The sequence below is a fragment of the Staurois parvus genome, unplaced genomic scaffold (genome assembly GCF_062004578.1).
Source record: "Staurois parvus isolate SC_StPar_1 unplaced genomic scaffold, SC_StPar_1.0 ptg000062l, whole genome shotgun sequence".
Classification (NCBI taxonomy): domain Eukaryota; kingdom Metazoa; phylum Chordata; class Amphibia; order Anura; family Ranidae; genus Staurois; species Staurois parvus.
The window spans coordinates 961,183-1,033,271 of NW_028317858.1; the positions used below are offsets into that span (position 1 = coordinate 961,183).

Genomic DNA, 72,089 nt, shown 5'->3' on the forward strand with positions numbered 1-72,089 from the left:
CACACTGTAGTCTCCCTACATCACAGTCCCCTCTTTAAAGAAGTCCCACAGTGTCCTCAGTTCCCCTCCATATCACTGCCCCCCTTTACATCGCAGTGCCCCTTTAAACTTTATAGTACCCCTTAACATAGCACAGGGCCCCTAACATAACACAGGGCCCCTAACGCAACACAGTGCCCCTAACACAACATAGCACCCCTTAACACAACATAGTGCCCCTAACACAACACAGTGCCCCTTAACACAACAAAGCACCCCTTAACACAACACAAGTGTACAATCCAAACGCACACTTTCCTGCGTTTAAAAATGGCTGTTTGTATAAGTGGGCGCTGCAGCGACCGTCGGCTGGAACCGAGCAGAATCAGTAAGGGAAAATGTCACCAGCAAACCGAGGATCACCAATATGGGTCCAAATGTTTTACTAAACGATCACATAGTTACAGCAAGGCAACGTTTCAGAGCCTCTCAGGACCCCTTTATCAAGCATGTGACCATGTTGCCTTGCTGTAACTATGTGATTGTTTATTAAAACGTTTGGACCCATATTGGTGATCCTCGGTGTGCTGGTGACATTCTCCCTTCCTTAACACAACACAGTGCCACCATCACAACATAGCACCCTTTAACACAACACAGTGCCCCCATCACAACATAGCACCCCTTAACACAACATAGCACCCCTTAACACAACACAGTGTCCCTAATACAACACAGCGCCCCTAACACAACACAGCTCCCCTAACACAACACAGTGCCCCTAATACAACACAGTGCCTCTAATACAACACAGCGCCCCTAACACAACACAGCGCCCCTAACACAACATAGCACCACTTAACACAACACAGCGCCCCTAACACAACATAGCACCACTTAACACAACACAGCGCCCCATCAAAAAATAGCACCCCTTAACACAACACAGTGCCCCTAACACAGTGCCCCCATTACAAAAGAGCACTCCTTAACACAAAATAGTGCCCCTAACACAACATAGCACCCCTTAACACAACACAGCGCCCCTAACACAGCACAGCGCCCCTAACACAACATAGCACCACTTAACACAACACAGCGCCCCCATCACAAAATAGCACCCCTTAACACAACACAGTGCCCCTAACACAACACAGCGCCTCCATCACAAAATAGCACCCTTAACACAATACAGTACCCCTAACACAACATAGCACCTCATGCTTTTTCAGCTCCCACTGCCATTGCGCTCCACACACCACACAACTTTTTTCTTCTGAAAAACTTGGCAAGTGGCAGATACTTGAACTGGAAGAGCCAAATGGAGTGCCTCTACCATTTGCCTTTGGTTTACGGTCTTATCTAATTGAGTACACTAATTCTTTAACAGAAATCAAACTCAATATAAGGTCATGAATTTACCTGCATATTTTGATCTAATTCTTGTGCGGCAGCATTACATGGCTTTTTCTAGATAGCTACAGTTAGGGAATACTAGGCTTGAGACCTCTCTCAGTCCTGATAAGCAGGACCTTAATACAAGCTAACTGAACAGTATTCACGGCTAGTAGTATTTAAAAATGTATATAATTAATTAATTAAACATATCAAATATGTATTTATCTTATTTGCTGGGTTTGAGTGTTAAGGAGGAGGGTTATAAATCATAATAAACCATTAAATACACCATAAAATCAAGGTGGTGGCTGTTCCCAAAAAATAGTTATTCACATCTTTGCAAACCATACTAAAATCCAATTTCGTCCAAAAGGCTAAGCTCATTTTCAAATATGTTCTCTCTGTGCTTGTGTGGGTTTCTTCCAAGTACTCTAGTATCAACACTACATAGACATGCTGGTAGGATCCTTGAAGGTAGGGATTGCTTTGACTGTGCAATATGTAAAGTGCTGTAGAAATTGGCAACACTATAAAATGTCTGTAAGAAATAAGTTCTAACATAAATAAGTCCACTTATAATTTTTTTTCCCCTTCCCTCCTACTGAACTAGACCCCCACTTCCCCTTTCCGAGCTGGATAATTATTGTAATTGTTGCTTTGGAGTGGGTTTACATCCTGCCGCACTGATGCTCCATATGCCGGATGTGCCCATATAGCATTTTCCATTAGGGTTCGATCTTACTGATTGAGAAAGAATCAGTATGGACCCTTTGAGGACTCACACTACTTTAAATAAGCCTTTAAAGACACAAGGTATGCTTTATGCAAAATTGACTTACAGGTCCTGAGCATGTATTGGATGAACAGCTCTACTAGTCCCCTGTCTCTCAACACATGGGCTTCAAGCCAGTGACTGTAAAGCAGGGAAAGATTGGACCTTGAGAGAACAGGTCTTGATAGTTTACCACATGGAAAAAAAATATATTTGAAATATATTTTAGAAATATCCTTCCCAAATATGTTGACATATATTTTGAAATACTAAAATTTTGGCCATATTCAATATATTTCAATAAATATATATATATATATATATATATTGTATGTTGAAATGCATTTTTATTAAAAAATATATGAAACATATTTTTAAAAATATATCTTTTTTAAATATATTCTTCAGATTTTTTTTAACATTGAAAAAAGTAATTTTAACATATATTTTTACATATATTTGTAAATATATTCCAAAAATGTAGATTTGTATTTTTAAAAACATACAGTATATGTGATATGTATTTTAAATATATTTTTCATATATTTTGTAATAAAAATGCATTTCAACATGCAGTGTGTATATATACAGTCAGGTCCATAACTATTGGGACATCAACACAATTCTAACATTTTTGGCTCTATACACCACCACAATGGATTTGAAATGAAACAAACAAGATGTGCTTTAACTGAAGACTATCAGCTTTAATTTGAGGGTATTTACATCCAAATCAGGTGAACGGTGTAGGAATTACAACAGTTTGCATATGTGCCTCCCACTTGTTAAGGGACCAAAAGTAATAGGACAGAATAATAATCATAAATCAAACTTTCACTTTTTAATACTTGGTTGCAAATCCTTTGCAGTCAATTACAGCCTAAAGTCTGGATCGCATAGACATCACCAGACGCTGGGTTTCATCCCTGGTGATGCTCTGCCAGGCCTCTACTGCAACTGTCTTCAGTTCCTGTTTGTTCTTGGGGCATTTTCCCTTCAGTTTTGTCTTCAGCAAGTGAAATGCATGCTCAATCGGATTCAGGTCAGGTGATTGACTTGACCATTGCATAACATTCCACTTCTTTCCCTTAAAAAACTCTTTGCCTGCTTTTGCAGTATGCTTTGGGTCATTGTCCATCTGCACTGTGAAGCGGCGTCCAATGAGTTCTGAAGCATTTGGCTGAATATGAGCAGATAATATTGCCCAAAACACTTCAGAATTCATCCTGCTGCTTTTGTCAGCAGTCACATCATCAATAAATACAAGAGAACCAGTTCCATTGGCAGCCATACATGCCCACGCCATGACACTACCACCACCATGCTTCACTGATGAGGTGGTATGCTTAGGATCATGAGCAGTTCCTTTCCTTCTCCATACTCTTCTCTTCCCATCACTCTGGTACAAGTTGATCTTGGTCTCATCTGTCCATAGGATGTTGTTCCAGAACTGTGAAGGCTTTTTTAGATGTCGTTTGGCAAACTCTAATCTGGCCTTCCTGTTTTTGAGGCTCACCAATGGTTTACATCTTGTGGTGAACCCTCTGTATTCACTCTGGTGAAGTCTTCTCTTGATTGTTGACTTTGACACACATACACCTACCTCCTGGAGAGTGTTCTTGATCTGGCCAACTGTTGTGAAGGGTGTTTTCTTCACCAGGGAAACAATTCTTTGGTCATCCACCACAGTTGTTTTCCGTGGTCTTCCGGGTCTTTTGGTGTTGCTGAGCTCACCGGTGCGTTCCTTCTTTTTAAGAATGTTCCAAACAGTTGTTTTGGCCACGCCTAATGTTTTTGCTATCTCTCTTATGGGTTTGTTTTGTTTTTTCAGCCTAATATATATATACATTTAAATATATTTTGAAATATATTGAATAAGGCCAAAATTGTAGTATTTCAAATATATGTCAGTATATTTGGGAAGAATATTTTTAAAATATATTTTTCTTCCATATGGGTTGGTAGACAGTACACGGTACAGCATCCAATGCCCTTCTGGCAGAGGTGGAGTTTAGCCACTAGGTGGGCTAGCTTCTTGGTTGATTTTTTGTTGCACCTAGCGTCTGCCTCCTGCAGGTTATGCAAACACACTGGTTTCCTGAAACACACTGGTTTTCCTCAATGATTTACATACAAATGTTATTTGTGATTAAAATTGATTTAACGCCTCACAATGCTGTGTGACAATAACAGCAAAAGTAAGAACTCTCCTACGTTTAAAGTGGAGCTTTACCCACAAAAGTTTGACAACAATTAATGTTCTTTAAAAAAGAAACATACATTCCACATTAATAATTATGCTTTCAAAATTAGTGTGTGTTGTAAGTTGCCCCCAGCATTTCTCCAGAGCAGACCAGTCACCTCCTTATTGGAAACTTTCCCTCTCTTTGGTCTAAAAGAGGATACAGTATGTCACTTTCTGTAATAAAAATATGTATATTTCAAGCCTTGATTGTATGTCTTGCTTTAGATAGAGGGGAAGGTTGATAGAAGCTTACAGTGCTGAAGTTCACAGACTGCCCATGAAGGAGAAAGGAGAGAATATAAGGGAGATAAGATACTATCCTTGTAAGTTTAACTCTCTCGTGTCTGACAGCAGAGTTTGTCCTGTCACTTTTCCTGCTTTTCTTTTCTCTCTCTCTAATCTGTGTTCCCTCAGCACAGTCTGTGTCATTCCTGTTGCTTTCTTCCACATTCAGCAAAAGTAAATCTTAAGACTACATTCACACTTAGGCATTTCAAATTGCGGGTTGAAGTGCCAATGAAATGAATGCTGTTTGAACACACGAATGCACATTTTCACATTTTTATAGCGTATTTCCAAATCGCTGGCAGACTCGTGGCGATTCCTCCCAGGATTTTATACAGTATAGGCACCTATTTTTAATGTTTTACATAGCTATACCAGCAAAGGGGTCAGCCTGAAGTGATCTGTCGGGAGGTAATTTGCAGACTAAAGCACTTTAAGGTCGCATTTACACCTGAGAATATTGTACCCTGAAGTGCAAAGCTCCAAAACTCTTAGCAAACAAAATACTATGTATTTCAACTAAGGCTGTTCAAATATGAGCGCTCAGGCACCTGTAGGTTGATATCTGATGCTCCAAAATCTACATAAGGTACTTTTGGGCATTTCTGGCACCATAGACTTCATTGGGAATGCCTGTAAACACTCACATTTGTCAGGCATTTTGCAGCCTGGAAGAACGTCTCCTTCTCCTAGTACTTTCCAAAGGTTAATAGCAGGGTTTATTCCATTTCGCCCACTGTCCCGTTTTAATATTAAAGAGATTGTAAGCTCGAAAGAGCAGGGCCCTCAATTCCCTCATGTTTTGGATTGTATTGGTATTGTTCTGTTCCCCTTTGTAATGTACAGCACTGAGCGAACTATTGGCGCTTTATAAATACTGTATAATAATAATAATAATTTTAAAGGCTCAAGGTTTTTTACCTTCATGCGTTCTATGCATGAAGGTAAAAAAACTTCTGTGTGCAGCAGCTCCCCCCACAACCACAACCCCCTCAATACTTACCTGAGCCTCATCGCGATCCAGCGATATTCACAACAGCCTAAGCTGTTCCGGGTCTCTGCCTTCTCATTGGCTGAGACATCAAGTGGGAGCCATTGGCTCCCACTGCTGTCAATCACAGCCAGTCAGCCAATGAGGAGAGAGAAGGGTGGGGCCAAACCACGGCTTCGTGTGTGAATGGACACGCGGAGCAGCGGGTGCCCCCATAGCAAGCTGCTTGCTGTGGGGTTACCCGTCAGAAAGGAAGAGCCAGGTGAGCTTGCGGGGACACGAGAAGAGGAGGATCCAAGCTGCTCCATTCAAAACCACTGCACACAGTAGGTAAGTATAGACATGTTTGTTATTTAAAAAAAAAAATAACCTTTAGAATTGCTTTAAGGCTTCTTGCACATGGGCAGAAAAATGCATCTTTTTTAATGCTTTTGAAATGTCTTGGAAATTCGCTTTAACGAATTTCTCCTTACCGTGAGTACTCGCAGTTGGATGCGCAGAAATCCCCCATAAAGCTGTGCGAATCTCGCTTACCACGACTGCAGCTAAACTACACGATTCCTGCCCATCCAAATGGGTTAGCTTCTGTTGAGATGTGGGTGATTGGAGCTCCGTTGCCCTAGAATCATCACACGACACTGTAAGGCTAGTGTTGGAATTCACATAAAGGCCGGCTTCAGACTCAGCCCCCGGTTTTATTACAAACATACACGCCCCCCCCCATGAATAAGGTCAAATCCCTCCCACAGAACAATGCAATGGGGAGTGCCTATACACAGGATGTACATTCCGATTGGAGCATAGCCTTTCCTATTATCTGTCACTGGTCCTCCCCCATGAGCCTTCTGAGGTCAGCAGACTTCCTCCCCTTCCCCCCATGAGCCCTCTGTGGAGAGCATATCTCCTCCCCTTCCTCCCATGAGCCCTCTATGGAGAGTATATCTCCTCCCCTTCCCCCCATGAGCCCTCTATGGAGAGCATATCTCTTGTTCCAGCTCCTAGCAGTATGTTCATTCTCTGTACAAGCATTCCCTAGAAATATCAGTCTGTACCTGGATGGGCCCGATACGATCTTTATTAAAACACATCCATCTGGATACAGTTCAGATTGGTAATGGTTGTAAGATATGCATAAGCCTACACGCGGAGTTCGTACCGCTTGGCGCCTTGCGGCACGGAGTCCATGTGGTACTATGCTGCTGATATGTGGATACAGGCCCGCGGTCTACTGCCAGCGGCATTCGCATCGAATGCCGTGGTGGTATACACGCCGGTCTATAAGTGCAGATCTGCCATCTCATCCATTACCGAGCTGAGTACTGTAATACATACATTGTACATGCGCATGGCCCAATTGCAGCCTTCAGAGCTTTAATTAAGCCACACGAGAGACATATGAATAACACGAATATATGACACATTTAAAGTTCGACCAACAATACAAAATTTCCATGACAGAAAGCAGCTATATTTCAATGAATGTGTTCATGAACATTTTGGTGTTTAAGTTTTTATGGTAGAGCGGTGTTCATGGGCAAAAAAAAAATGCACCAAACCTGAAAATGCACCAAACCTGCATTCAGAGAAGAGCTTACGTGCAGAATTTACACACATATACACATAAAGATGAGTAAATGCATAAATTATTTCAGTGGCCAGAATAAATTAATATTCTAGCCAATTAGATGAGTTTGCTTGCATACTTACAAACACTATATGCCTGTAAACACACCTAACCATGTGTAATTATGCACCAAAAACAGCTACACTCGGGCTTACCATGCGGCGTTGCTCAGGGATTTCTTGCAGCGCTTACCTTGTCCTTCGCTCCCGCGATGCGTCCCCTGCCACGTCCCCAGCCATCTCCTCCGGCAGATGCCAGCATCCGGCTTCCGTGTTCCAGTCCCTGCAAGCGTCGGGAAGTACGGGACGTACGGGGTCCGGAACGGTGTCAAATTTAAAATTTTTTAGAAACTGTCATTTTCTTAGAAATGAATTTGACATAGTAAACCATTACTGTATCAAAGCATTTCACATACATTTTTTCCCTAGTGCTTTGTCCTGTGCCCTGCCTTCATTTTGACTGTTCTTTTTGCCTGGAAACTGAGAAACGTCCATGGCGTCCACTAGAGATGAGCGAAGAAATGAAAAATTCGATTCGGCTGATTCGGCGAATTCCAGTGTGAAATTCGATTCGATGCGAATTTCTCCGCTACGAAGATGACTTATTTAAAGGGTTTCTAGGCTTCAGAGAGCCTTTAAATTAGTGCAGAACACTGTACCTTTAATTTAAATGCCCTTGGAGATGAGGAAGGAGAAGGAGAAGGAGAAGGATGAGAAGAAGGAGAAGGAGAAGGATGAGAAGAAGGAGAAGGAGAAGGGTGAGAAGAAGGAGAAGGATGAGAAGAAGGAGAAGGATGAGAAGAAGGAGAAGGAGAAGGATGAGAAGAAGGAGAAGGAGAAGGATGAGAAGAAGGAGAAGGAGAAGGATGAGAAGAAGGAGAAGGATGAGAAGAAGGAGAAGGATGAGAAGAAGGAGAATGATGAGAAGAAGGAGAAGGATGATAAGAAGAAGGCTGAGAATAAGGAGAAGGATGAGAAGAAGGAGAAGGAGAAGGATGAGAAGAAGGAGAAGGATGAGAAGAAGGAGAAGGAGAAGGATGAGAAGAAAGAGAAGGATGAGAAGGAGAAGGATGAGAAGAAGAAGGATGAGAAGAAGAAGGATGAGAAGAAGGAAAAGGATGAGAAGAAGAAGGATGAGAAGAAGGAGAAGGATGAGAAGAAGGAGAATGATGAGAAGAAGGAGAAGGATGATAAGAAGGACAAGGAAGAGAAGAAGGAGAAGGAGAAGGATGAGAAGAAGGAGAAGGATGAGAAGAAGGAGAAGGATGAGAAGAAGGAGAAGGATGAGAAGAAGGAGAAGGATGAGAAGAAGGAGAAGGAGAAGGATGAGAAGAAGGAGAAGGATGAGAAGAAGAAGGATGAGAAGAAGGATGAGAAGAAGGAGGAGAAGGATGAGAAGAAGAAGGATGAGAAGAAGGAGAAGGATGAGAAGAAGGAGAAGGAAGAGAAGAAGGAGAAGGAGAAGGATGAGAAGGAGAAGGATGAGAAGAAGGAGAAGGATGAGAAGAAGGAGAAGGAGAAGGATGAGAAGAAGGAGAAGGATGAGAAGAAGAAGGATGAGAAGAAGGATGAGAAGGATGAGAAGAAGGAGAAGGATGAGAAGAAGGAGAATGATGAGAAGAAGGAGAAGAAGGAGAAGGATGAGAAGAAGGAGAAGGATGAGAAGAAGGAGAAGGATGAGAAGAAGGAGAAGGATGAGAAGAAGGAGAAGGAGAAGGATGAGAAGAAAAAGGATGAGGAGAAGGAGAAGGATGAGAAGAAGGAGAAGGAGAAGGATGAGAAGAAGGAGAAGGATGAGAAGAAGGAGAAGGATGAGAAGAAGGAGAAGGAGAAGGATGAGAAGAAGGAGAAGGAGAAGGATGAGAAGAAGGAGAAGGAGAAGGATGAGAAGAAGGAGAAGGATGAGAAGAAGGAGAAGGATGAGAAGGAGAAGGATGAGAAGGAGAAGGATGAGAAGAAGAAGGCTGAGAATAAGGAGAAGGATGAGAAGAAGGAGAAGGATGAGAAGAAGGAGAAGGATGAGAAGAAGGAGAAGGAGAAGGATGAGAAGAAAGAGAAGGATGAGAAGGAGAAGGATGAGAAGAAGAAGGATGAGAAGAAGAAGGATGAGAAGAAGGAAAAGGATGAGAAGAAGAAGGATGAGAAGAAGAAGAAGGATGAGAAGAAGGAGAATGATGAGAAGAAGGAGAAGGATGATAAGAAGGAGAAGGAAGAGAAGAAGGAGAAGGAGAAGGATGAGAAGAAGGAGAAGGATGAGAAGAAGGAGAAGGATGAGAAGAAGGAGAAGGATGAGAAGAAGGAGAAGGATGAGAAGAAGGAGAAGGAGAAGGATGAGAAGAAAAAGGATGAGGAGAAGGAGAAGGATGAGAAGAAGGAGAAGGAGAAGGATGAGAAGAAGGAGAAGGATGAGAAGAAGGAGAAGGATGAGAAGAAGGAGAAGGAGAAGGATGAGAAGAAGGAGAAGGAGAAGGATGAGAAGAAGGAGAAGGAGAAGGATGAGAAGAAGGAGAAGGATGAGAAGAAGGAGAAGGATGAGAAGGAGAAGGATGAGAAGGAGAAGGATGAGAAGAAGAAGGCTGAGAATAAGGAGAAGGATGAGAAGAAGGAGAAGGAGAAGGATGAGAAGAAGGAGAAGGATGAGAAGAAGGAGAAGGAGAAGGATGAGAAGAAAGAGAAGGATGAGAAGGAGAAGGATGAGAAGAAGAAGGATGAGAAGAAGAAGGATGAGAAGAAGGAAAAGGATGAGAAGAAGAAGGATGAGAAGAAGGAGAAGGATGAGAAGAAGGAGAATGATGAGAAGAAGGAGAAGGATGATAAGAAGGAGAAGGAAGAGAAGAAGGAGAAGGAGAAGGATGAGAAGAAGGAGAAGGATGAGAAGAAGGAGAAGGATGAGAAGAAGGAGAAGGATGAGAAGAAGGAGAAGGATGAGAAGAAGGAGAAGGAGAAGGATGAGAAGAAGGAGAAGGATGAGAAGAAGAAGGATGAGAAGAAGGATGAGAAGAAGGAGGAGAAGGATGAGAAGAAGAAGGATGAGAAGAAGGAGAAGGATGAGAAGAAGGAGAAGGAAGAGAAGAAGGAGAAGGAGAAGGATGAGAAGGAGAAGGATGAGAAGAAGGAGAAGGATGAGAAGAAGGAGAAGGAGAAGGATGAGAAGAAGGAGAAGGATGAGAAGAAGAAGGATGAGAAGAAGGATGAGAAGGATGAGAAGAAGGAGAAGGATGAGAAGAAGGAGAATGATGAGAAGAAGGAGAAGAAGGAGAAGGATGAGAAGAAGGAGAAGGATGAGAAGAAGGAGAAGGATGAGAAGAAGGAGAAGGATGAGAAGAAGGAGAAGGAGAAGGATGAGAAGAAAAAGGATGAGGAGAAGGAGAAGGATGAGAAGAAGGAGAAGGATGAGAAGGAGAAGGAGAAGGATGAGAAGAAGGAGAAGGAGAAGGATGAGAAGAAGGAGAAGGATGAGAAGAAGGAGAAGGATGAGAAGGAGAAGGAGAAGGATGAGAAGGAGAAGGATGAGAAGAAGGAGAAGGAGAAGGATGAGAAGAAGGAGAAGGAGAAGGATGAGAAGAAGGAGAAGGATGAGAAGAAGGATGAGCAGAAGGAGAAGGATGAGAAGAAGGAGAAGGATGAGAAGAAGGAGAAGGATGAGAAGAAGGATGAGAAGAAGGATGAGAAGAAGGAGAAGGATGAGAAGAAGGACAGTTCTGTGACAGTTTCTGTCTATTTCTGACAGTTCTGGGACATTCACTCCATACAGCGGTTTCAACCGCTGTATGGAGGGAATGTCATGGAACTGTCAGAAATAGACTATTAATGACAGTTCTGGGACTGTCCTTCCATGCAGCGGTTGAAACATTGTATGTATTTGTTTCCATAAATGGATCCATTTATGGAAACAAATACATACAATGTTTCAACCGCTGCATGGAAGGACAGTCCCAGAACTGTCATTAATAGTCTATTTCTGACAGTTCCATGACATTCCCTCCATACAGCGGTTAAAACAGCTGTATGCAGTGAATGTCCCAGAACTGTCATAAATAGTCTATTTCTGATAGATCTGGGACATTCACTCCATACAGCTGTTTTAACCGCTGTATGGAGGGAATGTCATGGAACTGTCAGAAATAGACTATTAATGACAGTTCTGGGACTGTCCTTCCATGCAGCGGTTGAAACATTGTATGTATTTGTTTCCATAAATGGATCCATTTATGGAAACAAATACATACAATGTTTCAACCGCTGCATGGAAGGACAGTCCCAGAACTGTCATTAATAGTCTATTTCTGACAGTTCCATGACATTCCCTCCATACAGCGGTTAAAACAGCTGTATGCAGTGAATGTCCCAGAACTGTCATAAATAGTCTATTTCTGATAGATCTGGGACATTCACTCCATACAGCTGTTTTAACCGCTGTATGGAGGGAATGTCATGGAACTGTCAGAAATAGACTATTAATGACAGTTCTGGGACTGTCCTTCCATGCAGCGGTTGAAACATTGTATGTATTTGTTTCCATAAATGGATCCATTTATGGAAACAAATACATACAATGTTTCAACCGCTGCATGGAAGGACAGTCCCAGAACTGTCATTAATAGTCTATTTCTGACAGTTCCATGACATTCCCTCCATACAGCGGTTAAAACAGCTGTATGCAGTGAATGTCCCAGAACTGTCATAAATAGTCTATTTCTGATAGATCTGGGACATTCACTGCATACAGCTGTTTTAACCGCTGTATGGAGGGAATGTCATGGAACTGTCAGAAATAGACTATTAATGACAGTTCCGGGACTGTCCTTCCATGCAGCGGTTGAAACATTGTATGTATTTGTTTCCATAAATGGATCCATTTATGGAAACAAATACATACAATGTTTCAACCGCTGCATGGAAGGACAGTCCCAGAACTGTCATTAATAGTCTATTTCTGACAGTTCCATGACATTCCCTCCATACAGCGGTTAAAACAGCTGTATGCAGTGAATGTCCCAGAACTGTCATAAATAGTCTATTTCTGATAGATCTGGGACATTCACTGCATACAGCTGTTTTAACCGCTGTATGGAGGGAATGTCATGGAACTGTCAGAAATAGACTATTAATGACAGTTCCGGGACTGTCCTTCCATGCAGCGGTTGAAACATTGTATGTATTTGTTTCCATAAATGGATCCATTTATGGAAACAAATACATACAATGTTTCAACCGCTGCATGGAAGGACAGTCCCAGAACTGTCATTAATAGTCTATTTCTGACAGTTCCATGACATTCCCTCCATACAGCGGTTAAAACAGCTGTATGCAGTGAATGTCCCAGAACTGTCATAAATAGTCTATTTCTGATAGATCTGGGACATTCACTCCATACAGCTGTTTTAACCGCTGTATGGAGGGAATGTCATGGAACTGTCAGAAATAGACTATTAATGACAGTTCTGGGACTGTCCTTCCATGCAGCGGTTGAAACATTGTATGTATTTGTTTCCATAAATGGATCCATTTATGGAAACAAATACATACAATGTTTCAACCGCTGCATTGAAGGACAGTCCCAGAACTGTCATTAATAGTCTATTTCTGACAGTTCCATGACATTCCCTCCATACAGCGGTTAAAACAGCTGTATGCAGTGAATGTCCCAGAACTGTCATAAATAGTCTATTTCTGATAGATCTGGGACATTCACTGCATACAGCTGTTTTAACCGCTGTATGGAGGGAATGTCATGGAACTGTCAGAAATAGACTATTAATGACAGTTCTGGGACTGTCCTTCCATGCAGCGGTTGAAACATTGTATGTATTTGTTTCCATAAATGGATCCATTTATGGAAACAAATACATACAATGTTTCAACCGCTGCATTGAAGGACAGTCCCAGAACTGTCATTAATAGTCTATTTCTGACAGTTCCATGACATTCCCTCCATACAGCGGTTAAAACAGCTGTATGCAGTGAATGTCCCAGAACTGTCATAAATAGTCTATTTCTGATAGATCTGGGACATTCACTCCATACAGCTGTTTTAACCGCTGTATGGAGGGAATGTCATGGAACTGTCAGAAATAGACTATTAATGACAGTTGTGGGACTGTCCTTCCATACAGCGGTTGAAACATTGTATGTATTTGTTTCCATAAATGGATCCATTTATGGAAACAAATACATACAATGTTTCAACCGCTGCATGGAAGGACAGTCCCAGAACTGTCATTAATAGTCTATTTCTGACAGTTCCATGACATTCCCTCCATACAGCGGTTAAAACAGCTGTATGCAGTGAATGTCCCAGAACTGTCATAAATAGTCTATTTCTGATAGATCTGGGACATTCACTCCATACAGCTGTTTTAACCGCTGTATGGAGGGAATGTCATGGAACTGTCAGAAATAGACTATTAATGACAGTTCTGGGACTGTCCTTCCATGCAGCGGTTGAAACATTGTATGTATTTGTTTCCATAAATGGATCCATTTATGGAAACAAATACATACAATGTTTCAACCGCTGCATTGAAGGACAGTCCCAGAACTGTCATTAATAGTCTATTTCTGACAGTTCCATGACATTCCCTCCATACAGCGGTTAAAACAGCTGTATGCAGTGAATGTCCCAGAACTGTCATAAATAGTCTATTTCTGACAGTTCTGGGACATTCACTCCATACAGCGGTTTCCGGCAAAAAGTGTATGTGCAGAGTTCCTCTATTCTGCAGATACACTTAGAGGAGCTCTGCAGATACACTTAGAGGAGCTCTGCACATACACTTTTTTCCGGTTTGGAATTATTCTTATTTTCATCCTACTTCTTCTTCTTCTTCTTCATCCTCATCCTCATCCTCTTCTTCTTCTGAGGATGAGGATGAAGAAGAAGAAGAAGAAGAAGAAGAAGTAGGATGAAAATAAGATTAATTCCAAGCCGGCAAAAAGTGTATGTGCAGAGCTCCTCTAAGTGTATCTGCAGAGCTCCTCTAAGTGTATCTGCAGAATAGAGGAACTCTGCACATACACTTTTTGCCGGCTTGGAATTATTCTTCTTTTCATCCTACTTCTTCTTCTTCTTCTTCTTCATCCTCATCCTCAGAAGAAGAGGATGAGGATGAGGATGAGGATGAGGAAGAAGAAGAAGAATGAAAAGAAGAATAATTCCAAGCCGGCAAAAAGTGTATGTGCAGAGTTCCTCTATTTCTGACAGTTCTCTCACAGCTTCTTCACATGTACAGCGGTTGAAATATCTGTATCCTAAATGGAAACTAATAGATACAAATTGTATCTATTAGTTTCCATTTAGGATACAGATGTTTCAACCGCTGTACATGTGAAGAAGCTGTGAGAGAACTGTCAGAAATAGAGGAACTCTGCACATACACTTTTTGCCGGCTTGGAATTATTCTTCTTTTCATCCTACTTCTTCTTCTTCTTCTTCTTCTTCTTCTTCTTCTTCATCCTCATCCTCATCCTCTTCTTCTGAGGATGAAGAAGAAGAAGAAGTAGGATGAAAAGAAGAATAATTCCAAGCCGGCAAAAAGTGTATGTGCAGAGTTCCTCTATTTCTGACAGTTCTCTCACAACTTCTTCACATGTACAGTGGTTGAAACATCTGTATCCTAAATGTAAACTAATAGATACAATGTTTCAACCGCTAAACATGTGTTCCTTCTGTCAGAGAACTGTCAGAAATAGCGGAGCTCACTGCAGGGACACTTTTGCCGGCTGATCGGGAAATGTTCGATTCGCGCACCCGAAGTAGGCAAAATTTCGGTTTCGACACGAATCGAATATTTCCTGAAATTCGACTCGAATTCCGGTTCGCCTAGTTCGATTCGCTCATCTCTAGCGTCCACAAAGCGTCCCTTTAGGTCAAAAGCGGTTTTAGACCAGCTATAGAACAGCGATAGTAAATTAGAACTACTTGCAGAATTGAGTGATAATGATTCGTGGGGAAATTCGTCATCAGACACTGAAAACGATTTTGCGACTAAGATTAGTGATGTGCGAACTTGGTGCTATATTTCAAATTTCAGTGTTTTTGGTTTGATTATATTATTGAATTACATTTATTATTATTATATTATTATTTTAATGATTTTTTATTAAATTATGATTTTGTGTTTCAAGTTTTATCCTACCTGGAATGTTTACTAGACTCTTGTTCGGACAGATTTCAGTGAGTTATTCCTAAAAATTACAGGCCTACAATAAAAAAAATACATATTTCCATGCAAAAAAATGTACCTCTTTCAGCACAGAAATATGGACATAATCAGACCGCTAGGGAGGTTAATGTATGTGAAATCTTTATCCCAATAGGAAATATGGTTGTTGTAACTACTGCTGTCCCTATTACTGCTCCAGTGGAATGGAGTGCAGACGCCAAAAGATAGGAAATGTGTTTCTGTCTAGATCACCTAGTGAAAATAGAGAAAAGGAAAACCAATGTAGCCACCGTATTTAAAGACTGGTAAGCAGCAATATATAATTTTTTTCTGGCTTTAATACCACTTTAACCATCCCTCTCTTTTCTCTGGTGAGAGCCAAGATTTAGGACCAATTTTTGTGCATTGATGCATATGTTTTGGCACTTTGACAAGTACTTAGCGTGCCTCTATTTTTAAAAGTCCCTCAATGTAACTCCAAAGAACAAAAAAAGTACTTTTGTTTATTGTTTGTGTTTCGCTGTGCTGAGAGACAGGTGCATTGTTTTGTCTGTGTATGCATAATGGGGTTCCAGAAATACACAGCTTATTGCCATACCATACATTAACACGCACATACAAAAGTGTGAATTCAGCCTTAGAGAGAATAACACAACGGATATTACATTTTAACTCATAAAGCTTATATGATATTGATAACAAGTTTTTATTGCAGCTATCATTTTCTTTGCTTCCACAATGCCTCAAAAGATCCTATGTTTATTAAAAATCAATATATGCTGATAGGCTGCACAGGCTTATCTATGCTCTTCCATGCTTGTCTGTTTTTTCTGCAATACAGCTCTTGCATTTTGTCCTTAAAGAAGAAATGCCATTTATTCCTCTGTGCCTAGTTCACATCTGTGCGCTGCTTTAAAATGTAGGACACACTGCATTGTTGTGAATGGGGAACTTGCAAAATCACAAGTCTACACACCGCTGTTAAAATGTCAGGTTTCTGTGATGTAAAAAAATGAGACAAGGATAAATCATTTCAGAACTTTTTCCACCTTTAATGTAACCTATATATACCTGTATCCTAGATTGTAAGCTCAAAAGAGCAGGGCCCTCAATCCCCTCATGTTTTGCATTGTATTGGTATTGTTCTGTCACATATTCTGTCCCCCTTTGTAATGTACAGCGCTGAGCAAACTGTTGGCGCTTTATAAATACTGTATAATATAATAATAATAATAATAATAATAATAAACTGTACAACTCAATTGAACAACAAACAGAAATCTTTTAGGTGGGCAGAAGTAAAGCTAAAAAACTAAAATAATATGGTTGTATAGGTGTGCACACCCTTAAAGTAATACTTTATTGAAGCCCCTTTTTATGTGATTCCAGCACTCAGTCTATCAGCATGGTACATCTTGACTTGGCAATATTTGCCCACTCCTCCTTGCAAAAACATTCCAAATCTGTCAGATTGCGAGGGAATCTCCCATGCACAGCCTCTTCAGATCACCCCACAGATTTTCAATCAAATTCAGGTCTGGGTTCTGGCTTGGCCATTCCAAAAACTTTAATCTTCTTCTGGAGAAGCCATTCCTTTGTTGATTTGGATGTATGCTTTGAGTCGTTGCCATGCTGAAAGATGAAGTTCCTCTTCATGTTCAGCTTTCTAGCAGAAGCCTAAAGGTTTTGTGCCAATATTGACTGGTATTTGGAACTGTTCATAATTCCCTCCACCTTGACTAAGGCCCCAGTTCCAGCTGAAGAAAAACAGCCCCAAAGCTTTTTGCTGCCTCCACCATGCTTCACTGTGGGTATGGTGTTCTTTTGGTGATGTGCAGTGTTGTTTTAGCGCCAAACATATCTTTTATATTTGGACAAAAAATTTGATCTTGGTTTCAATAAACCATAACACATTTTTTCACATGCTTGTGGAAGACTTCAGATGTGTTTTTGCAAAATTTAGCCGGGCTTGGATGTTTTTCTTCGTAAGAAAGGCTTCCGCCTTGCCACTCTACTCCATAGCCCAGACATATGAAGAATATGGGAGATTGTTGTCACATGTACCACACAACCAGTACTTGCCAGATATTCCTGCAGCTCTTTTAATGTTGCTGTAGGCCTCTTGGCAGCCTCCCACACCAGTTTTCTTCTCATCTTTTCATCAATTTTGGAGGGAAGTCCAGTTCTTGGTAATGTCACTGTTGCACCATATTTCCTCCACTTGATGATGACTGTTTTCACTGTGTTGCATGGTATATCTAATGCCTTCCTTTGTACATTTCTCCTGACTGATACTTTTTAATAATGAGATCCCTCTGATGCTTTGGAAGCTCTCTGCAGACCATAGCTTTTGCTGTAGGATGCAACTAAGAAAATGTCAGGAAAGACCTACTAGAATAGCTGAACTTTATTTGGGGTTAATTAGAGGCACTTTAAATGATGGCATGTGTGTACTGACTCCTATTTAACATGATTTTGAATGTCATTGCTTAATTCTGAACACATCTACATCACCAGTTATAAAAGGGTGTGCACACTTATGCAACCACATTATTTGGGTTTTCTATGTTTACTCCCCCGCTAAAAGATTTCAGTTTGTTTTTCAATTGAGTTGTACAGTTTATAGGTCACATTAAAGATGAAAAAAGTTCTGAAATCATTTATCTTTGTCTCATTTTTTTACATCACAGAAACCTGACTTTTTAACAGGGGTGTGTAGACTTTTTATATCCACTGTAGTTTGCCTATACATATCCCCCTCACTCCTGCCCTCTCCCTATTACTGCATCCTTCACCTCTGGTTAAATCTGAACCCACATGCTGATAAAACCTCCCAGACGCTGGTGGTTTCTTCATATAAATCGTATTCCCATCTTACCTTCCTCATTCTTCTGCTTCTTCTAATGTCTGAAGATAAGCCCCTTAATCATGGTCCTCCACAAACTGACTTTGACCACCACACCCAACACCCCCTTCTTCTGGCAGAAGCTGGAATCAACACACTGTAATTTCTATTCCCCTTCTTCATACGACCAGCCCTCCCTTCTCATGTGCCATTTAGAACAACCACTCAGTGACATGTTCACCTCTCTATGGCGGTTTTATCTCTAACTCCTTTAACCTACTCACTGTTACTGAAACCTGGCTTCGGGAATCTGTCACTGCCCACTCTCATTGTGGCCTCTACTGGACCCTGTCACCCAGACCCAGTAAATGAAAAGTAGGTAGAGTTTGAAACCTATCTCCCAAGGCACTTTTCAGGTTGTTCCCTTACCTCCTTCTCTGTTCTTCTCCTCTTTTGAGCCCACTGTATTTGTCTCTTTTATCCAGTTTCTCCGAGAATTGCTGTGATCTCTGGTCTCCTAGGCCGGTATCCAGCTTCCTTGACAACTCCCTTGCCTGGCTACCTTACTTTCTCTCCTCTGAAAAACCCGCTATCATTCTTGGTGACTTCAACATCCCTGTTAACGTTAACACTACAGTGCCTCTCCACTGCTCAGCTTAACTTGCTCTTTTAACGGAATGCAATAGACGCACAATTCTACACACATTGAGGGCCACACACATGACCTCATATTCCCCACCTCTACACACCTTGCAACTCCTTTAATACTCCTTTTGCTTTCTCTGGTCACAATCTTATCAGTTTAATGCTACTCCGTCTTCAACCACTTATCACTCCAACTGGCAAACAGTTACTCACAGAAACTTTTGCCACTTCCCTTCTCAATTCTGCAACAGACTACATCTATGACAAAATCTTACTTCTGTCCTGCCCCAACCTGAGCTCTTCTGTCTACAATAACTCCCTCTCATCCTCCTTGGACACATTCGCTCCCCTCACCACACATAGAATCAAAACTACAACTGAGGCAAACAGACAAGACCAGAAGGCTCAAAAGACATAGCTGTACTCTTGAGCAACTGCGTTGTAAAACTAAATCCTGGCAAGACTTTGCCCTGTATAAATCTGCCCTCCTAAACAATACCTGCCTCTCTGCTGTCAGACACCCCTTTTTCATCATTCTCATTAACATCTTTTCATCCAATCCTTGTCAACTCTTTTCTGCCTTTAACGTTCTACTGCATTCTCCACTTACTCAACTAACAATCACTGCCGAAGAGATGCCAATCATTTCAAAAACAACATTGAAGAAATTCTTTATGAGATCCTCATTATCCAGATATCTTCTGCAAGTAATATGCCATGTCTACCACCACATTCAATACTTTCCTCTTTTGAACCTTTTATCACAGTGGGGGTTGCTAAAGTTTTTCTTTAACACCAATCCATCAGACTGTCACCTACCCTCCTCACCTTCAGACGCACCCTGAAAGCCCATCTCTTCAGGGAAGCCTACCCCACCCTCTCCAGCAGCTGATCTCCTCTACTCCTCCTACCACTCCATCCCCCACAGCCACTTCCTCCTGTACCACTATCCCCTCCCTCCTAGATTGTAAGCTCGAAAGAGCAGGGCCCTCGAACCCCTCGTGTATTGTTTTGTTACTGTATTGTCCCATGTACTGTCCCTCACTACAATGTACAGTGCTGAGCAAACCTTTTGGCGCTATATAAATACTGTATAATAATAATAACGCCTACCTAATCACTGCCCCTCTGGACCCCATTCCCTCACAACTACTATTGTTACCCTCTTGCTTAATTCAACACTTTCTGACTGACATCTTCAATCTGTCCCTCTTTACTGGCATCCTCTACAACCCTCGAAAACATGCACTGGTCACCGCCATACTGAAATAGCCCTCGCTGGACCTCACCAATGTGAACAACCTAAGACCCATCTTCTACTCCTGTTTACCTCCAAACTTCTAGAATGCCTAGTCCACAACCATCTGTACTGGCATCCTCTACAACCCTCTAAAACATGCACTGGTCACCCCCATACTGAAATAGCCCTCGCTGGACCCCACCAATGTTAACAACCGAAGACCCTTCTTCTGCTCCTGTTTACCTCCAAACTTCTAGAATGCCTAGTCCACAACCATCTGATCTGCCACCTCAAAGATAACAACCTTTATAACACTTTTAGGTCTGGCGACTGTAAGACCAAGTAAGGCTTGTTGTACATTGGCAAATAAAAAATAAACACTCTGTAGCAATTTAGCCATGAAATGGTTACACCTCTTGTACACCGCTGTCATCTTCTCCCCAGCCTACTTGCAGGTGACCTCTTGATTGGCCAGAAGGGGATGACTCAATCCTGCACATGCCACAGGAGTCAGTCATTGTGGCACAGCCGTAGTCTGCCCGGAAAGCACGCTGAACTCTGCATGCACAGCCCAGTGTACATTAAATAGAAGACTGCAAGCCGGCAGGTAAGTGCGTCTTACAGCTTTTTCACACCAGATTTAGTCCAGTGTGTTTTGATTCTGCATCAAAAACGCATGGACAGTGTTTAACATGAATTCTAATGGCCCTAGTTCACACCAATGCAGTGCGTTCTACATGCTGATTGTTCCTAAGTCAATTGATGGATCGACTTGGGTACAATCAACCTGCCCATAGATGAATCGAATCTCGGCTGACCCCTGCTAAACCAGACAAGATTCAATACATCTATGGCTGGCTTTAGTTTTAGACAATAATTTTGGATTAAACTATTTAAACACTTCTTATAGGTCAGTTTATCTGTAGAACCACTCTTGTTACCGCATATAAAGAGAAGTAAATCGACAAAATATTTTTTTAAAAAATGGAATATTGAAATTTCTCCTAACAAAGGTCCCTCTACGATATTCATAGGTGACCCATAGACATCACCACTGTCAACCAAAACTGTCCTTGAAAATCTGTGGGCACTTTAAAGGGGAGCTCTATTTTTCTCCTAAATGTTGAAAAACCTCTTGAAACCGCACTCATGTAGAAGAGTAGGAGTTGATCTGTTGACGGTGGTGGGGGAGGGGTTGAGCAGTTCCCAGACTGTGGGAAGATTGGGGCTGCTCAGCCTTTTTATTGTGGCCCAGTGCCAGCCTTGCATGCTTGCTGTCCTATTGTGCACCATACCTACCACTGACTGCAAGTAGGAATGTTACATATTTATTACATATGCACATTCTATTTTTTTTCTTCAATCCATGCAGTCCCCAATTAAAAAAACTTATACAGTCTCACAGATGTGTAATTGTTTTGTAAAATTTATGTCCAGCTAATAATAAGCTTAAAATATATCTAAATCCCAATTTTTCTTTTTCTTTCTGAACATTTTGTTTTAGATGTACTATGGAAATATAGTCATCGTTTATGTAAAACCAAACTCTGGGGAAGGTAATAATGCTTACACTGCAAGGGTTTAATGCTTGCTTACATTTGGGGCACTGGAAAAAGCAATTTTACTTGCCCAATCCTCTGCTCCTGCAGGTTCCTCCAGGCATCAAGATAGGTCCCTACAGCCTGTTCTCCCATATGCTCTGGCAGTCTAAGGTCCTCTAATATCATCACCACTGATGTAGGGCCTATAAACTTGCCTAAGGCATACATGGGTCATTTCCCGAATGATTTTTAGTTCGAAAATCTGACTTAAGAATAAGCGACCGATTTTCGCTCTGGTAGTGGGGCGATGGCACCGGCCGATTTTCGTGGTTCCTCGCCATCTCATTTATTGGGCATGTTGGAAAATTTGTGAAAAACAAACGATTTTCTAAATCATTGGTAGCACCATCGGATTACAGAACAAGGTTTTTGATTTTCGATCGAAAAATCATTCGGAATTCAAACCATGTATGGCCTGCATAAACCTGAGGACACAGAGGAACAGCCCACTGCTGAGGCATAGGGAAGTGCCACCCTATAGGGGAGCAGAGGATCAGGCCCCTAGAAATAAATAAGCATTTAATGCTTGCAGCTCCACTGCAAGGAAGGATTTATACATTTCCTAGATTTGGGTTTTAAAACTGTTCTTTTTATGTCAATCATATACAGTACATTACTTGGATGCTGTCAAACTTCCTTTCAGGATTATACCTCCTACTGTTTGGTAGAAACTCACACCAGTCTTCCACTCTGTTAACCTGTACTGTGTTTTAGGGCTCATTTAATCCGGCCCAGTGGTGATAAAAATAGATGGTTCCAAAGGCAGCTGGATGAAGTTGTACACCTTGTGACTGTGGCAAAAATTATACCTCCTGTTGCATTCAATGGGCAGTCCCAGCACCGAATGTGACCCATTCAAGAGAAAGGGGCTGTTCTGCTACTGCAAGCAATGCATGCCGTTGTGGCATGGTGGTGTGTGCTTTTAAGGGTTAAAACAGGTACCAAGGTAGCAACATGTCACTTCCCAGCCATCTTCTGAAAAGGGATCAACTGCAGATAGCTTTTCAGAAGGGTAGCAAAGGCTGCTGCAAATGTAAACAAGCTCTTAGGCCTTGACCAGCTCTACTGAATATCTTGCCAGCATCTAAAGCCGCGCTTTGCAAACACGTTTAAGCGTGTCAGACGTTTGGCCGTACATTAATTTCACTGGCCAGAATGAGCCAGAATAGTAATATATTGAGCCATTGAAATGAATGAACATTCAAACGTTAAACAAGCCTAGTTCTTAAGTGCATTTACACGCGTTTAGGCATATCAGAGAATGTTGTTGTGCTGTTCCTGCACTGGAACTGGCTTATTTTTTTCTGCCTCTAAACGCCTATAAACCCCTATGTGCAGTGGCTTATTTACCACGAGGCAGACAAGGCACTTGCCTAGGGCAGCATTTTTCAGGGGGGCAGCACCTCCCCCCAGAAGAAGTGATGAAAGAAGGGACACGTGCTCCATGGGAACCAAGTGGGATCTGAGAGAGGTTGCGGGCTGCTTAATGGTGTATGTAGAGCCTGATTCTCATTCCTGGGGATGTCCAGAGATGAAGATGAGTGTCTTTCTCTCTATCGCTGGGGGGGGGGGGGTAGTGGAAGGCTCTCCCAGGTAGGGGGCAGGGGTGTTGAAGGTCAATGTCAGGCTTTCTCCACGAGGGAGACAAGGAAGGAGGGGAATGGTGTTGGTTGGTGTCCGTGGGGGCAGATGATTTTTGTGTTGCTAGGGGCAGCACAAAACCTAAATACACCAATGCCTATGTGTGCATGGACACATAGGCTAACATGGAGGGGTGTTTAGACACAGGAAAAGGGTGTTTTTAACGATCATCATGAGGCCTTAAAAAAGTGTATTTAAAGCCAAAACATTTTATTTTAGTTTTCTAAACAATTTATTTAAACTAAAAATAAAATAAACTCTAATACAAACTGAAGAATAATACCAGAAAAGACTATTAAGAACTCATTCACACGGGCAGAAAAAACGGTGTATTAAAATTTGGTTTTGTGGGCCTCTAAATGCAGTTCTGTATTAATCGATAGACACATATGAAAACGTGCGCTGCATTTAGCCGCACACAAAAAAGTAGGATACAAATGCAGATTTTATGTGCATAGATCTGAAGATTCTACACGGGTACACACATAAACGCTTATAAAATTACATAAAAGTACTTTAGGCACGTATTTTAATTCCAATCATTTTATTGACATTTAAAGAGCTTGTACTTTTTAAAGTGCATAATTAAGTGCTTATTTTACACAGGATCTTCTAGATCTGCAAGCAAGAACATTTCCTTCATGCAGAAAATACACTTAGGCTCATGTGAATGAGCCCTAAATAACATTTCTTGGAACAATAATTATTTTCTAGTGTTTTTTTTCAGTTTTTTTCTCTTCATTTTGTATTACAGTTTAGTCACCATTGACATCTGTATGGCTCCATGCTGCATGTGCAATGGGCTGCCCTACTCATACGAAACGCAGGAAAAGAAGTCCCGATCCATTTGAGAACTTGCGCCAGACCAAAAATTCTGAAGGACCCTCTACACACTAGTATATTCCCTTTCCAGCGCCAAATCACAAGATTCTGCAGCCCCATATGGTTTGGCATGCTTGAAAATGCTCCGTGCTGGCTGATGCTTGATAAAGTGATTTGTGACATAACGCGTAGGATGAAAGCGTGGTGGTCACATGGACGGCAGCCGCCATCTTGGTACTCCCAACCTCCTACACCTTGTACTGTTTGATACAGTGATTGCCTGTATGGGTCTGCAGACCCGTTTTTCACATGTGAGTAGTTTTCTTGTGTCTCTTTAATAAAGCATTTTAACCCCTTGACGCCGACGTCACACAAATATGCGGCCTCACGGAACTGGGCTTTTTTCCGTGGGGCAGCATATTTGCGTACCTGTTTTTGTGCTGGGAGCGTGCCGCACTCCCAGCATAAAGAATGCGGTGTCACTGAGAGCCCCGGGTCCCGTTCTAACGATCGGGACCCGGGACTCCAGATTCTGGGTCACATGATTGCTGTGATAGCCTCTGATTGGCTATCACAGTGATCAGTCACTGTGCAGTTTGGCACCCTTGTTTTTTTCTCTCTCTATGAATGGAGAAGAGAGATACAATGTATGATACAATGAGAGAAAAAAAATGTTTGTAAAAAAAATAAAAAAAATAAATAGATAAATATTAAAAAATAAAATAAAGAAAGAATACCTAAATCAAGGTTTGATTTAGTTCAGTGCCAGGGTTATTGTTTGGGTCAAGGTCAGGGTCAAAGGTCAAGGTCAAAAGGTCAGGGTAAAAGGTCAGGATTTAAATAAAAATTGGTATCAGTGTGAGTTAGTGTCAATGTCAGTGTCAGTGTGTTTTAGGTAAAAAAAAAAAAGAAGACAAACACAAAATGCGCACTATTGATTCTGGGCTGTACTATGGGTACAAACAACAAATAACATACACATATATGGTATTGATGCGATCGTCAAGAGCTGGAGAATTTATTTTGGGTTGTTCTTTGGTGGTAGGTTATGGTAGTAACAAGAAACACACAGCTAAATAAAAAATTTTTTTTTTGTTTTACTATTTTGGGCCAGTTTTCCTTTGATAATGAAAAAAAATCAGGAGATATCCATTACCATTTACCACCAAATGAAAGCCCAATTTGTCCTGAAAAAAACGCAGTATAATTCACCTGGATCTACAAAGTAGTTGTGATGATATGTACGGTTTTACTAATACATGTCAATGTTGCAAAATTGTGCTTAGGCATTTAGATTTGTTTTACACTTAGGCGTGAAGGGGTTAACCTACTACACTATGGGAGCTTTTTTTGATCCTTTCATGTGAGGATATTGGAGGAGAAGGAGATCTAAGGTCACACACTTTTAAGGACATCGGTGGTACTGCTGGATGTATTTGCCATGGAGAGGAGTACTCGGTTTATTTACTACTGAGATTCATCTAGTCTGAGATCATCGGTCTGTGTATACGCAGTTGGAAGGTGAGCGCGCACGCTAGCTGGCGAAGGATTGCCTGTTTGTTGTGGTCACTGATGTCTCACGGCTTGTGCTGAAGATTCAATGTCTGTTGCGCCTTTGGGACTATTTGTTCTCATTTAGCTATTCATTTTCTGTGTCACATTTTTGCCATTTGACATTATGGGGGAGATTTACTAAAACTAGTGCACCCAGAATCCGGTGCAGCTGTGCATGGTAGCCAATCAGTTTCTAACTTCAGCTTGTTCAATTGAGTTTTGTCAATAAAACCTGGAAGCAGGGGCGGACTGACCATTTAGCCACTAGGGCACTGCCCGAGGCCCTGGGGTCAGTAGGGGGCCCCATGAGATGCCCCTGGTACCTTTCATAGGCTTTTTTGGGTGTGGTTTGAGTGTGGGCGAGGACACAGGGGACCCATAATTTCCTATTGCCCGGGGGCCCCATGAGTTGTCAGTCCGCCCCTCCTGGAAGCTGTTCCTATGCAGAGTTGCACCAGGTGTTGCACTCTCCAGCTTTAGTAAATAACCTCCTATTTGTCACAATTTATTCAATTTCTCATGTATTTATTTATCTACTGACCGCTTTTTCACTTAATGTTTTTAGTGCATCCATTATTTATATTTCTATATTTTTTTTGGTCACATTTCATCTTTGTTGTTATTTGGTACACTTATTGTTCCTTCTACACCCGCTGGTTTAGCATTGACTATATGGGTTGTCCACTTTGCACATTATTTATGAGTTTTTTCATGTTGATTGATCTTTCACTTTATAATAAGTAGCACAGCACCACTTCATATTCAAAAAATTAATGGCACCCCATGCAACAGCTAAAGTGCAGTGCATCTCTTTTCCTTTTTGCTAAAGCATGTAAGGCCAGTGGAAGAGTGGCTGCAGAGGAGGCTTGTGTCCAGAGGAGGGATCCTGGTTCCATGCTGTCTGGCAGATCCATATAAAGGGGGTTTCCTACAGATTCTCGTTCAGCATATTGCGCATTAACCATTTCTATACCGGGCACTTTTACCCCCTCCGGCCCAGGCCATTTTTCAGGTTTCAGCTCTCTCACACATTGAATGACAATTGTGTGGTCATACAACACTGTACCCAAACTAAAATTTTATCATTTTCTTCACACAACTAGAGCTTTCTTTTGGTGGTATTTAATCACCGCCGGGGTTTTTATTTTTTGCTAAATTAACAAAAAAAGACCGAAAATTTTGAAAAAAAAACATGTTTTTCTTTGTTTCTGTTATAAAAGTTTGCAAATAAATAATTGTTCTTTATAAATTTAGGCCGAGATGTATTCTGCTACATGTCTTTGGTATATTTTTGTATTTTTATGTATATGTATTTTTTAGTTGTAGGAAAGTTAGAGCTCACAAACTTTGTTATAGATCTGAAAATTTATCAATCCTGACAGCCAATCTAATTTCTTGAGGTCGAAGAATGTCAGAAAAGTACAAATATCCCCCTAATGACCCTTTTTTCCAAAGTAGACAGTCTGACGTACTTCATAAGAGGCATGGCGAGTTTTTTGAAGTTGTATTTTTTTTTCATAATTTTTCGGAAAATGAAAAAATTTAAAAAATAATTTTCGCAATTTTTTTTTACATACTGTCACCAGTGCAGTACAGCGTCATCATATAACTGGCATGGCGGTGATCAGGGACACTGACTGGTGACAGCACGAAAAAAAAAAAATATATATTTTTTTTATTATTGTTAATTTTTTATTAAATTTTTTTCTTTTTTTTAAAGATTTTTTTTTCATATTTCACTATGACCAAAGTAGTACTATAGTACTTTATAACAGAAACAAAGAAAAACATGTTTTTTTTCAAAATTTTCGGTCTTTTTTTGTTAATTTAGCAAAAAATAAAAACCCTGGCGGTGATTAAATACCACCAAATGAAAGCTCTAGTTGTGTGAAGAAAATTATAAAATTTTAGTTTGGGTACAGTGTTGTATGACCGCGCAATTGTCATTCAATGTGTGAGAGAGCTGAAACCTGAAAAATGGCCTGGGCCGGAGGGGGGTAAAAGTGCCCGGTATGGAAATGGTTAATGCGCAATATGCTGAACAAGAATCTGTAGGAAACCCCCTTTATATGGATCTGCCAGACAGCATGGAACCAGGATCCCTCCTCTGGACACAAGCCTCCTCTGCAGCCACTCTTCCACTGGCCTTACATGCTTTTATCATATAACTGGCATGGCGGTGATCAGGGACACTGACTGGTGACAGCCCGAAAAAAAAAAATATATATTTTTTTTATTATTGTTAATTTTTTATTAAATTTTTTTCTTTTTTTTAAAGATTTTTTTTTTCATATTTCACTATGACCAAAGTAGTATAATGTTACCATAATAACATTGTACTACTTTGGGGAAGTAATCAGTATTTTTTTTTTTTTTTACACAATTTGCTTATAGCAAAGAATTACTTTTCTATAAGCAAGCATTTGCCTGAATGACATCGATCCATTCAGGGTTTTTTTTTTGTGTGCTTAGCTGTGATTTGGCCACAGCTAATCACATGACATGTGTATGTGATCGCTGTGACCATTCACAGCTAGACACTAGTATACAATGGATGGCATGAATGAAGCCATCCATTGTATACAACTGTCATGTGACCTGCTGTGATTGGTCACAGCAGGTCACATGGTACCGGCAACGGGGGCCGGTATTCAGATCTGTCATCGACTGGTGACAGATCGCGCCGGTGACGGCCGGTGACAGATTGCGCCACTGCGCGGCTCTGCAAGCGCGCAAACTGCGCATGCCCGGGAGGACGCCATATGGCGTCCACCTGGAAAGCTAAAGCATTTTGCCGGCCACCAAAAGGCTATTGGCCGGGCGGCTAATGGTTAATTATGCGCATCTGGTGAGTGCGCATTTCTTACAGTCTTTCGCATGGATTAAGTCACACGGATTTATTGGATGTCACAAGTGCATTAGGACTTTATGGAGCACTATATGCCGACCTGATCGCGTCAAGCCTTCACTAATTTATGAACACTCTTTTTATGTTAAAAGACTACACAATATCACATTTATTTTTTTGCGCCTAACATAGCTCTTTAGTCACTTATATGATATATCACTATTTATTTTATTTAATTTTGATGAATTGATCTATTATTATTATTGATTATATTACACATTAATTTTTCATTTATATGTAATTTCTTAGTGCTGCACTGTTTTTGTAGATTATTTGCAAGGCTTTAGGGTTCCTTTATCAATGCATTTGCAGCTTGCGCGATTTTTTGTCCTGAGTGCTTGCTGATTTTTGTTTGATTTAAATTTATACTTAAGATTATAGTGAAGACACTGGCTTTAGTCACTCCTGTTTTCCATATTCATTTTTTTCAGCATATATAAATCGGATTTGGCACTGTTCAGATATTGTGTTGCGGGAATGAACGTTCCTGCATGTGATTCTGAAAGCCCAATCACTTCAAAGGAGCTCCTGATCCTTTTTGGGTAACAAGCTTAGCATGATTTTTAAATGTGCACTTCACCGCGATTCTGTCATGTGACAGTCGCGGCAGAATCACACTGCGTTAGAGTGCCATTAAGAATGTTGGCACCCTAACATGTGTCTTGACACTATTTGTAATCATGGGTAGAATTGCGACAACTCTGCCTGCAATTCCAAATTGGCTCATGTGAGCAGGGCATATGATTATTGTTAAAGAATAAATCTTTGTACTTTTCCTGTTATGAAGACTATACATGGGCTGTGACAGCCCCATCACCGAGCAGTAGCTCTGAGCACGTGGTGTGTATAGCAGTAGGCGACAAGACCCAGTGGAAGCGAGAACAGTGCTGGGACTCAAAGCAGCTGCTTGGCCATTGGCTGGCTTCAGGTGGGCGGGCTGGCATGTTATGAATAGTTAATAGGCTTTGTCCCAGCTGAAGGTTCAGTTGGAGGAAGAGAGGGATCTGAGCTGTCCTTGCTGGTAAATACTTTTACTCTTTTAAGTTTTGAAGAAACTATTAATAACACATGTCAATATTGCCTTTATTCTACTAAATCACAATGCTTTTACCATTGCTTTATAAATGTATATTTTCTTTTGTCCATATTTAGTGGCAGCTCGAGCATGATCTACTCTATAAGGCGTGCAGGATCGTGAGCTCCTATGGGAAAATTTACTAAAACTGGAGCAGCTGTGCATAGTAACCAATCAGCTTCTAGCTTCCGCTTGCTCAGCTAAGCTTTGAAAATCAAAGAGACAAGCTGATTGGATGCCTGCTCCAATCTTAGTACGTTCCTATTTGTCTTTTTCAGATTGTATGGCATTTTATGCAAACAGGGAAAGTGCTTTAAAATAGGAATATAGCATGTTTGAGGGTCTGCTTGTTCTTACTTTTTATCTATATAACCTGAGACATCCAAAACTGTAGGGATTCATAAGCACAGGATTGTGGGAGGCTATGTATGCTCTGCTGGGCATTATCGCTGTCACAGTAAAACAAGAATGTGCGCTCAGTCTCATTGATCGCACACAAAGAGAGCCTGAAATCACAATCCCAGGCTGCTGTGTGTGCTGCCACCTGCACTGTAGCCTTTTGGTGACACTAATGATGACTTACTTTGTTGCAGCTCCCTGGGACCCTCCTGCCTCGGACTGGCTGTGCTGGAAGAAGATGGCCATAGAAATCTGACCCCCTTTCTCGCTTTACCAACACCGCGCGCAATGTAAGTAAAACATTACCATGCTAGTCCTACTGGAAAGTGCAGGTGTCTAGCTGCTGATAGCATAACCCACAATGGCATTTCAGAATTTGGAAAGAATTTCATCTAGATGTGTCTATGCACAGCGTCTGCAGAATATTGGAGGGGGGGGGGGGATAATTGCAACCAGAAGTTGAAATCCTTTAAAGCAGGGATCATGTTCTATCACATGTATAAGGCTCCATGTACACGGTGGAAACTAACTGCTGGAAAACGTAGGTGAAAAAACGTCTGTTTAGCCACGTTTGCATACCGCGTTTATGCACGTTTATGCGCTTTAGCGTTTAGAAGCATTTTTTAAAGATAACCTCGGGAGACTTTCCCAAATGCCCAGAATGCACTGAAAAACAGTAACAAATTAACTTTTTCAGACATTTTGAAAGAAATAGAGAGAGCAGAAGCAGGGAGAGCAGTATATGTTAAGATGACCTGTCTTTTCTGTTTGTATTCACTATGGATCCCATCATGAGCATAATGCATGCCACATTTTTTCCTTCACGCAAAACCTGGAGCTGACTGCGCTGGTGTTCTAGATCCATTTAAATACATAGAAAACGCTTTGCATGCATTTCTGATGATGAAAAAAGACTCTGAACAGCATCTGGACATGGAACAGTTAAAAAACACTACTAACAAGCATTTGTCGTTTGAAAAGCAGAAAAGCTCCTGAATTTCAGTTCAGCAGCTGCAGTGTACATGAACCCTTAGGCTCCATGTACACAGGACACTTCTGAACGATGGAAACTGACTGCTGAAAAACATAGGTTAAAAAACATCTGTTTAGCCGTGTTTGCATACCGCGTTTTATGCGCGTTTATGAGCGTTTGCGTTTAGACGCATTTTTAAAAGATAACCTCAGGAGACCTTCCAAAATGCCCAGAATGCACTGAAAAACAGTAAAAAATTAACTATTTCAGACATTTTGAGAGAAATAGAGAGAGCAGAAGCAGAGAGAGCAGTATTTGCTGAGATTAGCTGTCTTTTTTTTGTGGTGTTTGGATGTGTTCCAGCTCATTTCTGTGCAGAATTTATTGCAGCATATCTAACATGTCTAACATATTTTCTTTCATGCGAAACCTCAAAGTATGGTATACCAGGTCCATTTGAGTACCGGGAAAACGCTTTGCATGCATTTTTCATGATGAAAAAAGGCTCTGGACAGCACCTGAAAATGGAAGAGTTAAAAAAATTTTCCAAGCGCAAATGCTTATAAACACGGTTAGTGTTTGGCGTTTGAAACGCTCATAAAATCTACTCCTGAAAGCAAGTTTGTTGCATTCAAAAAAACGACTGTAAACTCAACTGCCTATAAACGACTCTATAAACAACATAGTGTACATGGACACATAGGAAAACATTAGGGAGAGTTCGGGGGCTGTTGAACAAAATGCAGAAAAGCTCCTAAACGTGAGTTTATCAGCTGCAGTGTACATGGAGCCTAAGCTCATACAATTTCAGAGGTTTTAGGCTGCTTTCACACTGATTTATTTTTCTTCTGTTTTGCATTTAAAAAGCAGTAGAAAAGTGCATGACCATTAAATCCTATGGAACTCTTCATACTGATCAGTTAAGGGTCCATTGTGTTTCTCAAACGCCTGCATGCTGCATTTTTTGTGTGGTGAAAAAAAACACACACCTCCCTATTGAAATTAATGGAAAATGTAGCAAAAATGCACCTGTGGTTGCGTTTTTGATGTTTGTTTTATACACATGTCAGGTGAAAAACGTACCAGAAATGCTGCAAAAATGTGGAAAAAAACAATAAAAACTCTGCAAAAATGCACATACATTTATACTGTGTTTTTGCAACTGAGCAGTGTGAAAATAACCCCAAGCAGGCCCCACACTAGAGTTATTACATATGCTAACACCAACAGAGACTTGATGAATGTCATTTCAAAGTACTGAAAAATTCCATGTGCTTTTAATGGTTGAACTGGATGGACTTTTGCCTTTTTTCAGTCAGACTAACTATGTAACTACCGTTCGATTTTTAGAATGAATAAATGGAATTTCCCAAACAAAAAGCACATATTTTTGTGTGTTCTTGCACATAAGTGGCAAAAATGCCACATTTGTAGGCTTGGCATTTTTTTTTCAACTGATCAAAATGCAACCTATTGCTTTTAATGGGGTTGTACACACAGGTGCGTATATATCAGTAAACGACTTCCTTGTATTAAAAAAAAATTAAATCTGTATTGCTGGTCAGTATTTTATGTGCATAAATCGTACTTCCCCTGAATAGTAGGTTATTGTATGGCTTACACAAATGCTATACGGACCTTACCAGGGGCAGACTGACAACTCATGGGGCCCCCGGGCAATAGGGGATCATGGGGCCCCTGTGTCCTTGCCCACACTCAAAAAAGCCTATTAAAAAGGTACCAGGGACATTTCATTGGGCTCCTTCCTGAACCCCGGCCCTCGGGCAGTGCCTGAGTGGTCGAATGGTCAGTCCGCCCTTGGACCTTACGCTGTTTTTTTGCACAGGAACTTCTGCCAGGAAGATCCAGGGTTTATGCACAAGTACTGTGTGCAAGGACCTTTCATTTGTCCAGGAACAATGTCCTATCCTGTCCCTTCAAATTTTCCCATTGCTATGGTCGAAAACGATCATCAGTTTGATTCCACTAACAATTATTTAAACAAACATTTCGAAAGCTAGAAAACTCTACTCGCATGGCCGGCTTTAGGTTACCAGATATCCTCATTGGAAGAAAGGCTTTGAGTTGTTGCAGAGCTTTTAGCCACATCCGTTTCCTCCAGGCTAATAGAAGCAGAGGGGAATACGTCTAAACTTGTCCGGCTGCTTTCACATAAGTAGCCTGTAATTAGAGTCCCCCTCTCCTACAGTCTCTGCCTGGAGCTGGGCCACTCCTGAGGCTGAGAGGGTTAACCCTGGGCCACAGTGCTTTTTAATGTGCCGCCTGGTCTATAGCAGGAAATGACAATGACTGTTTTGTGTGTTTAGCCGCTGAGGAGTGTACATTGTGAGTCTCTAGGGACTGTTTATTAACTTCACATAGTTTAATAATTAATGAAGTTGGGACCTTTGTCCTACCACTATGGCAGTTCAAAGCCAAGCCGCCACATGCATTGTAATGAACCAAAGGGATTTTATCCTGGAAGAAGAGCTATACTTTATCCTTTGTGATAGGTTTGTCTAAGAATCCTCTTAAAATTGTTCTCGGCTTTAAAAACTATTTTTCTTTGTCAGCAGGTATTCTTAATGCTACCAGCCTGATTGATTTATTGCATCTCTTTGACAAATCGTTTGCGATTGTGCTGGGAAAAAAAAATGTAACTAGGTTTTTTGGCTGAACCTTGCACAATACAGTACTGATAACTAGCGTTCCCCAAAGCTTTGACTATGCCTTAGATCAGGGGTGGGCAACTGTGGCCCTCCAGCTGTTGTAGAACTACAAGTCCCACGAGGCATTGCAAAACTGACAGTTACAAGCATGACTCCCAAAGGTAGAGGCATGATGGGACTTGTAGTTCACCAACAGCTGGAGGGCCACAGTTTCCCACCCCTGCCTTAGATAGAACACCACATATAAATTAATTTTTAAGCCTGCCATTGTTTTTTTTTTAGTTTGCGTCAGATTATTATTATAATACAGGATTTATATAGTGGCAACAGTTTGCTCAGCGCTTTACAATATAAAGGGAGACAATACAGTTCAATACAAGAGGGTTAGGAGCAGGGGCAGACTGACAACTCATGGGGCCCCCGGGCAATAGGGGATCATGGGGCCCCTGTGTCCTTGCCCAAACTCAAAAAAGCCTATTAAAAGGTACCAGGGGCATCTCATGGGGCCGCCTACTGACCCAGGGCCCTCGGGCAGTGCCCGAGATTCCAAATGGTCAGTCCGCCCCTGGTTAGGATGACCCTGCTCCTTGGAGCTTACAATCTAAGAGGGAGGGGCTGGTGGTAAAAAAGGTAATAACTGTGGGGGGTGGACTGGCAGGAAGAATAGAAGATTATTATTATTATACAGGATTTATATAGCGCCAACAGTTTGCGCAGTGCTTTACAATATAAGGGAGACAGTACAATTACAATACATTTCAGTACAGAAGGAATATGAACGCAGAATAACAGAAGATTCTATTATTAGCTGAAGGCAGGATAGGCTTCCCTGAAGAGATAGGTTTTCAGAGATCACCTAAAAGCGAGCAGAGTAGGTGATAGTCTGATAGATTGGAGTAGAGAGTTCCAGAGGATGGGGGAGGCTCTGGAGAAGTCCTGGAGACGAGCATGGTAGGAGGAGACAAGGGAGCTAGAGAGAAGGAGGTCGTATGAGGAGCGGAGAGGTTTGGGTGATATTTGGAGACAAGATCGGTGATGTAATTTGGGGCAGAGTTATAAATGGTTTTATATGTTATTGTTAATGTTTTGAATTTTAGTCATTGGGCAATAGGAAGCTAGTGGAGGGCTTGGCAGAGCGGGATGGCAGATATGGAATAGTTAGTAAGGTGTATTATTATTATTATTATACAGGATTTATATAGCGCCAACGGTTTACCCAGCGCTTTACATTATAGTGGGAGACAATACAGTAACAATACAGTTCAATACAAGAGGGATTTGAGGGCCCTGCTCCTTGCAGCTTACAATCTAGGAGGGAGGGGTGAATGGTACAATAGGTAATAACTGTGGGGGGTGGAGTGGTTGGAAGAGTAGAGGATTCCAGTGTTAGCAGAGGGTGGGATATGCTTCCCTGAAAAGATAGGTTTTCAATGATCGCCTAAAAGTAAGTAGAGTAGGCGATAGTCTGATAGATTGGGGTAGGGAGTTCCAGAGGATGGGGGATGCCCTGGAAAAGTCTTGGAGACGAGCATGGGAGGAGGAGATAAGGGAGCTAGAGAGTAGGAGGTCTTGCGAGGAGCGGAAAGTACGGTTTGGGTGATATTTAGAGATAAGATCGGTTATGTAAATTGGGGCAGTGTTGTGGACGGCTTTATATGTCATTGTTAGTGTTTAGAATTTTATCCGTTGGGCAACTGGGAGCCAGTGGAGGGATTGGCAGAGAGCGGTGGCAGATACAGAACGGTTAGTAAGGTGGATGAGTCTGGCAGCAGCGTTCATGATAGACTGGAGTGGGGATAGCCTGCGATGAGGTCGGCCAATTAGGAGGGAGTTATAATAGTCAAGGCGTTATATATTAAGGGAGTGAATAAGTTTGTTAGTGGTTTCCGAGGTTAGGAACGGGCGTATCTCGGAGATGTTGCGGAGGTAAAGTCTACATGATTTTGTCAGCGATTGGATCTGGGGCTGAAAGGACAGATCGGAGTCTAGGATTACACCTAGTACCCTGGCATGAAGGGAGGGAATGATGATTGTGTTATTGATCTTGATGGAGAAGTCAGGGGAGGGGGCACGGGCTGGGGGGAATACTAAGAGCTCAGTTTTGGAAAGATTGAGTTTGAGGAAGTGAAGTGACATCCATGCCGATATGTCACTTAGTAGGCTAGTGATGCGAGTGGAGGCTGAAGGGGTGAGGTGAGGGGTAGACAGATAGATTTGCGTGTCATCAGCATAGAGATGGTACTTGAAGCCGTGGGAGTTTATCAAGTGACCAAGGGAGGAGGTGTAGATGGAGAAGAGAAGGGGTCCAAGGACAGAACCTTGAGGGACCCCGGGACCCCTACAGAGAGAGGGAGTGAAGAGGAGGTGGCAGCGTTATAGGTAACACTGAAGGAGCGCTGCCATAGATAGGAGGAGAACCAGGAGAGAGCGGAGTCTCTGAGGCCAAGAGAGTGGAGTTTTTTGAGGAGGAGGGAATGGTCATCCGTGTCAAAAGCCGCGGAGAGGTCGAGTAGTATGAGTATTGAATAGTGGCCGTTGGTTTTTGCAGTTAGTAGATCATTAGAGAGTTTTAGTAGGGCAGTTTCAGTGGCGTGTAGAGGGCGAAAGCCAGACTGTAAAGGGTCGAGAAGGTTGTTGTCGGTGAGGTGGGAGCTCAGACGATTGTAGATTAAGCATTCTAGGAGTTTAGAGGTAAATGGCAGCAGGGAGATGGGTCTTAGGTTGTTCAGGTTGGTGGGGTCAAGGGAGGGTTTTTTAAGTATGGGAGTAGATGAGTCTGGCAGCAGCATTCATGATAGACTGAAGAGGGGACAGCCTGCAATGAGGTAGGCCATTGAGGAGGGAGTTACAATAGTCAACAGAGCGGGCATTCCAGAGTGCACATGAGAAAGGTGGTTTTTAGGAGCATGAGGATAGAGATTAAATTGATAAAATCTAACTTGAGGTGGAACTTTAGGCTTCACTATGAAAATGGGCAGATAGGCAGGATTTTTAACGCAGCAGAGACATGCTTTGTCTATTCTGCATTAATGCTACTTACTTGCCTGTCTGCCCCCATAAGTAAGCTGAGCAAGCACACTGCAACACTGAATCTGACGGAACTCCCATGTATGTGCGGGAGTGACGTAAATTTCCGCCTGGTCAATGACAGCGGAAGATCCTAAAGCCGGTGCCCAAAAATGTCAGCAGTCGGCAAAAAAGGTTTGGGGATTCTAGGTGAATATAGTCCTGCTTTAATCAAATGACGTGTACTTAAGGCCTCATACACACTGGACTTTTTGCTGTCTCTCCGAGACACCTTTCATTTTGGCAAAATAAAAACTTGAAGTCTGTAAAATGCATGTAACATGTTTAGTCGCATTTAGGCACATCAAGCGCTTCAATGATAGGTTATTCTGTCCATTGAATTATTGCTCAAGTGCTGAATGCGCCTAACATTAACATGCGTTTAGATGCATCTACCTGCATCAAGTGTTTTTTCTGCTAAACCACCGCTTCTCCTGGATGGGTTTTTTTTCTGCCTCTAAACTTCTGTGTGTGCATGGACACATTCTAATATGCAGGGACATTTAGTGGCAGAACAAAAAACAAATGCCAGATGCCCTTAAGTGCAGGGTCTTAAAATGTCCAGTGTGCATAAAGCCTTAAGGGTCCTTTCACATGGGGTGGACCCATTTAGTAGATCCACTTGCTCTTTGGGGGTACAGGTACCCTCTTCCACTTCCGCTGCGATTGCCTAGGTGATCAGAAGAGGAAGATGTCCTTCCCCCCTCCCTCCTCGTAGTCTTCTGGGACACGTGACAGGTCCTAGAAGACTAAGGGCCTTTCAGAAAGTGCAGCGCTTCTCGCGCATGCGCAGTGTGCACCAGGCTGTGAAGGTGCAAGCTGTCCCAGCCGGGTGCCCACATTAAAGATGCTGGCGCCAGGCGGGAGAAGACAGCTGGTGAAACCAGCCATGGTGAGCAAACCGCTGGACCAAGGGACAGGTAAGTGACTGTATTTTAAAAGCCAGCAGCTATAGCTGCTGACTTTTATTTTATTTTTTTTAGGTGGAACTCCGCTTTAAAAACAACTCTAGGCATGGAGCCTAAAGCTCCTTATATGTGTTGTGGGTTGGCTCTGCTTTCAGTAGGCTATGCTGTGTAACTTGCTTTATCTGTGCTTGATGTATGCCCAGCCAGTTATAGAGCTCCACAACAGGGTCCTGCATGTGACAGGCAGCCTTCAGTGGGTGTATTTAGAAATACAGTGGGGATCAAAAGTTTGGGCACCCCAGCTAAAATTTTGTATTAATGTGCATAAAGAAGCCAAGGAAAGATGGAAAAATCTCCAAAAGGCATCAAATTACAGATTAGACATTCTTATAATATGTCAACAAAAGTTAGATTTTATTTCCATCATTTACACTTTCAAAATAACAGAAAACAAAAAAATGGCGTCTGCAAAAGTTTGGGCACCCTGCAGAGTTAATATCTTGTACTGCCCCCTTTGGCAAGTATCACAGCTTGTAAACGCTTTTTGTAGCCAGCCAAGAGTCTTTCAATTCTTATTTGAGGTATCTTTGCCCATTCTTCCTTACAAAAGTCTTCCAGTTCTTTGAGATTTCTGGGCTGTCTGTCACGCACTGCTCTTTTAAGGTCTATCCATAGATTTTCAATTATGTTGAGGTCAGGAGATTGTGAAGGCCATGGCAAAACCTTCAGTTTATGCCTTTTGATGTAATCTTGATGGATTTCGAGGTGTGTTTAGGATCATTATCCATTTGTAGAAGCCATCCTCTCTTTAACTTCAGCTTTTTCACAGATGGCATCAAGTTACCATCCAAAATTTGCTGAAATTTTACTGAATCCATTTTTCCTTCTATTCGTGAGATGTTCCCTGTGCCACTGGCTGCAACACAACCCCAAAGCATGATTGATCCAACCCCATGCTTAACAGTTGGACAGAGGTTCTTTTCATTAAATTCTGTGCCCCTTCTTCTCCAAACGTACCTTTGCTCATTCCAGCCAAAAGTTCAATTTTAACCTCATCGGTCCACAGAACTTGTTTCCAAAATGCATCAGGCTTGTCTATATGTTCATTTGCAAAGTTCAAACGATGATTTTTGTGTTGAGGGCGTAGAAGAGGTTTTCTTCTGATGACTCTTCCATGAAGACCATATTTGTACAAGTATCTCTTTATAGTGGAATAGTGTACCACAACTCCAGTGTCTGCCAGATCTTTCTGGAGGGATCGTGCAGTCAAACGTGGGTTTTGAATTGTTTTTCTCACAATACTGCGAGCTGTTCTGTCTGATATTTTTCTTGGTCTTCCAGATCTTGCTTTAACTTCCACTGTTCCTGATGACTGCCATTTCTTAATTACATTCCGAACAGAAGATATTGACATCTGAAAACGCTTTGCTATCTTCTTATAGCCTTCTTCAGCTTTGTGAGCGTCAACTATTTTCAGTTTCAGTTTTCTAGACAACTGCTTAGAAGAACCCATGGTGCTGATTGTTGGGGCAAGGTCAGATGAGTCTGGGCATTTAAAACCTTTGAGATTGACATCACCTGGTCTTCCCAGACGATGATTGAGAACAATCCATGACACTGGCAGGTCTCAGCTTGGCAAAGGGGGCAGTGCATGCTATAAATTCTGCAGGGTGCCCAAACTTTTGCAGACGCCATTTTTTTGTTTTCTGTTATTTTGAAAGTGTAAATGATGGAAATAAAATCTAACTTTTGTTGACATATTATAAGAATGTCTAATCTGTAATTTGATGCCTTTTGGAGATTTTTCCATCTTTCCTTGGCTTCTTTATGCACATTAATACAAATTTTTAGTTGGGGTGCCCAAACTTTCGATCCCCACTGTACCTCTCCTGCATTGCAAACAAGCAAAATGCCTTTCCAGACTACCAGTTTACTGACAATTGGGTGGACTGGTGCACTACAGGAATACTCATTTTCCCACACACTGACATGGGCCAGAAACTTGTACTTTTATCTAATTAGTGAAATCACATCCTTTCACTTTGTAATGACCAATTCCTTTTAAGAAATAATTTCTTTCAAATAATGAACTTTTCATTGGTCTTACACAAATGCAGATTTTTGAACAATTCCCTGCTTGCCTGGTTGTTGTCAAATGCTTAGTATACAATAACTGGATATTGTTGCTTTGGCTTCTGGTTATAATCTTACATTTGTTACTATGTAATCTGCCAGTGTGCAACTGAGTTGTTGATAGATTACATAAAGAAGCAAATGCTTCATGGAGCATCTTGGCAAAGCAATATGTTGAATTCAGTTGTAAGCTCCATGGTGCTGTTACAAAGCATATTGGAAGCACCTTTTCATTCCTTTGCGGCAGGAACAGAAAGACCCAGAACATTATTTTATTTTTATTTTCATAGGACTGGAAATAAATACCAGCCTGACATAACCTAAAGCTGGTCATACACTTATAGATTTCTTTTCTCAATGAAAGAAATCTAAGGCCTCTTTCACATGGGGCAGATTTTGTTCCAATCTGAGGGGGCGGATGACATATCCATGTCCACTCAGTTTCTGCAGAGCGGACACAGACAGAGCCCACTCTGCTCTACGGGTGGACAGGAGTAAACAGACTCCGCTGTCCGTTTACCCCCGACTATCCTCGATTTGATCCGATCCACCTAAACAGATGGTACGGATCCCTTTCTGGTTTTGTTTTTGTTTTTTTTAGCAGACCCGATCGAACATGGAGGTAGGTGGGTGTAAACGGAGACACAAGTCCATTTATACCCACCTGTCCATAGGATTTCATGGACCTTCTGATCAGGTTTGCCTGGAAAACTGATCTGATTGGTTTGCCCTTGTGAAACGGGCCTAACAGATTCCGCTTTACGTACCACAGGTGATTGGATCTCCCCTGCAATGTATTGTACTCTGCATCTGATTGCATGAAGGCTCTGTTCAGGTGAGTTTTCCACCTGGCTTCTTCGATATTTCAGTTGGACAGAGTGATACTGAAAGGGCAGGGCCACCCACCAGTTTAATTTCAAAGCGTTCATCAGGAACTGGCTGAAATTTGCTTAGCATAATACCAGCTTTAGGATGCATGTGCTTTGCTTTACCCCATCACTGACATGTGGGGGATTGATTAGCTCAGTAGATTTATACAGTACGTGGTGTAAATAAAGGGAGTTTCACATCAATCCATGTATTTATCCAAGCTGTGGAGCATTAGACAGTTCATGAGCCATGATTGCCTGGATTCCTGAACAGTTTGATCCTATTCAGTAGAGACAGATCTGATCTTTAAAAGCAATTGAGATTTTTCCAAATTGCTGACTCTCCAAAATCATTAATTGTTTGTAGAGTTTTCCCCCACAAGCTGAAAAGAGTGCAAAAAATCCATTCATACATTCAGTATACTAGTACAAAAAGAGCCATTTGACATCCCCAGTGTAAGAATACTGTGCCTTGCTAGTTTACAAACTTTATACAAATGTTGTGCTCCAATTATAAGAAAAAGAGATGTAAACTTCATGAAAATAAAGCCTACTCTAATAAAGAGAAGTGGTGATAATAATATGGGATCTGTAATTGCCGTTAGAAAGTGTATGATGCAATATTATCTTGCCAATCTCTAGATGCTTGCTCACATTTGAGAACAGTCTTCAGAGACTGGAGCCCACAATTTCTTTGGGCACACACTACTCCACTTCCTCCTATCCAGTCTTTCTTATTGGCCCTCAAATATGATGAGCAGCCACTTTGAAGGTATACATGGTGAATAAATAAGGGCATTGGGTTTTGGGGATCCCTTGGTGCTTTAATAATAATCTAAGGGTGCAGATGACTTCTTCATGAACCTGGGTTCAATTTAGATGCTAAGGTCTTCCTAAAGGCTTGTACTGTACTGATTAAGTCACTGACTAGGTCAAGCACAGAGGATGTGATTGTTAGACTTTAGACTTTACTGATTGTATGCTCGACCCAGGTAAGTGACTCACTAAGTAATAAAGTCAGGATTAGCATGAAAGGAACTCAGCAGTGGCAACTCTCATATTCATATCCTCAAAAGAATGCCAAATACTGTACTATTAGTCAGGGCTTGTTTTTTTCCCTGGCATTTGGATAGTTAATGAAATTGCTGACTGACTGTTTACTTGTCTTTGTATCACCTACATTTCCTGCTGGTGATGAATGACATATTTTGCATACAATGTAATAAAAAGAACAAGTGTATTTATTGTTTGACATGGACTGCTACATAATTGCATTAAGAAAATTAATTCAATAAAGAGATTTTAAAACTCATACATAGCTAAAATTACCATTTCTTTTATGAAAGTTACTAATAATGCACACCAGTCATATACTAGGAGAGTTGATATATTCGATATGGAGCTATTGTTTTCCCTTACTACCAGGTTTAGCTTATAAAGGATGGCAAAATCATCCTGGCAAATGAGAAGAGTGTTTCTGACAAAAAATCCAATTCTGAAATGCCCCTAAAACTTTTGCATGTGAACCTGTAATTAAAAGTGCATATATTCTCTTTATGAGCTAAACCACATCATAGAAACTGATTTGTTTTAGTGGAAGTGTTTTGCTAAACAGTTACTTTGTTCATAGCCTTAATCTAATTTAAATGAACAATTTTTGTCTTTCAGATTTACCTCCTGAAAAATTAGTAAATAACATAGAAAACCCAAAAATGTCTGTTAGCAATCACGAAAACCGCAAATCGCGTTCCAGCACAGGGTCCATGAACATTCATCTTTTCCACAAGCCTGGCCATGCTGACAGTCTTCTAACACAGCTGAACCTCCTTCGCAAACGTTGCCTCTTCACAGATGTAGTCTTGCTGGCGGGGAACCAAGGCTTCCCTTGTCATCGGGCTGTGCTAGCTTCCAGCAGCCGTTACTTTGAGGCAATGTTCAGTGGTGGTCTAAAAGAAAGCCAAGATAGAGAAGTCAACTTCCATGATGCTCTGCACCCAGAGGTGTTAGAGTTGCTTCTGGATTATGCATACTCTGCAAGAATTATCCTCAATGAAGAGAATGCAGAGTCCTTGCTTGAAGCTGGAGACATGCTACAATTCCATGATATTAGAGATGCAGCTGCAGAGTTCCTAGAGAAGAATCTGCATGTAGCCAACTGCTTGAATATGATGTTAATATCTGATGCACATTGCTGTGAAAGGTTGTTTGAATTATCCTGGCGAATGTGTCTATCAAATTTTGTGGAGTTGTCAAAAACAGAAGACTTCTTCAGGCTACCAAAGCTAAAGCTGATGGAACTGGTCCTTAGTGAGGAACTGGAAGTGGAAGATGAAAGTTTAGTGTATGAAGCTGTGATGGGTTGGATAAAGTATGATTTGTGCCTTCGTTTTGATGATCTACCAGACTTACTGCGCTGTGTTAGGTTAGCTCTTCTTCCAGAGCAGTATTTACGAAGTCTAGCTACAGACAATTTAGTGGTTCAAAATAAGGTGGCAAAAACAATTGTTGAAGAAGCAACACAGTGCAGGAACAAGATTTTACAGAATGATGGTTTAGTAACTGGGTTTTGTGCTCGCCCTCGAAAAGTCAGTCAGGCCTTGCTGTTGTTAGGTGGACAAACCTTTATGTGTGACAAAATATATGTGATGGACCAAAAGACCACAGAGATAATACCTAAAACTGACATTCCCAGTCCACGTAAAGAATGTAGTGCATGTGCAATTGGATGCAAAGTTTATGTTACTGGAGGAAAAGGGGCAGAAAATGGTGCATCCAAAGATGTCTGGGTGTATGATACATTACATGATGAATGGTCTAAAGCAGGACCTATGCTTGTTGCTAGGTTTGGACATGGATCAGCAGAACTAGATAATTGCTTGTATGTGGTTGGAGGGCACACTGCAATCACAGGAGCTTTTCCAGCATCCCCTTCAGTTTCCTTAAAACAAGTTGAACACTATGATCCTCATATTGACAAATGGAGCTTAGTAGCTCCTCTTCGAGAAGGGGTCAGCAATGCTGCAGTAGTAGGAGCAAAGATGAAACTTTTTGTTTTTGGAGGAACCAGCGTGAACCGTGAAAAACTTCCCAAAGTTCAATGTTTTGATCCAGTCGAAAACAGATGGACTGTACCTGCTACCTGCCCCCAGCCCTGGCGTTATACTGGAGCTGCTGTTTTAGGAAACCATGTCATTGTTGTAGGAGGGGACACTGAGTTCTCTGCAAGTTCAGCCTACCGTTTTAACAGTGAGACTTATCAGTGGTGCAGATTTGGAGACGTTTCTTCAAAGAGGATTAGCTGCCGTGCAGTTGCCTCTGGCAATAGACTTTATGTAGTGGGTGGGTACTGTGGATCCCAGAGGGGAAAGACTTTGGACTGTTATGATCCTTCAAGCGATACATGGAGCAGTGTGACCACAGTGCCCTACTCTCTGATCCCTACAGCCTTTGTCAGCACATGGAAATATCTCTCTGCTTAAACCAGAAGGTAAATGCTGATTTATAACATAATGTTAACTGGGGTGCTAAATACACGTAAGGAGACATTACACTATCTTAATTTATGCAAATAAGCCTCTTCAAAAGGAGAAAGACTTTTGGGTAATTATCATTAAATAGCATCTTCCAAGTATGGGAAAAACTCAATCTCCTTTGTTCAGTGTGGCAGCGCTGGTACTGGTGTTTGGCTAGCTAGGTACCCACCTCTGTCACATGAGGATGAGGAGATAGTCCTCAACCCTTCAGAAGCTCACAAAAGTAACAGCCAGCTTATGCAGCGCTTTATACCTTTACTCCTGGCAGCTGAACAGAGCGGTACAGAAGTAGCGGAAAGGTAAGTATAAACAGTTGGTAGGGCTGACATTAAAGTAAGGTATGTATTACTTACCCATTGGCCTGCTAATTAGGTGTTCTGAGTCATCAAAACAAATGTAATGCTTTAAAGGCCTATCAGTTGGGGCATTAGTTTAGTGACCTCCCATCTAATGTGACCATTATCACAGTCTTTTGATATCTTGTAAAATCTTATTTGTATAAAAAAACAGGCATGGTACCAATATGTACTACTGCTATAAAAGAAAAAAGAAGCTGAAACCCAACTGCTGTCTTTGAAATAAAACTTTTTTTTTTCTGAGAATACTATAAAATGCAGAACTTTACAAGATCTGTACATACAGTAACAGTCTTTTATTAATGAGCCAGTCACGGCATTTATTAATTCCTTCGTATCAGCAATGTCTTTTTAGAGTTTTCCTTTTACTTCCCATGGCCAGAACAGGAGTGAGAGAAAATCTTTCCAACGTGAGGGAGTCCACGGTTGTCACCAGGGTTTCCAGAACTGTTGTCCCCATTGGCTGATTTTTCCCTTTATTACTGTTCTGGTGACTCACTGGTGAAAAATATACCTATGTCATTGGTATTAAGAGTTCTAACGAAGTCACAGAAAAGAGTGGACACAGACCTGTATGCATGCAGTGGTTAAAGAAATGGTTATATGATCAGACTGCTTTGTTAAATAGTGGATGTGAACAAAAGTTAATGCGTAAGTAATCACATCCAATTTTGCGATTTTGATTGTTGTCTGCATGTAATGAGTGATATTATCAATTTAAAGGGATGATAATTGTATATCTCTCATGGATATATGCCACATCATGATGAAGATATAGATATGTTAGAGTAGTCCCCTATTATTTTTGTTATGTTTCTGCAATCTTTGATCCCCAAAATCTGTCTTTTCAGGTAGTCATTGATATGATTTAATGACATATTAGAGGGGGCAATCTCCCTCTTGCACTTCGTTTCTGAGGAATAAGAGGCAATGTGTGCTTGATCTCTCTCTATAGGAAAATTTGAATACAAAATCCCCAACTTTTGTTTATAACAATCCTAACTATTGATTAGGTAATTAGTCTGTTTCCATTGGCTTTTGTGCATGGGTATGCGCACCCCCGTTCATGGAGGAAGCAATCATAGTAAACAGGACCGAATCTCCCAAACAGGGACACAGACAGCGATGAAAACCTGAAGGGTGTTCTAATCCCTCTCCAGGCTATCCAAAACTAAAAAAAAAAAAAAGTTATACTTTGGGGAGGATTTACTTTAGTAAATCCTCGTCAAAGTGTAACTTTTTTTTTTAAATGAATGCACCTGTGCATAGTAACCAATCAGCTTCTAGGTTTTATTGTCGAAGCTTAATTGAACAAAATGAAGCTGATTGGTTACTATGCACAGCTGCACCAGATTTTGGGTGCTCCAGTTTTAGGGACAATTCACACTATATGCGGTGACAGACATTTTACCTTATGTTAAAATGTCTGTCAGCACAGGGGCACACAGGAAACAGTTGTTTTCTATGTGTCCCATTAAGACTGCAACTTACCCCAATGCTGCGATAAAATGCAGACATCGCAGCACAACAACCCAGATCACACTGCAATGTCAGGAAATGCAGAGCATCCTGCCGCCCAACATTGTAGTAAATAAAGTGTATGTTTTGTACACTTCAAATACGATTTTAAAAAAGGACAGTGCGGTGCGCCAAATCGTGCGCCACGCTGCCCCCTAGTCGGCCAACAACACAGAGCGGCCAGAGTGTTGGATCGCTCCATTTGCTCTGCAAATCATGGCCAAGGATAGTGCAAATTTTCCCTTAGTATATCTCCCCCTTTAAGTCCACATGAAAAATACCACCATGAGAATGTTAATTAACCTTGCAGCAGAGAACTAAGAATGGGCATTGTCAAGTCAAATGACACATACTGAGGTTGCAAAACTTTGTCTGAACATCTAAGCTTCAAAAATTCTGGTTATGAAAGGATTGCGATGAAATCATAGTCTAGTAATTTGTAATGTCTTTGTCTACTCCCAGTAGGACCAGGACGCACTAATTTTAAGTTGAATGAAGATAGGTTATATGATTGACTGATGGGATGGGGTTTTTGGCATGTATGATTGATTGTATCTAAAGCATCTGCTATGAAGCTAGTGGTTGAAATGTATTATGTTTTATAACTGCTAACTGTAGCTTTGATGTATTATCTTCCAGCACTCTGGCAAATCCCTTTTATTTTCAATACTGTTTGCGTGTTATGTGTCTCACTTTGCATCTTCTGTCTTTTGTATCTTTTTGTATCTGTCAATGCTATGCCCGCCTAGGGATAATGTTGCTGACAAGTTGGTTTTTTTATTGCTTTAAAGAACACACAAATCTGAAGAGACTGGTATGTGTGTGTTGTATTGTACGCTACAGTTGCATTGTTCAAGCAGTACCTTTAAGCTTGGTTGTAAGTAACTGCTAATCTATGTGCGCCCTCATGTTCTCTGTAAAGCTGACCATAGATGGTTCAAATCCCAGCTGGTTCAGCATGGGCCGGCTGAGATTCGAACCATCTGTTGGCAGGCTGATTTTGTCCAATTCGACTATTATGCGACTTGGGTACAACCAACTTGTTGGATTTTCCATGTGATTATTGCCAATGGGTATAGCCGCTAGCAGTAATCACTGTGTTCTCTTGGCAGGGATGGCTCCCCCTCCATACCCTCCTGCTGGGAGAAAGCAATGGCTCCACGAGTCAGTGTTGGTGGGAGAATCAAGCCATTTTCTCTCATGCAACCTGTGGTTGCAGAAAAGAAAATTGCATCATCTATGGCCAGTTTAACTGCAGTGGTTTGCTAACTGAGAATGAGGTGGCCAAACTGATTGCATGCAGGTTAGCATCAGTGTGTGGAAGTTATTGTATCTGCCATAGGCAGAGATAAATCTCATTGCCAGTAACAGAGATCTGTGTGTGTATCTGTGTGGGCAGTGGGAAAGGTGACTGCATTTAGGATTCCAGCTCACAGGATAGCTTGGGAAAAGCTCAGAGACCTGGAGTAATCAGTCACCTAGCTGCTACACAATCTTTAGAGTGAACCAGATTGTATGTGAGATTTGCATCTCCCTGTGTATTTTCAGCCAGCTAGACTGTGGTAGAGACTCCTTCTATTGGTGGCTGGTGGTCAGAGATTGTGAGTGTGTGTTTGCACTATCTCTATCAGTGATATTGCCTAGTTTATCTAATCTATAACTTCTATTGACAGCAGTGTGTGGTCTGAGAAGTCTATGTGCTAGTCTGAGAGTGTTCAAACTAAAGGTGTCTGCAGTAAAGCTGGCCATAGACTGTTTGAATCTCGGCCAGTTCAGCAGGAACTGGCCAAAATTCAATGCATGTATGGGCAGGCTGGATGTACTCAAGTTGATCGATCGATCGATCAACTTGGTACAACCAGCCCGCCAGATTTTACATAACTAGCTGCTCTTATAGCTGCTAGCAATAATCACTGTCTTCTCATGGTGGGGACGGTTTCCCCTGCCCCTCAGCACCAGGAGAACATAATGGCTCGGCGGGAGGGCCTGCCTAAGGTTTCTCTCAAGCCTGTAATTTGTAGGTGGTGGCAACTGGACATCAATGTATGCATGTTGTTTATGGCTGCTACTCATATCTGGACTGGGGAACTTTAGGGTTCTGATGATAACTGGCCATTCTGCTTTGTTCCAAGAATACGTGCTGGATGGTGATACCTTGCGCATCATCCAGCTTTCCTTGACCCTGTACCCTCAGGATCCCAATCTCTGACAATGTGCTCAGCAAAAGGCTTGCTATTACATACATTTCCAACCTGCAGAGAAAGACACTGCACTTTATCAATTCTTAATGACATCCCCATGCATCGGCAAATGTGGCGTGTTTTTGCACATGCCAAACCACATGGTGCTGCAGCACCATGGGCTCGGTGCAGCACGATTTTTAAACAAAAAATGGTCGGGGACTTTTTTCTCCTTATTTCTGCAGGTAGGGCAACCCATTGAGATGAATAGGCTCCCCTACACACAGAACGCAGTCACATAGGACTGAACAGTGGCTTGGTCTACTGGCTTCTGTCCTGAATGGGTCTTCTTTAAAACAAAAAAAAGAGAACCGAGTATGAATATGGCATGTTATTCAAGGTTCAATTTGATTTTATATCTTTTTGCCTAGGTATTTAAAATCATGAACTAGAGATATTTAAAAATAACTGCAGAAATGTATCATTCAGGTACCAATGAGACCAAATAGAGTTTTATAGTAGTGTTTTTTTGGGCAAATAATTTTTGATTTAAAAAAAAAAAAGAAGAAAAAAATATTCTCTGTAAACAGAATATATCTGTGTCAGTGGAGAGATTATTAGGTTGTATTGTGTATCTTGCTTTAAGGCAAATGACAGACATTAAAGCTGCTAGGAAATTTCAGCTGATCTTTTTTTTCAGAGCATGTGAAATATTTGAGCTCTTGTAACAACATGTGAAATGCCTTAAGGCTGTGGTATGTTTAGACATCAAAGTTCAAAGAAAATCATGGTTGGCTTTGTACATTGTGGATTGATAGTATACAAATTAGGGGGGAAAAGTGTGTGAGTGTGTGTGTGTGTGTGTTGGAACATCTTTCCAAATAAATAAGAAAAGAGAGGTTCAGGTTTGTGCCTAGAAGCAGTTTCAGCCTAGTTGTGAACATTTGGCCTTATTTCCTTTGTCTATTAACCTCCTACTTGCTTTTTGACCCAGATCTTATTTACCAACAAGAATATTAATTTAAAGCCCCTCTCTGGGATAAAGACATCCCTCCTACCCAGTGGCATTTGCCTGACAATTTTCAGAAGGGCAGCGCCACAAGTGGCAGGGATGGGGACTTGTTGTGGCACTGCCTGAGCTCTGCCATGCTCTGTGAGGAGGCTGCGCACTGCTGGAGGGTGGCCGGCTGCTTCTCTCATTCCTGTTGCGGTTAGTGGCAGGTGGGGTGACAGTGGGCAGCGGAACTACAGAGGTGCTGAGAGCAGGGGAAACAAGGCATTTGCCTAGGGCGGCATTTTTCAGGGGGGCAGAAGGGACACATGCAGCACGGGGACCAGGTGGGATCTGAGAGAGGCTGCAGGCTGCTTGATGGTGTATGCAGAGCCTGACTCTTGTTCCTGGAGATGTCTGAAGCTGTGAAGGTGAGTGTCTTATCTCTTGCCAGGGTGGGTGGTTGCCCAGTGGTAGTGGAAGGCTGTTTCGGGTGAGGTTGGGGTGTTGTTGGTCAGTGTCCGTGGGGGGGGGACAATTTTTGTGCTGCCTATGGCAGCACTAAACCTAAATACACTACTGGCTGAGAGGAAGAGTTTTAGGAGGCGGAGTCAGTACAGGAATCACTGCTTGCAGGGAGTAAGGTACCATGGGATATGTAGTCCTTAGAAATCAATTGTAACCAGCAAAGGAGAAGCTGCAAAGCATGCACAGAATCCAGGATTTTGGGAAAAGAGGTGGGCAGGAGACAGGAAGCACTCACAACATGAAAGGAGATTTTTTTTCAAGTAAGGTATATAATATATTGGTCTGTAAAATATAACTATTGTTAAGTGTTCTTGCATGGCAAGACCACTAACTGTTATCTCACATAAATATTCCTATTATTATAGCCAAATTTACCACCCTAACTCCTCCCACAGTTTTTACACTACATAGACAGTAATATACCGAAACGTGCAGATTGTTTCCGATTGGTGTGCTATTACTTTGTGGAACGTTTTGCCGAATAGTTCACGAAATATCGGCGTTTTTGTGGTGAAATTGGTCCCATAGGAATGAATGGCGGAATGTTCAAAACTAGAGTGGGAGCTGACAAAAGCTAGAATGTGAGCTGAAAAATCAGGACATGATTTCTAAACTGCCATCACTCCCTCATTTTCAAGCCCACCTACACAAATCTTATATCAAAACGTTCAGCCATCCCTGCTGCCACTAAAAATGTCCACGGCTAAGCCATAGTCCTGACAGTTTTCACAATATGACCATTTGTTTTCAACTCACGCCGCCCATTGACATTCATTGAAACTCCACTCTAACCACCTCAAATTTGAAGGGCAATTTCTAAATTGCAACTGTGCCTTCATTTTTAATATTTCAGAGACATACTATGCACCAAAATGTAGGTCTGGGTTTTTTGATTCTTACAATATAATGCTCTTCGCTGTAGGATTTATAGTTTTTAAACTACAACCGTTTGAAGATGGCAACCGCCAGTGAAGTGAGCAATTTGGAGCAGTTTGTTTTTAACCGCTCTTCTCTGCCCTTGCTGTAGAGTGAGTTGCCATAGGAACCCAGGTGTGTGAGCAGGCAGCCGAGTGACAAGCCACTCCACCCAGTTACTCCGCCCACTCCAGTTGTAGACTACTGGTGGAGGCAAGAACATTTCACACAATTTCCCCAGAAATTGTAGCTTTTCTAGTTAAGTGTTCTTGCATGGCAAGAGCACTTATTGTTATCTCACAAGTATATTCTTATTCTTATTATAGCCAAATTTGCCACGCTAACTCCTCCCACAGTTTTTACACTACAAAGACAAGTAATATATCAAAACGTGCGGATTGTTCCCGATCGGATTGCTATTACTTTGTGGAACGTTTCTCCGAATCGTTCACAAAATATCGCGGTTTTTGTGGCAAAATTTTCCCATAGGAATGCATTGAGCAGCAGAGCACAGCTAGAGTGTGCAAAGGAAAAATCAGAACATGATTTGTAAACTGCCATCACTCTGTCATTTTCAAGCCCACGTACACATATCTTATATCAAAACGTTCAGCTAACCCTGCTGTCACTAAAAATGTTCACGGCTAGGACATACTCCTGATAGTTTTCAGAATATGACCATTTGTTTGCAACTCACCCCTCCCATTGACTTTCATTGAAACTCCACTCTAGATACCTGAAATTTTAAGGGACGTTTTTAAACTGCGACTGTGCCTTCATTTTTTATCTTTCAGAGACATACTATACATCAAAATTTAGCTCTGCTTCTTGTAATTATCACAATATAAGGCTCTTTGCTGTAGCATTTATACTTTTAAAACTACAAGTGTTTGAAGACGGCAATCGCCAGTGAAGTTGGCAAGTTTAAACACTGTTTAGAACAGACATGCTGACATTCCTGACTGAGTGAGTTGCTACAGCAACCAAACATGACTCACACGCAGCTGAGTCATTGAGGCTAACTGTGAACTCCAAAATACAAGCTGAAATGCATTTCTACCTCTGTCAGGCTTGCTATGTGCACTGCTTACATTTCATGAATCATTTGGTAAGGCTTACTTGCAAGAACACTTTACACAATTTCCCCAGAAATTGTAGATTTTCTAGTTTGTATTGTTATTACAATGCAGATGTTATAAAATGAACGTGTATGCTGTGACCAAAGAGCTTCTTTAACTATTTACCAAAACAGTTACATTTAAGGCAGTTTCCAACTGTCACAATGGTTTATGCACTCATCCAAGCTGTCAAACCATCAAATGGCTGGTTGCATGACTGTTCACATGTTTAGCACCATGACAACTGCAGATTAAACAGAGGCTTAAATGGTACTTTCCTTGGCTGTAAAGGATAGGAAAGGTTTAGTTCTACCTAAAGCCTAACTCCAGGCAACTAAAAAAATATCCTTTGCTGTGTGACAGTGCCCACACTGCAAGGGCTGATTGCTCAATTATGCCTAGGGGAAAAACAAAATTTATTTACCCTTTGCTCCTCCCCACTGCTAGATGGGTCCCCTCAGCCTCCTCTCTCTCAAGCTCCTGAGGCAGACAAAAGTAGGCTAAGTAGGGTCTGTAGCCCTACAATGGATGTGTTGACTCCAAAGGACAGTCCACTGTCAGAACATGGGGGAGTGCCAACTGCCAGGGGAGCGGAGGATCAGCTAAGTAAAACAGTTCCTCCTCTCCCTAGGACAAAACGGGCCATTAACCCCTGCAGTGTGGGCAAAGCATAATTTTACATTTTTAAGGAGGTAGGCTTTAACTTGTAATTTGAAGGATTGATGTGTATTGCATTGAGTTTGGTGTACACAAATTACATTTCTTTATATGTCTTTTTGCCGTGTACTTATTCATACTTGGCGGTAATCTGTTTTATATTTTCTTGCAGAGTATCCAGCATCATTTGTCTGGTGAATAAGAACAGTGCTGTGATGGGAGTTTCCTGTAAAATCAAGGTTGTTCCTAATGTCTGTCTGGAAACCAACAATGGCAACAGATATCGATCTGTTTTATCAGTGTTAAAAAAGTGAAAAATGGACTGCTCCTGACCTGTTTCATGCATTAGTGACTTGCACACTTGCTAGATGTTTGTCATTTTATATTAAAATGACTTTCTTGAGACTGAATGTTGAAAATGTTGAAATCTCTCATGGACTGCAAAAAAAAAAACTGTTTTGCTAAGTACATTCCTATAAAGTCCGAGAGAACATTACACAGCTGTGATGTTTTTTTTTACATATCGAATTTTGTGGAGACAATTTTGTAGTAGTGACTTTATAGTGATCTCTTGTGAACGTAGTAAATATCACATTTTGAAAAACATAAAATATCATCCATCACCTTTTTTCTTTTCTGGTAGCCTCTCTCTCTCTTAGCTGACAAAAATACAATCCAGTCAAAAATTTTAATTATACTTTAAGACGCATGCAGCCTTCTTTCGCAGTACATCAGTTGTCTTCCAAACTTTGATTCGTGTCCATGCAGCAATATAGGCATATGTCTAGGGAACTGTTAGATGTAACTAAAAGCTCCAGGGCCACAAGGGTCAATACACGGCCTCATGTACATGGGTGTTTAGCCCCAATGCATGAGATCCCGGCATTTAGGTGTGGGTGGAAGGCACAGAAGCACCATTTAACCTCGCTCCTGGCAGTTTGGTAAACTCTATGGGAGGACAGCTGTTGTTTTTGGACAGGGCACAGAGTGATGCTAACGTTTAGGAGCAGTATGCACCTGGAGACAAATCCCTTGAATGCAATTAAGCTGCGATCTAGTCTTCAGCCAGTGTACATGAGATCTTTAGCTGGCCAAAGATGCCTTGAAAAGAGTCCAGCTGAGTTTCAATCCATCTATGGACATTCCCGTTTGTGAGAAGTCAATCTAATGATAAACTTCTCACAAACACGTTTGTTGGAAGATGTTTGTTCCAGCAATGTTGTATCAGTGTATTCTGACAGCAATAACCAATGGGGATGATTCCTCCATCCACCTCGATTGTGTGGATGGGATGTTCAGTTTTTCAATTATCCGGCTGGCTGATTGAAAGATCTAATCCTTAGTGTGGGCTCTGGATCAGCTACAAGTGCTATTGTATGCTACAGCTGGGTGATACATATGTTAAAGTGTATGCAAACTCCCACAATGAACTTTTTATTTACTTCTTTTTGGCTTGTTAAATATACCATTCAAATTGTGTTTTATTTTTGCTGGATAAGCACCAAAAATAATGCTGGGTACACACAGCCAGTTTTTTTTTTTTGTTCAACAAAGAGGCTGAATGAAAAAAAACTAAAGAGCTCAGGAACTCGCTGTACTAACTATCCGATGTTTGCACAGTGATCTCTCCGCTGAGCTATTGTGTTCTAACAGGGGGATTGCCCCCTTGCCAGAACACACCTGTCAGCGCCGGCAGCCATTGGCTGCCAGCACTGATCAGATGCCGATCAGATGCTGGTTTTCCAGCATGCCCATTTGACAGAAGCTGGATGTTCTGTCGGACAGGGGAGTGTACACATGGGCTGAATTTTGTCCGGTTTCTATTGCATTGGCCGATACCAGCTGATATTCGGACCATGTGTAGGGGGCTTAAGTCATGAATCTGTCAGAAATTCATAGTTTTTTTTGTGCCACGTTCTCCCTGCCTGTTTTATTTGAAGGAGTCTAATAAGCCCTCCTAGTTTTTATCTAGGGCTAAAGAACAATTCACTTCTATCTTGTGGAGATGGGGAGAAGTGTAGGTATTTTTTAGTTGAGCAAAGACAACTGGGCAGGGCTGACACCACTCCTTGCCATTTCAGTTTAGCAAAGGACCTGTGTCATTAGCCCACAGCAGGAATTAGGAGCTAAGTGCATTTCCGCTGGGATCAACAGGTATTTTTCTGTACATGCAGGTGTTTAAAGGGATAAAACATTGGGAAATATGCATGTACTGCATTTTTTTTTTTATTTATTTTTTTATGCCTTGACATGCACAAATGCAGCCTGTATAGATTTCTTGACAGCTCTAAGGCTTTATTCAAATGCATGCAGAGGACCTTTCATTGCCAGAATGCAGCCTGTTTCTGCACCAAGGAGTTACAAGTGTTGGGTATGCCTGCAGACAGCAACCTGTTCAACTAAATGACAGCTAACAGACTCCATGGCCGTTCACACATATGAGCAGTTACATGCATACAAGGATGGTTGAGTGGCCCAAGGCATAAACCGTTTGTGTCCATGGCTGCTCATATGTGCCTGTATGCATGAAACCACTTGTAAGCATATACAATTGTGCTATTTATCAGCCTGTCATTGATTTGTACAAGCTGCTGGCTGCTACTCCCATGTGAATAAGCCCTAATACTAACATGCATATATTGCTTTTAAAGATGTTGGATTTTTGAGTTGTTAAGATCCAGGTTATTATGCAAACATGCTAGGAAACAAGGCAGATACCATTCTTCTGGTGAAAATCCCACAATTCTTTTTTTTTTTTTAATTTCTATTATGTGAAGGGCCAAACATCTTTTTTTGTATATCATGACTTCAGAATGGGCATACTTTGCTAGAACTTGTAAGAAGAGATTTTGCCTTTTAATACAGTAACATGTTGATGTGAAAATACATTTTTATTTTAGTAGTCATAAGGAAGTAGAGCGTCTAAAACACTACATTTTAAAGGAAACTGTGGTGAGATGAATATGTTGAAATATATATATGCCTGGCTGTTTCGCTGATCTTACAGCTTTAATACATTACATCATTCACCTGGAACAAGCTTGGAGATCAACAGTCCTGATTTCACTGGCTGTATAAGTACACATGTACACTTTTGTGTACTGTAATGCAGTAATACTCTACAATGCACGTTATATGAGTTGTGGTGCTATTGTTTTGGCATGGCACCTCAATGCACTAAGACAACACATCTGTATAGCAGCATGCCGCAGCCCATGGTTGCATTGTCACAAATGGTGCATGTTTGATTTTTGGCATGTTAGGGTGCATTGGCAACCCAGTTAATTTCAATGGGCTGCCCTAATGCAACATACATGCGCTAACGCATTGCAAAACTGTAAATATGTCCCTAGCGATTTAGAATATTGAAGCCAAACAACTGGCATATTCAGAAGAAGGGTGGGAAGGCAACCTCTGGAGTTCTCTCAGTACAGAATTCCTGTAAACATTATGATTAGTATTGTGGCTTTCAAGTGCACATTTCATGAATTTGCACAATAACGACCAATTCAATATTTTTTAATTGTCTAGTATTTATATTGCATGTGATCATTGGCATTTGATAGAAATTTCATTGTGTGGCTTAAAAATAACTGATATTTCTGCTAACTCATATCATAGTTAATAGGATAATTATCAAATGTGGTCAGAGAGTAGAGCATGTTTACTTGCAAAGTGACTGTTCACTAATAAGGTGGATTTAAATAAAAATTCAATTTACAAAGAATACTCAATCATGTGAAAAAAGATTGAAGTCAATACAGCTTCATCTCATTCACAAAACTTATTACAAATTCATTTTGCCACTCCTTTAGTGAATGAATTACAATGACTAGATATATATATTCACTTCACTATAAAGTCACAAAGATGTCAGAAATGTTCTAAACATGCATTTTTAAATGAATTCTGACATCAACAATGCAAGCAGCAGCATCTGCCCATTTTAGGGTTGCTTTAGGGCCTGTGTAAATGGGCTTTTGTGTCAGATGGGTTTTGCATTCCGATACACATCTAGGATAATGCAAAACCCCCTCAAAGAAGTTGAAATGCATGTATGAAGGAGATCAAATGTACCTGTCAAAGAATTCTGAATGATCTCTGAAATATCTCAAGCTGATGTCATTTACACAAGCCCAAAGACAGAAACTGAATTGTGATCGTTTTTTGTGCTACGGTAAACACCAGCCTCTAACTACAGGTTTGATAAATGTCCTAAACACAACTTTACAAAACTTTGCCTACTTTTACGAATTCTAGTCTACATTTCTGTTGATTGACAAACTAATTAACAAGCTACAAGAAATAATAATTGAAATATTTGGTGTTTCTTATTGTGCGTTTAGAAAAAGAAAACGCCTTTGTATATTTAATATTGCCTTCAGCCTGGAGCTGATATTTGTCAATAAAAATAAATAAAACTGTATTATGTTTTCTTTGTTACCAAATTCTGCTGTGTGGATTAAGTCCTGTTTTACCACCTCCTGGCCACCTTCCTTAAAGTGGAGCTCCACCCAAAAGGGGAAGTTCCGCTTTAAGGACTGCTCCCCATTAAGGATTGTCACCTTTGGGGGGCGGGAGGGGGAGCGGGTATCCGAATTTGACAGATACCCGCTCCCACTTCCAGTCCGATCGCCTAGGCGACTGGAAGCGGAAGGTGTCCTCCCTTTCTCACTCCCTGTAGCCTTTTGGTACACGTGATAGGTCCCAGAAGACTACAGGACCATTCATGAAGCGCAGTGCTAGTTTCGCATGCACAGTGGGTACCCAGCTGTGAAGCCGCAAGCTGTCACAGCCGGGGCCCATACTGAAGATGCTGGCCTCCTGGAATACAGGACGGCCATTGAAACTTGCTGCGGGGGACACACCGCGGGACCGAGGGACAGGTGAGTGGCTGTTTTTTAAAAGTCAGCAGCTACAGTTTTTGTAGCTACTGACTTTTATTTTTTGACGGGGTGAGTGGAACTCTGCTTTAAGCTGCAAAAGCAGCTGGAGAGGGTTGTACACATGCTGTGACACCAATGCTTTGCTTTCATAGCTGATATTATACCTTCTGTGCTGTTAAGCAGGCTGTGCTGCTGCTGGACATGACCCTCTCAAGGGAATGAGGCCACACCACAATGGCCTTGCAACTGCGTAAAATGCAGTGCTGTATTTAGGGTTCGTGCTGCCCTAGGCAACACAAAAATCGCCCCCCCCCCCACAGAGGGACCCTAACACCAACACCCCCCCACACACACACACCCGAGAGAGACTTCCACTACCACTGCCCCCATACAGTGGCAACCTTCCCCCACCCTGGTGAGAGAGAAGACACTCGCCTTCACAGCTCCAGACATCCCTGGGAATAAGAGTCAGGCTCTGCATACACCATCAAGCAGCCCACACCCTCTCTCAGATCTCACCTGGTCCCCATGCTGCGTGTGTCCCTTCTTCCATCCCTTCTCTTGGGGGGCAACACTGCCCCCCTGAAAAATGCTGCCCTAGGCAAATGCCTTGTGGTAAATACACCCCTGGTGCAATGCACATGGTTATGGTGTTGCATTTAAAGAGTTAAAACAGGCACATATCACCTCCTGACCCCCTGACAAATGCCTCTGAGGACATAAGCATACCTATACTTCTTCTCCTGAAGCCTTGGGCAGGCCATAGATAATGCCATTTTATTTCCTGCAATTACAGGTTACAGGAAAGAAAATCACAGTCAGTGTTGATGAGGGAATCCCTCCTGAAGAGCTATTGTTTTCTCCTGGCAGGGGTCGTAACACAATGATTGTAAGTGGCTATAGCTGCTGACAAAAATGGCACGCTAGAAATCCGACATGCTGGTGTTACCCAAGTCAATTCATGGATCGACTTGGGTACAATCAGCCTGGCCATACATTGCCTCTAAGGACATTTTGGCTCTTATTGATGCAGTTTGTATAAAACTAAAGATGGGAAAGCAGCCTGTGGCTTTCCCCATGATCCCTAAAAGACCCTGAGACTGCTAAAACTATTTCTCTGTTATTACCAGTTGTCCTGTACATTGACCGTGAAACTCTTGATAAGCTGTTTACACCTCCAAAATGGTTTGCAGTCAAAAATCCATTTAAGGAGGTCTTTATAAGGTAGCGGATGGTTCCCACTGTTGCTTCGACAGTGTCATGTCTTAATATAATATAGCACTGTCAATTTCTGTATAGAATGTACCGGTATTTAAATCCCATCAATAAACATTTGGAAACTCTTCAAAACCTTGTTTTCTCTAGCAGGGCATGCACTGCAACCTGTCATGGCCATAATGTTAGTCTAATAAACGTTAGAGAAACAGAATCAACCCATGGCAAGGGATCCAGCTTTATGCCAAACTAATCGTCTATTTGTGAAGCAATTAAAGTTCAGACAGCTCTGCACTACTGTGTGAATGGATTAGTGGATGTTTCCTATCATATTACCTGTATGAATCAGCTTACTCCAGCAGAAGAAGCTTAGACCACCCCCCATCTGAGGTCAAAAAGAGTTCCTTTTGTAACATTCAGGCTTAAGCTTTTAAGGCCAACCCAAGGCAGGAACCCCATTTTACCACAAGCCCAGGGCTCCCAAATTTCCAGAGCCAGAGAGCAAGTCCCCTTTGGCATGAAGAGCCATCCCCATTTATCAAAGTAGGGGGATGTCTGTTAGCCTTTGCAGACATGTAGATAGACATCTGGGTACAGGAGTCGGTTTCAATCATCTTGGATCTCAAGGCCTTGAATGTGCACTAGACCAGATGCGATTTCTCCTGCGCTCAAGGACCCAGGCCGGTGGCGAGTAGATGGAACCAGAAAAAAGCGACCACCAGTGCATAAAAGGTTGTACAGCTCCAAACAAGGCTGGGGAAGCCCGACCAATACTGCAAAGTGAAACAAAAACAAGAAGCGCACCAACCTTGCGCATTACCTCAGCAACCAAATTTTATTAATTAAAGAATGGTACTCACAAACAGCGAATAAAATCAGGCCTAGCTCTGATGAACAAGGCATGGCCTTCGAAACGCGTCAGCTGTACTCAGTGTCTGCCCCCATGATGGGATTCGCGCTGGCTCCTTATCTCTGAAGTCCCTTTGAGGACTACATGCCTGATTTTATTCGCTGTTTGTGAGTACCATTCTTCAATGTGCACTGCCTGCCCTCCAGGCTCAACATCAAGCTGAACAAGTTTGTCTCTGGGTACAAAGATACTTGGGTGGAAACAGTTGATGCTCTGATGGCTCTGTGGGATCAGTAAACCTTTCCTACTCTGAAACTCCTTCATTTTCTGCTCTGCAGGATTGAGATGGAAAGCATTCCAGTGGTCCTTACAGCTCTGAAGAGTACTCTGACCTATGTTAAAAGTCAGGATGTTCACTTCCTATAATGTCTAACCATTTCACTTGGAGGGCTTACTTCACATCCTAGACGTTGTGCTTCCATCCCTCCATTTGACCCCTGTACATCAGAAGGAGATTCTCCTTAATGTCTGGATGTAGTTCTTACTGTGTTTGTCTACCTTGCAGCACTGCTTTCCCTAGAAAAAGTAGCTCCCTCTGTGTCATTCTTGATTGTACACCCAAACGGGGACCAAATCCTTGTTTCATCATTTCTTGATGGGTCAGACAGGTTGTCATTCAAGCTTTGTTTCAAAACTGAGGTATCCTGGGAGTGGTTATACCAAACTGGTCACTGTTTTTCTGTTTCTCAGTGACCATATCCTTCTGCATTCAACAGTATAACCCAAATGTCCATCAGTCCTGTGTCCCTCAATGAACTGCAAGAAAAGGATTTTACATTGATTACAAAAATCCTATTTTATTGCATTCTGGGAAGATGTTGACCATTTGTACGCAGATCTCCCACCTAGCGTTCGAATGAATAAACAATGCCATAGGTGCATCAACTCACTAGTATCTGACAAGAATATCACCTTAAAGTGGAATGACCTTTAAAGCCCCATATACACGATCAGAATATCGTACGTAAAATGCCACTTTCAAAGCGATCGTACAATAATCTGATCGTTAGTATACAGCAATCGTCCGAAGAAAATAGAAGGGACAAGCACTTTTTATCATATGATACTGGATTAGATGATTTTTGTTTGACCAATACAGTAGTTGTCCGAAAATATAATACAAATGCATTACATTTTTCAGAATTTTTATTATGAGACTAGCATGCAGAAACAAATAGACGATCATTAATCCAATATTCTAAGCGTGTATACGGGGCATAAGTGGTATGAAAGAAATGATACAAAGCGGTGTTGGGCAACTTGCCTAACATGTAGCTCTAGTTTATTTTTAGGCAACACAATGGATTTAGTTGTACTTTGGTGAAAAGATAAAAAAAGTAGTATATAACATGATGGTACTTGGTAATGTGTCCTAAAAAAATCTGATAGAAAAACAAAAGGTGACCTTAATTCCATAGACACAGCAACAACCACAATTCTCACCATGATTTTGCCTTCTGGTCCTCACCATCCTACAGAAACTAAGGAGTAAATCAAAAGTTATTGAAAAAGCATTTAAAAGAAAACATACAAAAGGTTGTGCCACAGGCTAGAAAGGCAGACCAACAGGACTGCAAAGGCTAGGGTGGCCATGTGAAACCTGAGTTCTTGGGTGTATATGGTTTATGGTTTTTCATGGTGCCTTGCTCTCAAATGGTTCTTTTTAGTTTGACCATACAAATATTCATTTCAGCATATGTCCATAAACTGCACAAAATACAGTCTATGATTATGAGGATTAACATGCTATCAGTTATATTTATTTTGAATGCAATCAAGCACACAAGTTCACAGATTTGGGTATTCTTTAATTCACCAAGCAGACTGCTCTTGCACAATATCCAGTTTTCAGTCATTCATTTATCTAAACACAAGCTATGTATTCTAAAAAAGGTTTATCTCAAATAACATATACATATATCGAAGCTGAAAAGCAGCAGCCACCAGTGATCAGCATACTGAACCAGTTTCAAATGATAGAAAAGTGAACTCTGATTGGTTGTTTTGCCTTCTTGAAAATTACATGTTTATGTTATGTGTGTTTAGTTCTGCTGGTTTTTGAGGGTGTAATGTAAACTCTCCCATACAGCATAATGGCTCGTTTATATCAGATGCAGTCTGGTGTATTTTTTAAAATGTATCCTGAATGTACGCACGTAGTTCATGTTGCTTCTTTCAAAATATAAATGTATCCAACAAGTTCTCCTTTCATGAAAAAATAATAAATGCACATCTTTTTGCAGATAAAAAAATGTGCATTTAATTTTTATTACACTGGAGCTGGTAAAGCATTGTACCCCCAATCAACAGATTGTGGGTGCAATGTTCGCCTCCTCCAGACTCTCAGTACACTGCCCATATAAGGTACAACCAGGCAGTTACTAAATTGCAGGAAGAATCAATGAACTACGAGAGCACTCACCAGAGTTAAATGAGTATTTCAAGCTGTCAGCTGCAATGGTTGGCAGTACTTGTAGTTCATTCATTCACAGAACTCTGCAAATGAATGATGCAACCATATATGTGGATCCCCTTACAGCAGCGCTGTTTTTAAATTGTGGCAGTGGGTTTAGGGGGAGAGAAGGCAGGAGCTGAAACATGTTCCAAAGGTGAACTTAGCCTTTAATGCAGGAGTATAAATATGAACAATAACCTGCAACAAGTTACCAGAGAATGTCAGTGTCATTCATCATTTTTTTTTTTTTTTTACAATAAAGGGTCCCTAGGTGTTTAGATGAAGTAAAGGGATTCTTGTCTCTTTCTCATATTTATCACTGTCACACCCGAAGACATCAAATGTAGACTTTTTAAACAAAGCAAATTTACTAAAACATTTCTGTTTTTGTACAAAATGTTGTCCAGCTGAAACATGAGAAATGGGATTCGATTTAGTAAGATATCAGTTCTACACAGCATTAATTAAAGCACTCCTTTTAAGCAACAATCAATAAATCAATAGACTGGTGTGAATCCTTTAAAATGACACTAAGCAATGAAAATGTTAATCTATCATTTTGCTTCTAACAGACAACTGCATAGAACATGAACAGATTCCAGGACATGCATTGTGAAAGGTTGATCAAATGAACACTGTATGACATTTAGTTAAACCTGCTTTCAGAATGGAATGTGACTCATGTAAAATCCAGAAACAATACTGCATTGGCTGAGATTATTAACCACGGAGTATGCAGGCCTTGGCTGCATCCATGAGCGGCAGCGATAACCGCAGATCAAATTAACTGGTTTTCTATGATTTTGAAGAGGGTCATGGTTGTAAAGCCATGCAGGGTGTTGTCACTAAAATAATGACACCTCCTTCTCTCTTTCATCTTGCATCAGGTAATTGATATGCTTAAGCCACATACAAAATAGTTAAATCCCATTCAGCATTATGGGGGTTAAGATCTTTTCTGTTCCCTTCTAAAAGGTCGACAGCTTAACAAATAGGATTTCCCAATTTCATGGCTGAATAAGAAAATTAAATCAAATTCCAGCAACGGATGAATTCAAAACAGAGACTGGTATTATGCAATATATCACTTAAACGGACCTTGTCATATAGCACAGACCAAAGCAATTGCCAATTTCAGATTTCATATCCAGGGTTAATGTTGGAACAATTTTTCAACTAAAATGTAAGAGCTAACTCACAAAACCGAGTTTTAAATAAAAAAAAAGGATGTCTTGGATTAATAGATAATTTAGATAATCTTAATATCTAAACTGATGTTTAAGTTTTTGTAACACTACCTCCTTAGGAGTCACTAGAGATTTGGGTCCCCCTATAGTCCTGCACAGCCAGGCAACACGCATTTTCCACACAGACTTGCATCCAGGAGCCAGTCCTTGAGCTTGGTTTGTTTGGATTTTATTAAGGGATAAATTACTTGGATGGGGTAGGGGGTGTATGGGATACCAAAGAGAACAATAACTGAGGACAATCTTCCTGGAACTATGTACAAGTCTCTTTAACCACTTGACAACAGGGCTATTGCCAAATGATGGCTACAGCGTGGTTGTCCAGTTCTGGGAGGGGTCATATGATGTCCTCCCAGAATGGGCCCTCCAGGGGTGCGCACTTGCCGATCTCCGTGATCGCTGTGTCCTACGGAAACAGCTGATCATGTGATGTGGTACGCCCAATCACAGCGGCCTTTTACCATGTGATCAGCTGTGTCCAATGACACAGCAGATCACCGGTAAATGCAGTTGCTGGTTATCGGCTGCACTTTCCTCAAGCTGTCACAGTGTGAGGAAAGTACAGCTGATAACCGGCAATTGTCAGAGGAGGGATCGGCACCGATCAGGGCACTGATGATCAGTGCCCTGATGATCAGTACCCAGCAGTGCAACCCACCAGTACCACCCACCTGTGACCAGCAGTGCCTTCCACAAGTGCCCAGCAGTGCCACCCACCTGTGCCCATCAGTGCCACCTACCAGTGCCCAGCAGTGTCCCCCATTAGTGCCACCCATCAGTGCTGCCCAGCAGTGCTGCCTATCAGTGCCAGCTCATCAGTGATGCCTATCCATACCACCTCATCAGTGCCACTTATCAGTGCCCATCAGTGCTGCCTATCAGTGCCCATCAGTTTTGCCTATCAGTGCAGCCTCATCAACGCACATCAGTAAAGGAGAAAAATTACCTGTTTGCTAAATTATATAAAAGAAAAAACTTTTTTTTCACATTTTTGGTTTTTTTGTTTATAGCGCAAAAAATAAAACACCCAATGGTGATTAAATACCACCAAAAGAAAGCTCTATTTGTGTGGATATAATTATAAAAAATTCATATGGGTACAGTGTTACATGACCGCACAATTGTCATTCAAAGTGTGAGCTGAAAGCTGAAAATTGGCCTGGGCAGAAAGGGGGTATAAGTGCCCAGTAGGCAAGTGGTTAAATAGCAAAATTCTCTTCTTGGATATCTAGCCTGCCTGTTCTAATGTACTACCCCAGACCCCAGATGCTCCTCTGTCCAGCTGTCTGAAGGAATCCCTGGGCAAGGGATCCAGTGTCTATCACTTTAAATGGAAGACAGTCCGGGTAGAAAGCTAATCCAGGGGATCAGCATCGAAGAGGATCAGAGGTCAGCAGGGGCATGTACAAGAGCCCATAGGACAGTGTACAAACGGTCACTATTGCAGAGGATAAGAGATCAGCAGGGTAGAAGACAGGGGTCAACAGAGCAGATGACAGGGGTCAGCAGGGTGGAGAACAGGGGTTATCAGGGCAGAAGACAAGGGTCAGTAGGAAAAAGAAAAGGGGGTAAACAGGCCAGAGGATAGTGGTCAGAAAGTTAGTGTACAGAAGTTAGTGGGATGGAGGACAGAGGTCAGCAGTGCAGAGGAGCAGGAGTCAACAGGGAAGGGTACAGAGGGTCAGCAGAGAAGAGGACAGGGTCAGTGCTGGCAGAGCACCCAGCAGAGTGCCTCCTTACATCCCTGCAGTGCTTGGGCACTCAGCTGTTCCTCCTCACACAGCACATAGCTGAGATCAGATTCCCTTACAGACATAGCCACAATCTGCACAGTGTGTAGCTGGCTACTGCAGCTGTGCTGCCATTCTGATATGGGAATTTCACAGGTCATAACTGCAACATAGCAGCCAGCTATACACTGTGCAGATTGAGGCTGTGAGCTATGTGCTGTGTGGGGAGGAGGAGATCTGTTGAGTGCCCTGTGTGTAGTGCAGGCAAGGCCAGGACAAGGTTATCAAGCCACTAGGGCAAAGATGACAGACTGCTCCCCCAACCAATGTGTGAGCATCCTGTCTCAGCATAAATCCCTACCCACCAAATGTATCAGCATGCTCACCCCCTAAGCATAGATTCTCCCTGCAAGATAAAATTGTCCCCAAACAAAAATGCAAACATTCAAGCTCCTCCCACTTTAAATCCCCACTCCCTGCAAAAATCTTTGCTTCCCAATCCTGCCTCCCAGCTCAAATCCCCCCTCCATTTCCCACTCCTAGCACAAATCTCCCTCAACCCTGCACACATCCTCTTTCCACTCAAATTTCCTATCCTAGCACAAATCCTCTCCCACAAATCTCCCTTCCTATCACATATACTCCCCCCCAAATCCCTCCTCCTAGCACAACCCCCTCCAAAGTACCCTTCCCAGCACAAATCCTTGCTCCCCACCCAAATCCTTCCTCCTAGCAGAAATCCCCTCCAAATACCACCTCCTAGCACATCCCCCCTAGTCATCTCTCCTAGCACACATTCCCCAATCCCTCCTTTTAGCACAAATACCCCATTTCCTCCTAGCACAAAAAATTTCCCCCAATTCTCCCTCTTGGCTCAAATCCTCCCAACCCCCCCCCCCCCCTCCTAGCACATATCCTCTCCTCCCAATTCCTCCTCTTAGCACAATCCCCCTCCCAATCCCCATTAACTTTCCCAGCACAAATAGCCCCCATCCCTCTACAAACCTCTCATCCCAATCACAAATGATTGTCCCCCCCAACCCATTGTGTACAATTTGCCTGTAAGCTCCCCCCCAACTTACAGGCAGGAAACAGCTTCGGTGCAGGGAGGATGTGCTGACTGACATAGGATTGCTCTTCGAACTGTACATAGTGGGTAGGGGGGTAATCAAATTGTGTAAAATTCAAACTACCGATCCTGTGTAAACTGCTGTGTGAAGGAGTGCTGTTCTGACAAGAGAGGGAGGGCGCAGCCACCTCCACCCAGCTCTCTCCTCTCTGTCACTTATCCTTTTCAGACTTCAATGTGCCAGGCTGCCCCCCACTCCTCCCAGGGCTTCAAGCCCTGAGTTCAGGGATGAGGCAAAGAAACTCAGCAGCCAGGTAAAACATCCATGGGAGGACTGGCTTGGGGCGGACTGAAATTTGGGGGGACAGCCCACCCTAGGACCCTAGATCCAGCCATGCAGACCCCACCAAAGAGGGTCATTTTGTTCCCGCTGACACCAAAGATAAGGGTAATTTTCCTCCCACTGACACCAAAGATGAGGGTGATTTTCCTTCAACTGACACCAAAGATGAGGGTCATCTTCCTCGCGCTGACACCAAAGATGAGGGTCATCTTCCTTCCACTGACACCAAAGATGAGGGTGATTTTCCTCCCACTGACACCAAAGATGAGGGTGATTTTCCTCCAACTGACACCAAAGATGAGGGTAATCTTCCTCCCACCAGTAAGGAGGCTTATTTTACTCTGCATGTCATGAATGATGGGGATTTTTTTTGTACTCCATGACATCAATGATGGGGCTCATTTTAACTTTACTCCCACTTACCAGCAGTGTAAGAATCACCACGTTTCTTACACCTGACACTGAACTCTGTACACTATGACCAAAATATTTATTGTCTCAGCAGTTGCTTTGCAAGCAACTGGCTATTTTTTTTAATGATTTATTTATTTTTCTTCGCAACACAAAATATTTCAAATCAGGTTTTCACAGTGTACAAACATCATAATATATCATGGCAGGTCAAACATTGTTGGCCAAGTATGTACACAGATATGAGAGTACACAACATCCAATCTTTGAATAGTGTTGGTAAGGGCCGATCAGATTGAGAAGACATAATGACTGCATTTCGCTGTGAATCTCCTTCTTGAACTCTAATATTAGGAAAGTAGCATCTGATGACAAAGTGTGGTTTTCCTATGAATATGGAGTGGCATCTGCAGAGGAATTGTAACATTCTGCGTTTTTTATTATGAGTAATGGCATATGTTTTTGTCTATTTTCTGTTGGGTTATGTCTGAAAAAGTTAAATGTACTTTTAACATGACTATTAATATTACTATAATTATTTTGTTACAGCATTGTGTTTTTAGGTAAGGTAACACTGAAGTGAGTTTTACATTACTTATCATTTTGGGTGGACTTTTAGATTCAGTTAGGCCTGCTTTATATTTTTGCATTGTTATAGTGCACACATTTTTAATGTGCTTTACCGCAACATGTACCATGATACCATTATTTTGAATATCATTGCAGTGGATTAAAATAATGCACCTGAGTTGCAGTGTACCACAACATATGGTAATGTTTATCATGCATTGCGTTGGCAAAAATGTCCATTCAAATGAGTGCTGACTTAATGCAATGCTTGCCAATGTACCGCATTGCAAAACACAAGTGTCAGTATATATTGCATTGAATTAATTTTACTGATGGAACACAGTCTTTATGAGAAAACGAATTGATATTTAGACAACCAGGCAATGATTAGGGCTTGCATACCTTTTGCTGTTTTTCAGCGCTATGCCTCTTGTCTTTCCTGGGAAATTAGCTGTGACAGTACAGTCTAAAGTTTTATTTATGCTGAGGCTAAAGCAACTGTATTTAAAAGATAAATAACATAATTATTCTGATTTTTGTACACGTGAACAGGGTGTATTTACCACAAGGCAAACAAGGAATTTGCCTAGGGCGGCATTTTTCAGGGGGGGCAGCACTGACCCTTGGAAGGAGGGATGGAAGAAGTGACACACGCGGCATGGGGACCTGGTGGGTTCCGAGAGATGCTGTGGATTTCATGACGGTGTATGCATAGCCCGTCTCTCGTTCCTGGGGATGTACGGAGCTGTGAAGGTGAGTGTCTTTCTCTCACCATGGGGGTTGGTGGCTGGTGTATGGGGGGCAGTGGTAGTGGAAGGCTCAGGTGGAGGGCAGGGGTGTTCTTGGTCAATGTCAGGCTCTTTCTGTGGGGGCCCAAATTTGTGTGTTGCCTAGAACAGCACAAAACCTAAATACACCACTGCATGTGAATACTGGTAGATTGCTAACATAAAGAACAATACAAAACCCCACTACCCCACTACTACAAAAAACATAAATGACTATATTCTGCATAGTAAAAATGAAAGGCCGTGCCAAATAAATTTTTTAACTGCAAAGCTGATATTTTGAAAATGAGAATGTAAGCCTTCCAAAAAATGATTAATTAATGTAGGGAGGTGGATATAAACTCCCATGCAAAGGCAAGTATCAACATATTGTTGAATAAATTAGCATTTAAATAGCTTTTGCAAAAGCTAATGTGAAAATGAAATTTTCTTGGAGCCTACAGAATGATCTTTGGTGGCTATTTAGCTTTCATAGCGTAGTACACAGTTTAAAACAATACATTTGCAATTCTGTTGAAAAACATTTTAATCGGGTTAAATTTTGTCATACTGAAATCATCAAACCAAATTGGTTAATTCAGAACTGCATAATAGGTGTGTTTGTTTGCATTAGGATCTACATGAATAACAGAATCAGTCGCTTATATTGGTAGTTTACAACCTCACTGCTGGCAATGCCCAATGCCATATGGTGGCAAGAATGTCCATTCTCTGGACATTAGAAAAAAAAATACATTTTTAAAATATATTTGTATGCATATATTTTTTTAATCCTCTAATAATGTTTCTTTTACAATCAAGGAGAGCCCTGGAGAACCAGATCAATAGGTTTTATAGAAACAAATCCTTACTGGCATTTACCGGCTTTACCTATCGGCAAACTGCCATCCTGGCATTAGGGCATTCCTTATGCCTTGTACACACAATGAGAATATTGGACAAATGATCATCCATTTTTTGGGGGCGGTTTTTGCAAGCTAGTCTATATCAAAAACGTATATGTTACTAAAGTTAAGAAAATTCTTATGAGACAGAATACAACTTCATAACAGATGTAATGTATTGTAATGTATTCTTTCTTTTCGGAGCATGAAAAAAAATTTTTTTTTGTACAAATACTATACTAATTACATAAAAATTATTCATTCTGTTATCTTTCGAGAAAAATGTTTGTGCTTGTCCCTTTGGATATGTTTGCAAGAACTGTTGTAAATGGCTCTCGAATGCTGTGTGCTAACGATCAGATTATCATGCTCTGAAAGCATTTTTTTTTTTTGTCCGATTTTCTCATCTTGTGTACTAGGCATTAGTCTTTGTTTCACTATACAGCAAGGCATTAAAAGTACTAGATTTCTCTGGAAAGCAATGACTGAAAACATATGCAGAACACATTGAAGCAATGTAGTATAGTAACCACCCTGTGTGTTTATAACAAATTCATCCCTAGAGTAATTTCATTTGGTTGTGATCATATAGATAAATATGGAATTCTGGAGTAACTTTCCACAAATCCCTAATTTTATTGGCACTACATGTTTGTGAATGTTAGGTGCAGCTGGAGCCAGCATGGATATATTGTACACCTCCAAGACCCGCCTCTGCCTTCAGGCACAGGGCCCCCTCTTCAAGGACCAAACAATTGACAGGATCCCTGCTTTATGCCACACACAATTGTGGCACCAAGGCAACTCTAGATATTTGAAGAGACTCGCCCCAACCCCCACTATAAAACAAGAGGGCCAGCTAATCCTTTCTTACTCAGGAGTTGTCCTGCTGGGGGTTAACCCTTTCAGTTCCATGCAGAAGTAGGAATGTTGCGTTTTGCACATTGGCACATCTGGACATTGATTTGAATATTTTATTCATTTTTTTATCTTCTGCTTACGTCCACAAACATCTTTGCAAATATAATTTTTTAAATGTTTTTTTTTACTAATTTCCTATATGTTTTTTATTCCTTTAATGAGTCCTAAATAGGCATGGCCACCTCAGTCTTACTTGCTGTGTTTGCTCTTGTGAATGGCAAAATTTGTAAATTGAATTCTCAGACTTTATTCGGAAGCATATTCAAAAAATCATCACCTTAGCAACTGAGCAGACTCAAACCGGTGTCAGAAAATGACAAATGGCAAATTAAAGTTTAAATCTGATTATTGGCAGTGTGTAGCACACATATGCACTTTTTCAGTAACGTTTAAAATGACCTTTGTGTTGTTCACAAGTAAAATGAGTGCTCATTCCTCGATCTGAATACGATTTAAAAGACAAAAGATGCTGTCCGTCTTATTTATAGGGCAGCTTTTCTATGATTATAAATCATTATTATATAAAGTACGGCATAGAATACAGCATGATGATACTGTACAGTCATGGCCAAAAATATTGTCACCCCTACATTTCTGTCAGATAATGCACCACTTCGCCCAGAAAATCGTTGCAATTACAAATGTTTAGGCATTCTGATGTGCATTTCTTTTGTTTGTATTGGTATGACACAAAAAAGTGGAGAAACAAAAAGCCAAACCTGACACAAAACCCCAAAAATGGACTGATTTTTTGCCATCTAATCCAGGTCTCTCAGATTGGAAGGGTTCATTTTCCCAACTGCTGGTTTGAGATCTCGCCACAGGTGCTCTATGGGATTGAGATCTGGACTCATTGCTGGCCAATTCAGCATTCTCCAGTGCTTTGTCTGAAACCATTTCTGGGTGCTTTTTGATGTGTGCTTTGGGTTATTATCCTGCTGTAAGATCCAAGACCTCTGATGGAGACCAACTTTCTGACACTGTGCCCTACATTGCACCCCAGAATTCTTTGGTAGTCTTCAAATTTCATAATGCCATGTACACAGTCAAGACATTCAGTGCCTAAAGCAAGCAAAGCAATCCAAAAACATCAGTGAACCTCCACAATGTTTTACTGTAGAGACTGTATTCTTTTCTTTTAAGGGCTAATTTATTTTTCTGAAAACAGTAGAATGATGGGCTTTACCTAAATGCTGTAATTGTGTTTCGTCTGTCCACAGCACATTCTCCCAAAGGGATTTTGGCTTCCTCAGGTAAGTTTTGGCAAACTCCAATCTGGCTTTTTTATGTTTCTGTATCAGCAGTGGGGTTCTCCTTGGTCTCCGACCATAGCGTCCGTTTTCATTCCGATGGCAACGTATAGTGTGAGCTGACAGTTCTACCCTTTGCCTGAAGGTCAGCTTGAATTTGTCTGGAAGCTAATCGAGGTTGTTTATCCACCATTCGAACAATCCTTCATTGCAATCTTTGATTAATTTTTCTCTTCCACATCCAGGGAGATTAGCTACATTGCCATGGGCTGTAAATTTCTTGACAATGTTGCGCACAGTGGATAGGGGAACATTAAGATTTCTGGAGATAGACTTGTAACCTTGAGATTGTCCATGCTTTTCCACAATCCTCGGACAATTCTTTGCTGCTCTTTCTCTTCTCCATGCTCCATTTGGCACACAGAGACACACAACAGAAAACTTTAGTAAATTTTTCACCATTTATCTGGTTGCCAGTGTGATTTCTATACTGTCAACACCTGGTTATTGATACAGGTGAGTTTAATTACAAATTACAGGAGCATCACAAGCAGCAATTATTTCTTACAATTTTGAGAAGGTGCCAATAATTTTGTCTGGTTCAATTTTAGGGCTTTTGGAATGTGTCAGTTTTGTTTTTATGTTTCCACTCTTTTTTTGTGTCATACCAATACAAACAAAGAAACATGAGAATGCTTTAACATTTGTAATTGCAACAATTTTCTGGGAGAAGTGGTGCATTATGTGACAGAATTGCAGGGGTGCAAATATTTTTGGCCATGACTGTATATATGTATGAATGAGTTTA

At 41.4% G+C, this 72,089-nt stretch overlaps 1 protein-coding gene across 1 annotated transcript; it reads left to right on the plus strand.

Moving 5' to 3' along the window:
* Positions 1-29,623: 29,623 nt before the first annotated feature.
* Positions 29,624-57,028, plus strand: LOC149469714 (ectoderm-neural cortex protein 1-like). Its single transcript, XM_089668755.1, has 4 exons — positions 29,624-29,735; positions 30,383-30,478; positions 42,475-44,293; positions 52,775-57,028. The coding sequence occupies exon 3, from the start codon at positions 42,519-42,521 to the stop codon at positions 44,283-44,285; it is 1,767 nt and encodes a 588-aa protein (XP_089524881.1). The 5' UTR covers positions 29,624-29,735; positions 30,383-30,478; positions 42,475-42,518; the 3' UTR covers positions 44,286-44,293; positions 52,775-57,028.
* Positions 57,029-72,089: the final 15,061 nt, after the last annotated feature.

Excerpts from the sequence above, each read along its gene's own strand:
- LOC149469714 (XM_089668755.1), top strand. The coding sequence starts at position 42,519 with ATGTCTGTTAGCAATCACGAAAACCGCAAATCGCGTTCCAGCACAGGG.